The 72,089-nt window shown below is 38.1% G+C and overlaps 3 protein-coding genes across 3 annotated transcripts in view; 2 read left to right on the top strand and 1 right to left on the bottom strand.

Moving 5' to 3' along the window:
- LOC139739280 (probable ubiquitin carboxyl-terminal hydrolase MINDY-4) overlaps positions 1-5,557 on the top strand; it is a 21,416-nt gene extending 15,859 nt beyond the window's left edge. The window contains exons 10-15 of the mRNA XM_071649890.1: positions 1-91; positions 814-877; positions 1,970-2,128; positions 3,529-3,709; positions 4,768-4,840; positions 5,509-5,557. The exon at positions 1-91 is cut by the window's left edge and continues 46 nt beyond it. Coding sequence (XP_071505991.1) covers positions 1-91; positions 814-877; positions 1,970-2,128; positions 3,529-3,709; positions 4,768-4,840; positions 5,509-5,557 — 617 coding nt within the window. The remainder of the gene's footprint in view (positions 92-813; positions 878-1,969; positions 2,129-3,528; positions 3,710-4,767; positions 4,841-5,508) is intronic.
- An 8,404-nt stretch (positions 5,558-13,961) lies between these two features.
- Positions 13,962-51,765, bottom strand: LOC139739270 (vasoactive intestinal polypeptide receptor 1-like). Its single transcript, XM_071649880.1, has 11 exons — positions 51,717-51,765; positions 50,260-50,358; positions 45,657-45,769; positions 42,113-42,207; positions 36,322-36,493; positions 35,173-35,326; positions 28,934-28,994; positions 27,332-27,404; positions 22,843-22,928; positions 16,000-16,138; positions 13,962-14,621 (listed from the first exon to the last, which is right to left on the bottom strand). Exons 1-11 carry the CDS (start codon positions 51,763-51,765, stop codon positions 13,962-13,964), a joined length of 1,701 nt encoding a protein of 566 aa, XP_071505981.1.
- Positions 51,766-59,853: 8,088 nt separating this feature from the next.
- On the top strand, positions 59,854-61,433 carry LOC139739279 (uncharacterized). Its single transcript, XM_071649889.1, has 2 exons — positions 59,854-60,134; positions 60,785-61,433. Exons 1-2 carry the CDS (start codon positions 59,854-59,856, stop codon positions 61,431-61,433), a joined length of 930 nt encoding a protein of 309 aa, XP_071505990.1.
- The last annotated feature ends 10,656 nt before the right edge of the window (positions 61,434-72,089 follow it).

The raw sequence follows: 72,089 nt of genomic DNA, 5'->3' as shown, positions 1-72,089 counted from the left end.
TCCAAGCCAACATTGGGACTTTCCTGGACAGTAGAGGGCCTGGCTGTATCCTGCTCCTATACTCGGCCCTCTTTTCACGAACCCTGGACATGTAAGTCTCTTTGACCATGAGTTTTTACCATGATGTAGAGTCTCTTGCACTATCTTTCTTTCAATTCTGTAACCTCTCTTTTCACACCCCTTTCCATTTACCAATCCTCAGCATCATTTGAAACAATATTCCAAATATATTGCATATAAGCAAATTGCTTATTGATAACAGTCCCCTATAGATGCAATGAATATGTACTGATGTTAAACACACAAATATATCTGTGACTAATATTTCTTTTGATTACTTTGGTTATATTTTGATGTGAAAACTGATGATTTTGTCGCAATTATTTTATTTGTACAAGTGAAAAAATAAAAACAAATCAAGCTCAAACCTGCCACTGTCATCCTGTTGTTGAAACCTCCCCTATCCCAGGGAAGGGGGGGGGGGGGGATGGGCAGGTTTAAGAATGCTAGTGATATTGTTTCACAAATTACATTTGCATATAAAATGCTTAAGAGAAAGTCACATATCTTGATTAAGTTCATTGATATGCAGGCAAAGCACCATAGATGGCAAGATTTCGTAACATTGCTGTGACATTTCTGAAACTTATTTTCTCCTCCGCAGTTTTAATCCCCATCATGATCATTGCTTTCTCGGGAGAGGTTGACATTTACAAATGGTAGTTTGACAGTCATGAATATTGGATTTATTTTCCCTACCATACTCACGATTTATCTTTCTTTTGATCTTTATATCTTTCTCTCTCTGCTTAGGGTGATTGAAGACATGGATGACCCAGGGACCAAATTTCTCGGAGCCCACGGATACTGCACTCAAGTGAGAATCTTGACCTTTTATTGCCTCCGCCAAGGGAGGACGTTATGTTTTTGTTACCATTGGTTTGTTTGTTTGTTTGTCCGTGTGCAAAATAACTCAAAGAGTAGTCAACGGATTTGAATGAAACTTACAGGAAAGGTTGAGAATGACACAAGTAACAAATGAACAAATTTTGGTAGTGATCCGATAATTTTGGGGGAATTTATGAAGGATTTTTGATGTTTTGACAGGTAGGGTCAATGGACTTGGGAGTTTAAGCTGCGTATTTTTGAGGTTTTCAAAGCGCTCTAAAATGCGTGCTCTAGTTTCTGCTAGGGCGAGGCACGCCATGCACCTGAGGGTTTATGACGTAACAAAGGTTTCTATATTGGGAAATCGGGCAATTTCTCAGCATGTATACCTCTGGGTGGAAATCACTGCTCTCGCCCAAAGAGCTTTTTCCCAGTGGTGGAGAGGAGAAAAATCTCTTTGGGAAGAGCAAGATCATCGATGGAAAGTAGCTGCGTGGCGGAGGTCTGTGCTCTCAGAGTGCTTTTCTAGTTTCCTAAAGTTTTTTTTTCAAATTCCTGTCAGCTATGGAAAAGGATGGCATAATGTCTGTCGACTCCTGCACGATTGTAAATCAAATATTTCCAACAGGGATTCATACGGGTACATTGAAAAGGTCAAAAACACATCAATTGCTCACTGTCTTTGACAGAAAGGTCTCCTTTTTCAGAAATGCAACATCTTCTACATCTTCTCACTCAAGTAGATATTCTTCTAACATTTAAGCAACCCCTCCCACCCCCCCTCCAAAAAAAAAATCCAAAAGGCATCATGCAAATAGCAATTCTAACTCAGATATTCCAAAATAGTTTTGTTTTTGTTTTTGTTCTTATAATGTGTACCAGACCAGACGTGGTTTGTTTTCTGCGCACCAGATCAGTATTAGCATGTTCTCAGATACATAATGTAGAACATAATATTTAATGCTAGAATGGTTTCAGTGACAATCGAGAACATTGTTAGTGTACAATGTAGTTGCCATTTACCTCCATCACTCCACCTCTATTGACGTCCTGTACGTATATGTTTACATGTGTGCTGCAGGAGATGGTCAACCTGATACTGACCGGCAAGGCAGTGTCCAACGTCTTCAACGACGTGGTGGAGCTGGGCTCGGGCAAGGAGATGACCAGGCTGAAAGGACTGAGCGGGAGGAGTGACATCGGCCTCCTATCCCTCTTTGAGCACTACAAGTCATGCCAGGTATGAACGCACCTGCTCTTTGAACACTACAAGTCGTACTAGGTTTGAACACACCTACTTTTTGTGCACTACAAGTTATGCCAGGTATGAACACACCTGCTCTTTGAGCACTATATAAGTCTTGTCAGGTAAACATATGAACTATGAACAAACCTGCTCTTTGAGCGCTGCAAGTCATACTAGGTATGAACACATCTGCTTTTTGAGCACTAAAGATCTCTTTTCATGTCCTGACTAGAGGCACACCTCACTGATTTTGGAAGTAAGTCTTGCTTGTTGAGATGCATGTCGCACTTGAGTATCTGCCAGATTTCTCTGTGGAGCATCCTTCCTATCTGTGATATGTTGGGTGTTGGCAACACTGTTAATATAAACCGACTACTGCCCCCACCCCTTTCCCCAGGCCATTGTCTTTGAAATGCAATGTGTATTTCTGATAGAAAGGTAGAAGGTTTATTTCATTTGTGGAATTTAATAATGTATCATTCTCTAAAAACTCATCCGAAAATATCAAGCAGTTAGAAATCTTTACCCCATATATCCAAGTCTCTCTTAGTCCAACCTTTAACCATCCCAAAATTCTCTAGAGCACATCAAGCTTTTTGCAGTGGCAGCAGCAGAACTATGGAATGGTCTCCCAGATGATAATTACATCTTGTAAACGTGCAAGAAGAGTTAATTTTGATACAATTCTGAAGACACATTTATTTTTACAATGAAGTGATCCACCTTCCATTACCTCTCTAGATCTCACTGTTTCAATGATGTTTCCTCATCATGTATTCATTGTTTGTCTCCTTTACTTTCATCCTTGAAACACAGAGAGGTGCCTTTCAGAGTATGATATAGGTTTATAGAAATATGGGAATAGATTAAAGGGGACCTCCGAAAGATTTTCAGACTTTTACATTTGAACAATTATAAATAAGTTATACTGAGTACAGAATTTCAGAATTTATAGTGACTGGGATGAGGAATGATAATGTTTTCAAAATTTATAACAAATTTCACTGAACAAGGACGATGAAATGGCAGGCTCACCATATAAAAGAATTCATCACCTGGGGTTCAAGGAAGCAGAACAAAAGGAAAAGGCATGCATAGATTTCACACATGTGAACTTGTTATAAAGCAAGCAGTATTGTAATAGAATTACTGTACACTGCTGCAGTTCTGAAATATGTGAGGCTCCTATGTCATCAGCACTGTTCAGTGTAATTTGTTTAAGATACTTAGATTATTGGTTTCTCTGCTCAAGGGCCACAATAAATTCCACAAGTCTATACGTACATGGAGCTGTTGATTTATGTACTACATGATGTGAAAATATGAAAATCGTCTGGAATGCCCCAGTTGTTTTAATTTCAATGATACAATACACGCGTCTGTCTGCTGTCCAGGTGGGGACGTACTACAAGACGCCCCGCTTCCCAATCTGGGTGGTGTGCAGCGAGAGCCACTTCAGCGTCTTCTTCTCCATCAAGAAGGAGCTGGTCAGTGACTGGCGGGCCGAGAGACGCTTTGACCTCTACTACTACGACGGTCTGGCCAACCAGCAAGAGGAGATCAGACTGACCATAGGTATGGAGTGTCCAGTGCAAATATAGAGTGGACTGCACTTTGACTGATTAGCAAATCGATACTGGACACAAATCTTCAAACTTAATACTAAACACAAACCTTCAAATAACATATAACTTGATACTAAAAGTTCACTAAGGTCATCCTTTTTGGTTGTTGTTGCTGTCTGTGTATTTTATTTCATTATTTTGTTTATGTGGCACCTTTCTTTTACTTAGTGATCCTCAAAGCAATCAATGGATGTTATGAGTGTGGTTGCTCGAAGTGATATGGTTGGATTTAGCAGGCGTGTGCCCTAAAGTGGCAACCTACAGAGTACTCACTCCATTCCCTAGCAACCATTTCAGCTAGGTTGCCACTTTGGGGCACACACATGCTAAATCCAACCATATCAATGTTCAGCTCTGTACTGTACATGGATGCACACCCACAAACTAGATACCATACTTTCTACCTGAGCAGAGGGGAGCGGCGTAGACAAAGAATCTTTGCTCAACGACACGAATGTGACCCTGTCCCTGTCAATTATCATTCAAAGTGATCTTGTTGACCACAACACCTCTATAAAGCTTTGTGTGATATCATTGACAACGCCAGACCAAACCATGTGGTATGTGATGAGATGAATGCAAACATGCATACTGAATGTGGTATATAACTATGGGGATAAGGACTGCATTGCTGTTCCTAGAAAGCTCTGAGAAAGTCTTCCTACACTGTTTTCCTTCGTAATCACTGGACGTAATAAATTATCTGATATCTGGGTAGTCCTGCTTAAACTAGGAGGCAACCTAGGCTTTCCATATTACATTGTTTGTTGATGTAATAAAGAATGCTGAACTACTACCACTCTGGTTGCAAAGAATTGTTTCTTTGTTTTTTTTGTTTGTTTCCAAATATCAGCCAACATTGAAACGTCAGTATGAACATCAGTTTTGATATGACGTGGAGCCTATGATTCCAACCTGCCAACCTGTTAACCGTTATGAGATGTATGATGCTTGATTTTGTTTTGTTTTGTTTTGTCCCCCATTCTCTCCTTCGTTGGTTCTGTCCAGACACCTGCCAGCCATGTCTAACCTCAGACAGTGAGGACCTGGTGCCACCACTAGAGCACTGCATCCGAACAAAGTGAGTCACTTTAGAATGTAATCATTTAGAATTCAGTCATTCAGAATGCATTCATATAGATTGCAGTTATTTAGAATGCAGATATTCAGAATTCAGTCATTCTGAATGCAGTCCTATAGTCATTCTGAATTTCAGTCACAGTGAGTCACTCAGAATACATTTGTTCAGAATGCAGTCGCTCAGAATGCAATCATTTGGAATGCAGCCATTCAGAATGCAGTCATACAGAATGCTGTCATGTAGAGTGCAATCACTCAGAATACAGATTGAAATTGCAGTCATTGTCCATTATGCAGTAGGTGTAGTACCGGTATATACCTTTACTGGAGGTTGCTGCATCACAGATGTAGTCATCAATGGAATCATAGTGTAAAGCTAAAATGGAAGCCCATTCTGTTGTTTATGAAGCTTAGTAGAAAAATTAAGAGAATTTCTCTCTCCTACATATTTGTGTGTATATACATATTTGTCAATGTATATAGATCTTTTCAATATAAATGCATAGATAAACAGATAGTTATGTTTACATAGAGAAACTGTAATGTGTGTGTGTATGTGTGTTTTGCTTGTATGTGTGAGATGCACTGATGTGATGTGTATTTAGGACATTACCATAACTTATACCTCTGTATTTCTAGGACTTTTTATCATTATTTTTTCATGTTTAGGTGGCCTGAAGCATCGGTTGATTGGAATGGAAGCGAGCCCATCTTATGAGAGTCATGTCTCCTGCCTTCACAGCTGAACAGCCCGAGATGTGTTTGAGCACCACTCTTCCAAAGTGGGCATGCATCCTCCTACATGCTTGAAGAACAGATCAGGACAAATGTACTTGGCTCGAATTTCGTCTTTATCCTTTTGCTGCATAGAACCAATGCTGAAGAACTGTAGCTTGGAGGAGGATCAAATTGAACTTTGTCCATGCCTGAAAAATTTTAAAGCCTTCTACGTTTGAGTAATCCTCATCTGGAATAGAATGTTTCTGCAGCTAGGATAGGCCTTTGACAATATCAAGATGAGCAATTATACTTGCAGTTATTTTGTCACCAGTACATTTTCGTTCATAAGAATATACATCCATTAAACTTGCATTATAAACAAAATAAGATAGCAATAGTGTTGTTCTTCAGAATAAAGCAAGTGATATTGATAGAAAGTGATAGATATTTGCTGAAACTGATAGTACTTACAAAATCAATTAGGAGTTTATTTGTATATGGCTCCAATAAGTTGGTACAGTACTGAGCATAATATTTTAAAAGTAGCGTACAATTGCTGAATGTGACTGTGTTTAGCTTAAGTTAACTCGTTCCATACTGAATTCTGAAGTGCTCTTAGACTTATCACGCAGGTCACTGAGTTCCCGTGCGGAACAGGTTAACCAGTAGCGTGTGGATTCGTGCAAAGGGAAGGCTAGCCCAATTCTGATATAAGAATCCCTGTAACGAATTGTGTACAGCTTTGCCTGTGATCTCTGTGTATTACAAGTGCACACAAAGCCAAGGAATCTCAACTGGAGTCTAACGTTACTGATGAGTGTATTCTTGATGCACATATTCGCTATGTAAATCGGCAATTGTATTCTAGCAGGCTGCATCAGTCGTGTTTTTTTTTTGATATACCCCGCGGTGGGCAGCGAATCAAGATGGATTCAATAGGGCCACCATTCTCTCTCCACCATACTGTTTCTTTAAAACAACAACTAAATGTCATGATTTAATGAAAGTAATTTATTTTAAAGAAAAAAAAATTGTGGACTATTTTTTTTCTGGCGGTAGTGCAATAGCAGTCCAATGTATTTGTGTAATAATATGCCATCTACTTGAAAGACAAACAAGGAAAAAATCTCGTCACCTTGGCTCGCTTGGTGTCTGATGTCCAAGGGCATGGTGACAATTTCCCATAAACTTGATATGTAGCAATGCATTCAATAGGTGGTAAATGTGGCCCATGGACAAAACATGCAATGCCAAACTTTAACTTTCTCGTGGAGGAGATGTTGATTATTTTTTTTTATGTTTTGGGAGATACTTTGAAACCACTTTATGAAATGTTAAAAAGATGAATTTACATTTTATTTGATGAAAATCAGTAGTAAAACAGCTGAGATATCCAAAAACAAAGTAAAATGAAGCGATCCTAATAAATGGTGGGTCCCATCTTTTCTGAGGATCACTTTGTTTTTGATATCTCGGCCATTTCAAAACCAATTTTCTTCAAATGAACTTTGAATTCCTTTTAGAATTATATGCTATTTCATATTTCATAAAAGGTTTCTCGTCTCAAAAAATCTTTATAAAAAAAATGTTAGAAACCTCAAGCCCCATCTCAACCAAAACTGTATTATCCTTTTAAAGGGACTGTACAGTACTGGTTGAGGTGGGGATACAGGTTTATAACATTGCCAAGTGAGATAATGAGAAACCTCTTATGAAATATGAAAGAGCATGTAATTTTATGAAGGATTCAATGTTTATTTGATGAAAATTGGTTTTCAAATGGCTGAGATATCCAAAAAAGTGATAATGATAAAAGGCGACAGGCCACGCCTTTTATTAGGATCTCTTTGTTTCACCTTGTTTTTGGATATCTCAGCCAATTCAAAACCGATTTTCATCAAAATAAATTTTTTGATACCCCATAGAATTGCATGCTCTTTGACATCTCATAGAGTGGTTTCTGAATATCTCGCAAAACGTTAAAAGCTAAATCCTCACCTCAGCCAGAACTGTACAGTCCCTTTAAGTAAGACAGTTGGTTCCTTTTGCACTGATTCTTGTGTTGATCTGGACAAGCAGCCAGTGTGAGTAATCTATCATAGATGAGTCAAAATTAAGCCATCAAACAGAGTTCTTGTCTGTTTTTGAGGTGGAATATCACCTCTTCACTCAGCTTGTTTTCCTTTGGTCTGTGCTTTGTCAGCTGTATGTTGTCTCAGCATCTAGACCTTTTAGTTGTAACAGAAAGTTTTTGTGAGACCTTATGAGCCTTGCACCCTTTGTGTAATTGATAGTGCTCTTTTCTTAGTACTTGTACAGACTTTATATTTCATGCGACGAGCATGTATTCATCTTCTATGAATAAAAGATTTTAAAAGTTCATAAGGCTTGATTCACCAAAATGTCTGTATGCACAGTAGTGTGAAAGGTTGACCCTTATGGTATATCCACACTCTTTCACATGTTGTGATTTACACACATATCTATTTGCTGCTTTTTTCCCTCTCTCTCTCTCAAGAGAAGGGGGCACTATTGATGTCGAATGTCCTCAACAATAGAGCAGAGAGTGTGCGAGATGTAAAAAAAAAAATTAGAACCGAACAAGATATCTTTTTTTGATTACGAGGACCTCTTCCTATCATCTCTGTCATAATTCTCTTTCTCACGGACAGATTAACACTCCATCATAGCACCAGCAGGTTTTTACAGTGATTTAAAACACTCGTGTTTAAACCAGGAACAACCAACAAATTCTCCTTTTCGTTTCTTTAATCATTTACTTAAAATCGTCTGAAACATTACAAGAAAAATATAATGTAAGCGATCACAAATTACGTCGACGTGACGTATAGAGAACACAGTTTGTCGTTGATATGCTCTGACACGATCAATAATTAATCGAGATAAGGTATACAATTGCAATAAAGACTGGAACATTCGATTCGGTCTTCGGTCTACCAGACCATCAAATGCTTTAAATGAGAGGAGAAATAATGCTACACGTGCATGTAATGGTTGGAGAAAAAGTGGTATACAAGAGAAAAATCATCATTAGAGCACAGCGAAGGAGTTACAATATTCTTTTCATGTTCTCAAGTTGTCAGTAGCTCGGATGTACCTCGATCAACCAACCTTAAAGGGATAGTACAGTATTGGTGGAAATGAGAACTTTTTTGCGAGATACCAAGAAAACACTTGAGAAATAGTACAGAGCATACCATTTTATTAGAGGAATTCAATGTTTGTTGGATGAAAATCGGGTTTGGAATGGCTGAAACATCCAAAAACATAGTAAAACAAAGCGATCGTCATGAAAGATGGGTCCCACATTTTATTAGGATCGCTCCGTTTTGGATATCTCAGCCATTTCAAAACCAATTTTCATAAGATAGACGTTGAATTCCTCATGGAATTACATGCTCTTTCATATTTCATAAGAGGTTTCTCATTATCTCACCAAAAATGTTAGAAACTTGAAGTTAGGTCTCAACCAAAATTATACGATCCCTTTAACCCCCTCCCCTGGTAACTACAACATCCAGAATATACGAGACGCTCACCAAGTGAAATACACACCACAGTAAACTGTTACGGAAGGGATGGTACAGTTTGGTTGAGATTGGGCTTCACGTTGCCAACGTTTTTGATGATGATGATTTTTTTTTTTTTTTTTTAAGATAATGAGAAACCTATGAAATATGAAAGAACATAATATAATTCTAAGAGGAATTCAAAGTTTATTTGATGAAAATTGGTTTTGAAATGGCCGAGATACCCAAAACAAGGAGATTGTAATAAAAGGTGGGACCGACCTTTTTTGAGAATCGCTTTGTTTTACTTTTTTTTGGATTAACTCGGCCATTTTAAAACCGATTTTCATCAAATAAATTTTGAATGCCCCTTGGAATTGTATGCTCTTTCATATTTCATGAGGCTCATTTTAAGCATCTCGTAAAAAGTTAAAAGCTGAATAGTCACCTCAACCAATACTATATCATCCCTTTAAGTACTTGTTCAGACTTTACGCCCACTGTGGAACTCTGCACTCCAGGCCCCATTGGAGATGACTTTTGTTCATAGAATTTAAATCGTACAAACAAAACGGTATCCGCCTCATCAAAATCACCACACAATTTCTGCCCTTGAATTGTCCATAAAGTACTGTAGAATTCATGATTTCATAAATGATTCGAAAATCACCACTTCATACCTATAAAAATCATCATTGCTAGACAATTGGGCCAACATCTCTATAACATGCAGTAAATCGACGAGAAGAGTTTTCTTGCCTTCCTTTTCTTTCTTCCTGTCTTCAAGTATACATGTACGCGTATACGATATTAAGTGAAGATTTGTGTTAAGGTCAATGGGAGCCTTATGAGGCGATGACATACTCATTTTTTTATCTTGTTTGAGTATGTTCATGCCCGATTTTCATGGGACCTTAACTGCTCTGTTTATGTGATTTGAGGGAAATATCGTTTTGACAATACCCAAAATGACTCGATGGCTATTACAGACATTTATTTTGACAATAATGGTCAGTGAAGCGGGGGGGGGGGGGGAGGGGAGGGGAGGTGGGTCTTAAAAAAGAAAAGCAATTGTGTCACATCATTTTCATAGTCCTAGTACCTTCAGAGTTGACTGTGAAAATCGGCTGCTTTTAGAGAAAATCAGAATTCGCACTGCGTAGCTACGTTGACACACTGTGTTCACACTGTGAATATACACAGTATGATAACGCCAGAGCCCACAGTGTGTGTGTTGTGTGTGTGTGTGTAAGGCCGACTGTAATACTGTAGTTATGTGACCTTTTTATTTTCTCCCTGGTTATTTGGGACAGTATCACAGTGATTTCAGGTGTACGATTCATTTTTTTTTTTTCACAATGCGACCACGGCAAACAGTGTTAACGAATGCAAATTATTCACCAGGAGACACTGCACAGTTTGAACCACACTGAAAATGTCATCAAGATGTTTTCCACACTGTCGTAACACATGAATGTTTACACTTTGGTCACAAACCATGCTGTACACGTAGTCTATACAATGTCACTACCTTACGACATCAGGGCATCATTTATATTCTTTGTGACAATGTGAACACTCGTTTTCACATTGTTGATGTATAGTGTGACCCATGCAGTCTCAGGCGAAGTATGCACCACAAAAGGAAATACAACAAAATAAAAGGTTGTGTGACACATTATAGGACCCTACATATTTCTGTCAGAACTTTGTTCGAATGTTGTAGGGCGAGAGATGGAAGGAGGCAAGGAAATGTAAGGTTAACATCAGAGAAACAACGTCTACCAACACGACACACGAATACGGAGACATTTGGAACCAGTTAGGCGTGGCATCACACTGTCCCAAAATTTACACAAGATGGCCATATGAATACGAGTATAAAGTTTTCAATTTCGTAAGAATCTTGCCGCGAAGGTGGAGAAAAAAACTCAATCAACAGCCAAAGCAAGTACTATGCTGGCAGAATATTACACAATGGCGACCGAACCACACACAAAGGCTCACGAAAATATCAATCTTTATGATATTGAAGAACACGCTGACTACACGATGATTTTGTCACCGCTCATGACGTTTTTGCTGAAACCAACGAAATTCCACCAGCGATCATTTTTGCATCGTATGTGCATCTTTGCTTAATTTCGGGACAATGTGACGTCTGCATGGGAATTTGCCAATAACAAAAATAAAAAAAATCATCTTGCCATCTTATAATACGAGTTAGCACACCTGACAACGATGAGAGAGGACAGTTACTGTCAAAAATACCTTAAATGTCGGGGAAAAAACACGTGAATCAAATCTCACGGGCATTTCTCCGTAGTCACATCGCCAATCACCACCACGTGACCACCACTATCAATCAAACCAAAAGATGATGATCATTAAACGATAGACTGCCCACACTGGACACAGTATTTAGTGTGTAGAGAGAGAGAGGAATAAAGAGGATATGGTATTTACAAGAATCCGAAATGGCTCAAAAACTGAAGAAAAAAATGCCGATGAGCCGTTCTGCGATTATCTCGGATGAGTCTTCTTCTCTTGCAAAGCGGTTTAAAACATGGTGAACATATTAACTATACATAATATAGTCATGTTTTAATCGGCTTTTAATTTGCTTCACCGTCACTCCTCCAGAGAACAGAAGACGTCCTTGGAGACCCAGTCGAAAGCCAATTTCTAACCACATTGCACTTTATATAACATTCTCATATCTCCTGTCTCACCACATTGCATATCTCAGAAGAACACCTCTGCAAAATTAGACGCCATTTTTTCTTCTTTAAAGGGATTGCACAGTTATGGTTGAGACCTAATTTCAGGTTTCTAACATTCTTTGGTGAGATAATGAGAAACCTCTTATAAAATGTGAAAGAGCATGTAATTCTATGAGGAATTCAACGTTTATTTGATAAAAATTGGTTTTGAAATGGCTGAGATATCAAAAAAGAGCGATTCTAATAAAGTGTTGAACCCACACTTTATTACGATCGCTTTGTTTTACTTTGTGTCTTGATGTTTCAGTCATTCCAAACCCGATTTTCGTCAAATAAACTTTGAATTCCTCTTAAAACGGTATGTTCTGTACTATATCATAAGTGTTTTCTTGGTATCTCGCAAAAAGTTAAAAACCCAATTCTCATCTCCACCAAAACTGTACTCTCCCTTTAATTCAATCATTAACAGTGTTTGTGAATATAGAATGCAGCTGAGAATTCACAGTGATCGGATCGTCTGTGTGAATCGTCTCGAGGAGAATAAAAAGGATATCTGCACTTCCTCTCAAGCATCTCCGAGAAAATTACAGAAAACTGAAGACACATTAATGGTGAAAATCGGGACTCGTGAAAGTACGGTCCCCCTTTAAAAACTTCTTTGTTGTCTTTTGCCAGCGCACCAGTGCATATACGGTGTCTCCGCTACTAGTAGACCTAATTCCATGTAGGGCATTGTTCCCTTATACCCATACAACGCTTTACGACAGCATAAGATGACAAACAGTTGTAACCATGGTAACACAGCACAGTACGATTACATACACACACAATTATAATCGAACCTCTGCCGTTACGTCGACAATTACACTGATTATCATACAATGTGTACACTCAAAACGATGGAGAGATGCCTATGCGCAAATTGTTTTGCTACGCTCAGTTCTGCCAATTTGATGGCTGAACATACACCTTTAGATCTAGAAGGGCACTTATTCGTGGGTCCATAGAGAATGGTACTTTGCTGATTAGTAGCTGTTGGTGCTGCCCTACCGCGCCCCGCAGAAAAATAAAGAAAAGGACCTGACGTTCCATATTGAAAATGGCACATGCTATGAAGTCACTTATTTTTTTTCTTCAATGCTGAAAATCTTTCGCTACATTGATACCATTACATAAAGTTATTACAAAATGTATATAAGATTGCAGCTATTCAGCCATAATTCTTTTTAACAAAGAACGATTGAAAAGGTGTTAGTCGTTCATGCCCTTTTTAACCTCAACCAGAATTCAAGGTAATCAATTTTCAAGAAAGCAGAGTTATATCAATGACTTTATACACAAATTTAAATAAAACACAATATGTTTGAGATTAGTATTTAGAGGAAATAATCTCCTTAAGAGAGAAATCACGAGCAGACCAGGACAGAAAAACAGCGGAAAAACAAGAAAAGAAAACCCTTCCTTGTATTTTTCCTGCCCTGTCTGCTTTTCACGAAATTGTGCTCCATGAAAAGACTTTCAAATTTTGCTTGATCATTATTGTCGTCGAGAAATGAGTCTATGTTTGATAAACTGGCTGTAAAATTTGCCGGAATAGCAGAGGCAATATTGGGGAGAAAATGGTTTGGCCTCGCAACACTTCTTCGCGAAGCACAAGAAGGGTTTTCTCCCCATGATATTTGAGGGAAGCGAGTTTAGTCTGTTAGTACATCGTACTTTCATTCGCTGAATCATTCGCTGTACGATGAAGTTACATGGGATCCTCTATACAATGAATAAGTCATGAATTCATGAGGAAAAAGATTCATAGAAGGCGTCAAAAAAGGGTGATATATCATGTACTCGAACGTCGTCACGCACTCGCTGCCAAGGATTTACGATGTGTGTGATACAGAGACACCGAAACTTGAGCTTTGCTGGTGTGAATCAGATTTTCACGTGCTCGCAGATCGAGAACCTGACAGCAAGATTCAAGAACTGCAATCGTAAGTTTGTCGAGCTCAATTCCTCATGGCTTCACACGCTATCAGTCAGGCTTTCCGAACGGATGATATAACGTCAGATGCACGAATGAAAGATCGGATAATCTTATATAACATAATAAGGTCTCTTTGAGTGTTTGAGTGTGGGTGCATGTCGGCTGCACTTCTCACACCTCCGTTTCGATGTTGCTCAACGTTTGTCTTTTCTCATTCTCATTAGCTCCATCGTCATCGCTGGCCACGTTTCCACGTTCGCAATCATCCATTTCGTCTTCGACCTCGTCTTCGAAGACGTCGCTCTTGTCTTCCGTGCCATCGACAACGGGCAAACGATCTTCAGCGTCCAAGTCCGGTGTGACGTCGGATGGTTCCTCGATCTTGATGTCGATTTTTGTCGTCTCATTGGCCTCTTCGTCCTGCTCGTTCTCGTCAAAGTTCGGCGGATGGTCGTCATAGAGGCTGTTCTTATCGGCGGCCCCGTCGGGCGTCGGGCGTGGCTCATACGGGTCCGGGAGCACCATGCTGTTTCCCAGCGAGCCGTTGCCCACGTGACCATTTGAGGAGTCGCCCCGCGAAAACTGTTTGCGCAGCGCGTAGAAGCGGTCGCCCAGCGTAGTAGACCTCGTCGCCAGGCTGGTCTCCAGCACGGAGTCCTTCTTCATGGAATCCTTGCGCGGGGGCGTAGAACAAGACGAGCGCGACTGTCCGTTGCGCAACGTTCTGTGGGTACTGAGCGTTCTGTTCAGCAGGTGCAGGCGCCATTTTCTTTTGATCTCATTCTTTACCTCGCCGTTCATGAAGCAGTAGAGAATAGCTAGTAGAAATCCCTGCATAGTTGATAAGGGAAAGAAATGATATGTCATTATAGACAGATTTATAAACAGTGGTCAGTAGTTGCGGTATCGGTGTTTCTTCCTTTTCTTTGGTATTATGAACGGTTTACCGTTCATTAAAGCGCAGGTGGTCAAATTCTAACAATCTTTCAATATCATTTTATCCAACTCCGTCTATGGTGTACCTGACCATGCTGGGGTGATGATGATGATCGCAATGGCAGAACAACCGAGCAACAGATCAATATCATTATCATTATAAATGTTCGGGGGTTTTTTTCAGTCAAAATAATTATCATTGCCGAGTTAACTGTTAAATCATCATGTATGATAGGCCTATATGTGATTTATGTTAAACTGCAGTTGTCGTTGTCTCAAGACGAGGAATCATATCAAGGGAGAATACTTTAATAATAATGACGATAAAACACTAATATGATCTTTCATTCTTTTAGGGAATGTCTTTAATGTTGTCATGATGTACTATCAGGTGATCATTACATTGTCATTACCCTAGCATCGCTGAGCATCCAAACAGGACAACTGTCCCCTGTTTCATAAAGCTGTTCGTAAAGATACGCATGACTTTACCAACGACTAGAAGATGAAGTGCCAATATGTGTGCCCATTTTTTTCTCACGTTTTAACAAAATACGACTGTGTGTCAATATTTCATTTACATTGGGGCAAAATACACTTTCAACTTGTAAGAATAATCATTACGTGTATCATCTGCAAATTTCAACTTTAGTAGCTATTGAAATTAACAATGATTAGGAAACCCACTCATTGGCTTGCCATATTTAAGTCGTTCGTAGAATCGTGCGTAACTTTACGAACAACTTTCAGGAAACGGGGTCCAGGGTCAAGATGGACAGTGCGAGTAAAAACATCTTTTCTCTATAGGGACGCAAGCATCTGACTGGATTCGAACTCGGGACATCTGCGTGAAAGTCAAGAGACTTTAGAGCCATTAAAGCACAGTGTCCCCCTCTCTATCGCCCCCCCCCCCCAAAAAAAAAAGGGCACACACACACACACATGCATATATATATATATATATATATATATATATATATGTATATATATATATTATATATATATATATATACATATTATATGTATAAGTATATATATATATATATATATATATATATATATATATAAACATAGAAAGGGAAAACTGACCAGAAACAAAAGGATAAATACTGAAAACTTTGAGCAAAGAAAATGGGTTTTTATCGGGATGACAACCAATTTTTTTGCTGAAAGTTTTCACTATATACATATATATATATATATATATATATATATATATATATATATACATATATATATATATATACAATCGATAAATGACGTCATGGCGTACCTGAAACGAGGAGATTACGAGCTCGAAGTACACTCTGATGTGGATCATGGTTTTGTCGTTGGATGCGTGTAGACCGGCTGTGACGATGTAGTAGACGCCAAAGAGTGGGATGAGGATTAAGGTGGATTTGGCCAGTTTACTGCAATGAGAAGATGAGTTCCACATAGATTTATAAGATACCAAAAGTGGTTTTAGGATTAAGAATGAGAATGAGGGTGCTAGGGTTCTTTGTTACAATAGTGTACTGATTTTGAGTAAAGATGTATATGTAAATTGTTTGTGTTGTTGGAAATTGATAAATAACCAAAATGAAATAAGATGAATTGAATTTAAATGAAGTGAAATGGAATGAAGTGAAATGAAAGGAAAATGAAATGAAATGAAATGAAGCGAAGTGAAGTGAAGTGAAGTGAAGTGAAGTGAAGTGAAGTGAAATGAAGTGAAGTGAAGTGAAGTGAAGTAAAATGAAATGAAATGAAATGAAATGGAATGGAATGACATGAAATGAAATGAAATGAAATGAAATGAAATGAAATGAAATGAAATAAGATGAAATGAAATGAAATGAATTGAAATGAAATAAAAGGGGTACTCTTGGGGAAACAAGAATAAGACCGTCGTTCTATATATCAATACTGTGTTGACATTTACCTGAACAGAAAAAGATGAAACTTACTGCGATTGCCTCTTTAAAAAGTTAAAAAGTTCGTGTAATTTTGGTTGTAATGTAAATTTCCACGAGGATTAAAATAAATCACGTTTTTGTGATTGAAGGACACTTTTAGCTCTCGAGAAATCAAACAAGAGTCCTGAAGAAAGCCGGAAAAGTTAAGTACAGAAATACCAATTCTTAATTTTGCCACATCTGATAACTACGTTTCAGATACCGTCGACTGATTGCACCTATGGATACTTTGATGAAAATGGAAAAGGATCAGGTACGAAAAAAGAAAGAAGATATAGTGTAAATCGACAAAAAAAAATGTCAGTATTGTTGAAATACTGCATCGCCGACAGTATTATTGTCATGAAGATATTGTAGTCATCAGGTAAACTAAATACTTTGCACCGAGGGAGGAAGGAAAGCGAAACGGATACGCATGTATCAATGGATGTGTGACATCATCGTGTAATAAGAAAACTATCTATTCGTATTGTAGTCCCACGACCGTTCATAGTGAATCGTAATGGAGTGCTGTTGTTTGTCTTCAAGATGTACCAATATGCGTCAATAAGCACCACCTCACAAGGTTCATAATAAATCATACGTATGTAATCTCTAGCATTATGAATCCTTTCTTTTATTCAACATGTTCACTAGAATCGTTCTTCAATTTAATCCGATTTTATCGTCCGTTTCTGGAAAATGTGATTTGTTTACATGCATACACATATCATCAGTGCATAGCAATTTGGGGGACGTGATGGGCTGGGGTTGTGGTTGATGTAGGTCCTACATATAAATTCATGAACGCGTCATTTCTTCGCGTCATTTGGCCGCGTCATTGGTAGACAAATGTGACTTTGTTTTTAAGTGTATACTCCCGTCTTTGCTCTTTGATTTCATTCTTATCTATCTCATCTCTTCTCATCTCTCTCTTTTTCTCTCCTATCTCCCTCTGTCTCCTCTGTCATTCACACACACACGCACACACACACACACACACGCACACACACACACACATACTCTCTCTCTCTCTCTCTCTCTCTCCTTTTTGCATGGGAAAAGATGTACAACGTTTAATAGCTTATTCACTCTGTGATCGAGTTAGAGAAAATAACTGCCCGCACATAATATTATTTGTAGTAAGGAAATGGCAAATTACATTAAGATTCAATAATTTTTGTATTTCTTTAAATACCAAACTGATATACTATCGTCAGTCACGCCTTGTAAGGTACGTGTACAGCACTGTATCCACTTTAAGGAAACAATATTACACACACGTTGACACGCTCGTTTCATTTCCTCGGCGACGCAGACGAATGAACACCGTGGGATTAATGATGTTTCTATAGTTTCCTGGTGATAGAAGAATAATCAGGTCATTTGTGATTTATGTTTTTCCTTCGCAGCGTCAAAATAGGCCTAATCCTGTGAGACTCTCCCGCTGTGGATTGTAATTGTCATGATGCTCTATTTATCGATGGCAATCTAGATAAACATGTGCGAAAAATCTGGGTTGAAAAGTGAAGTAAATTCCAATCAAATCTTGCCTCCCCTTCGAAAAATTAACCCTCTTCGTGCAACATTGATCTCCTGTCTGTAGTACATTTTGTATTTGGAATTTGTGCACAGTATACTCATTAGCACGTAAAGAGTTAAAGAGAAAACAGGATATTAACAGTTAAGTCGGTTATATCATGTCCACTTTTTTTTTTCAAAAAGACAATCTGTAGACGAATTGGTAGTCCCACATATCAGACAAAGTAACCATTTTCGTCTTGGTCCACGAAAAGTGGGATTTGTCTTCGGTTTTTTTTTTTCCATTTCAAATATTCCATGCATGATGCACATTTTGAGTACATTCCTCTTATTTGACATTAATGTTCAAGTCCCGGAAACATCAAAAGTATCCGTCAACGATGTGTGACTATGAATTATTGATTACACATTGCAATCAATATCAGTAATGTCGCTTCCAATAATGGCAATTTTCCCGCTTCTAAGTCAATTCTTGACTTGCGGCGGGCACTCACACCATTTCATGTTAATAGAAAGTCATAAATCCTGTATTGGTATCATTGGCACCCGTACAATCAACAGCTTGATTACAGCTGCTTCTTATTCGTATGTTTTTCCCCCTGAGTCCCGTCTGTATTTCAATATATTTCCCATTTTTGTTTATTGTAATGATTTTGACAGGATTTTGATTTCAATACTTTCCTCAGTCACGTATCTTAATCTGACCATACTGTTGGTACTTTTTGATGTTATAGCCTTGTTGGTATCACTCGTAATTATGATATTTGCATGGATTAAACTCTTTGAGACGGACTGTTGATCTGTGAATATCTGCCAAGAGATGAGTAAACTATTAAACACAAAGAGTGAAAATGAACGAAATGAAATAAATCAATGAATCAGACCAAAAAAAACTCTTCTTACAGAGTTTAGAGCTTAATATCGGAACTAAAAGTTAGGGATCAATTGATGGCGCTATATTTACCTCCATTAATCGACGAACCCGAATTGGAAAGCATAACAAGACGCCAAAATTCTACAATAATCATCGTATTAACAAGCGTCAATCAGTTGCAGTGAAAACATCTCGATGGAAGAATTTAATGAATTTGAACAAGCGTAGCTAATTCTCCAAATCTTACACTGCTGCATCGTTCCCCTCTCCCTCTCTCTCCCCCTCTCTCTTTTATTCTTTCTCCAGCAGCTATGTCTATACGTGTATCTCTCTTTCCCTTTCCCTCCCTTTCGTTTTCTTTTTCTTTTTAAACGTCTGTCTTTTGTCTTCTCTCTTCTCTCCCCCTCTCTATCTATCTATCTATCTATCCATCTATCTATCTATCTATCTATCTATCTATCCATCTATCTATCTATCTATCTATCTATCTATCTATCTATCTATCTATCTATCTATCTATCTATCTATCTATCCAAGGTGCGTCTACATCTTTTAGAACAGTGGGTACTACGTCGCTGCTCACACTCGCGTGTAATGTATGCCATTTTACTTATTCGGATGCTGCAGTGCATGCTTGTGCTTTTTCCGAAATAACTGTGTTAACTCGAGCTACAACACTGACGGTAAACGCACACGATTACCGATCATCTCTATTGATACCCCCAACACTCGTGTTTTCTTCACCACCACAGCCAACATCGCGCGATCGCGCTGGAATATTGCACGATCAGAAAAGAACACACCACAGCAGTTGATTGTGCTTAGCTCATGTCCAAAAAACGTGTTACCAAGATTTATCCACAAATGCCTCGGTTTAGACAAATAACGAGGAAGAAAAAGTGTTCATCAGGCACCGATGATTTATAATACAGTCATGTCTAGACTGTTCCGGTCCCATGAGGAATATTACATTAGCATGTGTTAGACAATTACCTGACACGTGTGAGCTTTATACGACATGGTCGTACGGCAACTCTAAAACACCAACATCATGAAACTTGGAGTGACAATTATGTTAATCCCTATACGGACTAGAGCTGGCCAAAGGGGAATACGAAACAACAAACAACAACAAACACCAACAACATGCAAATCACCAGCACGAAAACATGCAGCTCGGTTCCGCAGGAGACATTCAACACCGGGACGGCACTCTGGCCACCGGAACAGTTCACGGGTTTGTGGCTAACCTCTTAACAACGACTGATTTCAAGTTTTCGAGCACAAACATAATCACCGGCGCCGAACATGAAATCATCCAAAGGAATCGTCGTTTCAAATCCTCTTCGACACATAATTTTGTTTTTCCATCCCTTTTTTAAGGCACGCGAGGAATGATATGCACCAAGGAGACTACTATAATTTTTTATCTTGATGGACAAATTTGTTTGTGGATTCTGTAACGAGGTTCATGGTTAAGGGGATGGTGTTGTGTTTTTAAAGATAATACCGCGTGATACGGTTATGTTGTTCACATATCTCGCGGAACACTCAATAAGTTTTGGGATTTATTTTTGAGAAGGAGCTAGAAAACCTTTTCACATAATCATGAAGGGGCTAGCATTGTGTTTGGCTAGTGTTGTCATTGTTGTTTTGGAGTAGCCTAAAAAGTTAACGTTCGTCGATTGGCGTACCGCCGAGTTTATTATGATAGAGACCGAATTTCATATCAAGGCAAAGACTTAGGATTAATTAAGTTTTAGATTAGGTAGTTAGCTCAGTAATGAGACTGAAGAAGGAAATACAAAATAAGATTTGGTATCAACTCTCAAAATAATTGAGAAAGCACGGAATTGACACCCGTCCCATCCGATTGGGAGCAGTGAGCTAGAAATGACGTACAAGCGTCACATTCCCCAGTCCGTTCATTTTTTTTTATGTGCCCTCTGAGAATTCGGCCCTCGACACCCAGCCCCATTTCGACCTCATTCCAAAGATGAATCCAATTTGAATTAATGAACGAATGGACGGCGCTTTGAAGCCTAAAAATTCTGTCCTCTTCTTGGCTAGACGGAGCTTTTTTAAATCGTCTATTTCCGTTTTCATTATGAGAGGAAGAAAAAAAAAAGAGAATAATCTCTTCCCTTTCTGTGGAGCATAGATTGATGAAGAGAGGCAGGAGAAGAGGTTGAAATGAGGCATTTACGGGTACGAAGAAACCGGGGAAAATAGAGAGAGAAGACAAGTTTAAAACAAGATAGAAGAAGGAGGAGAAGAAGAATGAAAAGAAGAAGACATGAAAGATGTCATTATCTAAATTAGTTACAGATACCCTCACCTCCTCAAGAAAAAAACAAACAAATAAAGAACACCTCCACTGACGCAATCACAACAAAAGGTACAGTTTTACGAAAAAGACGTAAGGGCATTTTGGATCATAATATTGCAGACCATTCCAAGGACATCTCACAACGTTTTTATGAACAAATATATTAGGGGACTGTGAGGTGATGACATTGTCCAAATTGCACTTCATGCCATTGTGACTTATTCGAGCTTCACCGAGCTTCGTATTTTCATGATTCTTATCTAGTTTGTTTAATGTTTAACTGTCAAACATCCAGGAATTTGCTTGGATTACTTTTTTATATAAAGGTCTACTTGAGCGTTGAGTTGAAAAGCCATCCAAGTATACCACCACACCTTATACCAAGGACAAAAGACTATATATCTTGTCGCACAATACACTCATGTTTATCTTCTTTAAACAGTATTGGATTGAAACGGAATGCAACAAAATGTGTTGAGAGGTGACAAATAGAGGGAATGGGTTTATAACAGAAGTACTAAGCGGGAGAAAAAAAAGGTCAACAAAAAGACAGAAATGTACAGAATTAAGGCAAAAGAGAAAACAAAATACAGAATACAAGGTCTAGAAGACGAACTGTACAAAAGAACCCCATGGAGACATGCACATTGAAAAAATATAAATACAAACGAAAAGAGAGAGACAGAAATAGATGGATGATAGATAGATATATAGATAGATGATAGATAGGTATATAGATAGATGATAGATATATACATGGATGATAGATTATAGATAGATGATAGATAGATATATAGATAGATGATAGATATATAGATGGATGATAGATAGATATATAGATAGATGATAGATAGATATATAGATAGATGATAGATAGATATATAGATAGATGATAGATATATAGATGGATGATAGATAGATAGATAGATAGATGATAGATAGATATATAGATAGATGATAGATAGATATATAGATGGATGATAGATAGATATATAGATAGATGATAGATAGATATATAGATGGATGATAGACAGATATATAGATAGATGATAGAAAGATGATAGAGGAAGAGAAAGAGAGTATGTGTGTGTGTGAGAGAGAGAGAGAGAGAGACAGGGAGAGAGAGGAGATAACGATGGAGAGATGGAGGGATGGGGAAAATTAATGGAGTCCTTTTGCCAGACAAAGATATTGGAAAAGACATGGAGGGAAGGAGAGACTTGGAAAAAAATAATAATGACCAAGACTGCGTAGACATGGTAGATGTACAGTGTATACATGCGTGTGTGTGCATGTGTGTATGTGCGTGTGTGCGTGGTACGTGTAGGTTAAAGACAGAAATATGGAAGAGAAAGAGAGAGAGAGATACAAAAGAGGACCACATACCCAGGGTTAATGGCAGGTGTGGGGGTCATGCGAGTAATGAAAAAATACCTGTACGTTCTCGCTTCTGCCGCATTGCTTGCTCGAAGCTTGGTCGCTAGGACGCACAAGATCCGAAGAAACAGCACAAAATTGACCTGCAGGAACAAGGAAAGATATTAAAAACAAAAAAATGAATCGACTTTGAATTGAAATTGAATTCCTCGTTGCTACAGCTGACAACCTTCAGAACTTCAAACGATCCCTCATGTCGAATGATGTCGCCATGGTAAGATATGAAAATGACATCTATTCATTTCAATTATCTCATAACAATTACCAGAACTTCTGTCGAAATGACCGAAACAGAATGCAGTATTTGACCATCAGATAAAGTCTTATTTTGTTCATACTTTTGTGTCAGTATAGGTAGATGGCAGGAAATACAGACAAACAAGATCGTACTCAGTCAAAACTAGGTTATTCCTAACTATGATAGTTTTCAAGAACCTTGGCCCTAATTCATTTATTGTCTATTTTACGTCCCTATATTTATCCTAGCCTCGGGAGCTTCATTATATTGAATTATTTGTTATTTCCATTTCTTTTGTTTTTACACACACTCACAAAACGCACACACACATACAAACATGCATATATATATATATATATATATATATATATATATATATATATATATATATATACTATATTCATTTATTCATTCATTTATCTATAATTACAATTGTCAACAGTTTGCAGTTTGTTTTCTTTTAGTACGCCGAAGGCAGGCACTTATATTTTATCTATACGAGGTCACTTGCCTTAAAAAAAAAAAAATTAAAAAAAACGCAGCTGTTTATGAGAGCGGTGCTTTCAAGATATATAGTCCTATTTCTATTTCTCTTAATACCCCTTTAAGGCACGCAAGGAAAGCTTGGGCATAATGACCAGAAATGACCTTCTTATCCTGATTATTTTCGAACCGCACTCTCCACCTTTAGATTTTCATTCCCTTTTTTTTCCAATGAAAATTATGCTTATTGACAAAATTAAATTCTTCTTTCGACCATCTAGCTGTATCAACTGTACTCCCAGATTATGTCCTCTTAATTGCCCACCCCCCCCTCCCAAACAGATCCATTTTAAATCTGCTTAGTTTAGCCTCAATAGACTACTGTCCTGGAGATGTGGAAAGGTCATTGGTATTGTGTACAGTTGCCTCGCCCTTGGCTATGATTGGGTGGGGGCCTTAGCTGATCCGCGGAAGGATTTGGCGAAGCACAAATGACGCAATGCACCAGACGTTCGAGAAGAAAAAAAAAGTGAAGGGATCCGATCTGAATACCCAAAAATATAATCCCTTTTCTTAAGCTTGCGAGGGCCACCGACTAGATTATTGCAATGAAGAAAAAAATGTCAGCATTAAAAGATTATTTTCTCTTTCTGTGTTTGCTTCTCCCTCTTTCGACATCTCCCCTTCCCCTCTCTTTCTTTCTATCTCTGCAAGAGGGCAAGACATATGTATCTTCTTATTCCTGTAGCTTCAATAACCTGCTTTCCTCGTACTTTAAGATTATTTGTTTTCTGTAAGCATCCCGAGGTTTTGTTTATTAATATTTTGATTGTCTCCTTCTCTATTTTCTGGTCTGTGCTCACAGCGAAACGTCTTTGGCGATTCTTCATTTAAAAAAAAAAATCCTTGGTAATAAGAGGACTTTTCTTCGACGGTTATTTGTATATCATTAAGTTTCCTTTAAAATCTTGTCTCGTCATCTTCTGTGGGGATTTTTTGAGGATTTTAGGGGGTAATTTTAAGATAAAAGGCCTCTTTGTATCAAGTTAGCCATGTTCTGAAGCCTTTTGGTCTCTCACAATTACTACAAGATTGACAAGGGAGGGATTGATATGTCTGGCAATTGACGTCATAATAACAGAAGACTTTCTGACCCAATTTAATAACTCGCGGAGCTGGAAGACTGCACAGTGCTTTATATCTGTTATCTTTTTTTCCCTCTCCATTTACCCGTTCAATACCTACTTCCTATCAAGTTCATCCTATGGGATTGGCTTAAGAAGAACATTCAAGAGATAGAAGGCAACAGAGGCAAAAATCCTGGTAATGATACCATTTGAATTTTAGCATGTCTTTATAGACGCAAATTTGATAATCCGATTAGGCGTGCCTTGAGATGGCTGACTTTCGTAGACATTGCATGTCCGCTATTCCAGTCGCCGTCTTGTTTTCTTCATAAGCCTTCATAACTGGGGTTAAATCAGCCCCGCACTGAAAATAACTACCAAGGAATTAGATTAGCTTTAATCTACACTCAAATTTCATGCACGCTAATTTTCGAAAGGTTATGGGACGGCAACACAAAAGTTCGATGCTTGCCTTTATAGCATATTCTCTGACCAAGTATTAACTAATGAAGGCAAGGCAAACTTGGAACTTTGTAAATGCAATTAAACGAAGTCGGGAAGATAGATAACTTATAGAAGGGCCTTTGGGACAGAAAGACATCTCATGAATGTGAATACGCCAGTAATCTTGCTTTATTACAACATAGTCGGAGACTGCGTGGAGCTTTGTGGTCATTATGTGCAACCGCTTTACGACAGCAGCGGGCGTGCTTGGCATTGAAATAGGCGCGGGGAAGAGATTGAAGTATACGTACTCCATTCTTTTAACCCGTTCCGTACTGAATTCTGAAATTGCTATAGACTTAACACGCAGGTCACCAGGTTCTCATACGAAACGGGTTAATGTTGCATCATTTTGTTTTCGCTGTCTCGGGAAAGAATGGAGAAGTATTGTACACATCGGATGGATGTGGTCGTCTCAATGTCCCCATTTGTTCGGATAAAATATCCCCCTCTTTTGTACAAGACGAAATTAACCATACAACTATGGCAAACCTTATCACAAATACAAAAACGACAACCATAACACAACCATCCGAGAAGTTGTCGAATGGGACAAATTCTGAAGATTAATGAATACCACAGACATTACGTATGACGCGTTTCGTTACCATACTGATTGCAAGGATGGTATTCACTGTCATGAATTTTGGTGATTTATCATGTTAAATCATCCCTGGAAATTTAAATGTGTCACCACGACAGACTCTAGTGGTGATTTGTAGGAGGTGAAGTCCCTGATCAAAGTTACTGTGGCCCGAAATTCACAAAGCTATTGTAATTGCAGTTGATTCGACAGTCAACGGATTATGCAAAATTCATCAGGCTGCGCGAAAGCTCATAACATATCGCGTGTGCCGAATGTAATCCTATATAGGCGTGCTGTCACGCAAAGTGGGCCTATGCCTATTTCGCGCTTGCTTTGAAATTCATAGAATTCAAATCATATAGATTTCATTTATACGTACTACCTATTGCAAATGGTGCAGTAAAGTTGATTTTCCCTTTATTTATTTTTTTAAAAGTTTGCTTAATTCTTGGCATGCAAATTCAAACTTCAAAACATAACTCTGTTTCCGCAATTATTGTATAATAATATATGTGATTCTGTCTGCGTGTGTGCGCGCGTGTTTGATTAAGTACCTTTAAGAAATCATATAATCATATATATAATATCATATACATATTCATACATACATATATATATATATATATATATATATATATATATATGTATATATATATGTATATATATATGTATATATATATATATATATATATATATATATATATATATATATATATATTATAGTATACTGTCTGATGTAATAGATAAATCATAATATAAAGGAAAGGCTTTGAAATTCTTCTTACACAGACCATTCAAAAGTTCTGAGAGTTCACAGTGTAACTATGCGTGGCCAACGTGAATATACTTTACCGTTGTCTCTTCGAAAGTGCAAATATCGACATAACTTTATTAAATTTTTGCCAAGACCCATGATGATGAATTATGATTTTAAGTGACACGAGAGACGTCAGTTCTACGAATCTGAGTACTACGACGAGAATTCACGACACAAATTAAAGGCAGGTCACGCTTTCTCTAGTTGATTTTCTTTTCATTTTTTTTTTCATTCGGTGATAAGACAGCATTGATTTCTCTGCGACCAGCGATGCATTTTGTGTATGGAAGGCAAGTTCATGGTTATTCAAATTCATGAAATTCTTCCGTCGAGATGTTTTCATTGCAACTGATTGACAGGAATTTGAATAATTACGTAGTACCCGCTGCATGCTATAAGGATTAGAACCAACACTTGCTGTCGGGCGAAAGCTCGGTGGTCTAGTGGAGATGACGCCTGTCCGGTGATCAGGAGGTCGTAGGTTCGAATCCTGCTCGAGTATGTACGCCCATGATTTTTCATCATGGCTACTACTAAAACACTCATCAATTCAGTGCGTATTTACGTCGATGTAGGGCAATTTGTCAATCAGTTGCAAGTTCAGGGTTGTTTGGGTAAATTCATAGTTCAAACAAGAATAAGGATAGTGTTATTATGGTAAAAACGACTTTCATTAGTTTAGATAGTTCTTTCAAAATCACAAGTTTTCCTCTCTTTTTTTGTTGACTCACAAAGATAGAGATCATCACAGGCGCTTTGATAATCCAGTAGCTGGAGTCCTCCGTGGCGTCATGAACAAAACACCTGTAGGAAGAGGTGGGTCTAAAGATGGATCATCAGGTATTGGAAATAGACTTTCGCCTTTGAACATGCCAGAATCTGCCCCCTCCCCCCCCCCCCCCCCAAAAAAAAAAAGAAAGAAAGAAGTAAGCAGGACAAATAACTAAAGCGTAGCATTGGTTACCATGGTGACAAAGTGATTTTAGAACAAAAAGCAACATATTAGAACAAAAAAAGGGAGACAATAAAGATTTGATATCGGTAATACGGTACGAAGCCTTGACGGTGGTTAATCAATCATCTAACCTTTCGTTGAGAAACATCAACAAGTTTTCCGTTGGTCAAAGGGCACGGACTCCGGTGGGGAGGGATTTCTAATTCGCATACTTATGTTTGATGTTAAATTAAACCAAACCAATTTTGAAAACAACAACAACAACAACAACTAATATAAGTGAGATGAATGCATGTAAGACACCAGTCTCACGAAAACATAGAAGTGAGTCAAAACATATTATCTCCGAGTGCATAATCTTCACCATTTCACATTGTTGCCAATATAGAGGGACTAAGGGTTTTCAAGAGTAGGGTTATAATCCATGTCATCAGTCATATCAAGGAATAGGCGTTAAACCAACCCCTGCCAGTTTTTCATACACTCCAAAAAGGTCGGTGTTAGATTTTACACCACTGGTGTTAAATCTATAAAAAAAAACAATGTCAATTATATAGGACCATACTGACAGGTGTAGAGAGTATGTTGTATTGGTGTTGAAAAGTGGTCACCTGGAACTTCGTGGTGTTAATTTGACGCTGCAACTGGTGATATTTTTGATTTTGTGATTAACGTTGATTTGACATTGCTGGTGTTAATTTCAATGGTATAACACCCGCCTAGTGTGAATAGGAGACCACACCCACTGGTGTTACTGTGGGGTAAATGTGTTCACTTTTTTTTTCCGAAAAAGCATGTACTTTACGGAAAGTTCTTGTTCGTCTTCTTGAAGTTCAAGATCAACCAGAAGAAAAGGAATTAATCACCTCTTAAAATGACAGTTTTATATTTTGAAGTGACACCCGTGTGCGTTAATGCAACACCACAAATGAGTACCGAAAATTTAATACAAGGTCAGTGTTCCACATTTAACTTTTTGCAGTGTAACTTCCTTACACTTGATTTCACCGGCTCCTGGCAGGATAAAAACCATTTATATGAACTATTAAAAAGCATACAATTCTAAGAGGATTTAAAAGTTATTTGACGCAAATCGGCTTTGAAATGGCTTAGATATCCAAGAAGAAAGTGGTCCTAATAAAAGGTGGGTTCCAGCTTTTATAAGGACCATTTTGTTTTCCATCGTTTCTGAATATCTCAGCCATTTTAAAACCAATTTTCATTAAGTAGACTTTTAATTCCTCTAGAATCGTAAGCTTTTTACTATTTCATATAAGTCATGTAAGTGGTTTCCAATTATCTTGCAAAAAGTTAAAACCTGAACTTTCATATCGACCAAAACTATATCATAACCTTAATTGAGAAATCCTTTTCTTACCCGGGCGACTTCTGTCTACCCCTGTAGATGGCCCAGGGTACCACCACCAATACCGGGCAGCCTGGAAATAGAAAAAACAAAACAAAACAAAACAAGAACTTACAAAAGCGAGTCCAAACGTAAAAATCTTTTATGCTGATGTCATTACATTCATTTCTATGTTCTCATTCGCCTTGTCTTTCAGCTTCGGAACGAATGAAACATATTTGCAAACATTGAACGGGAAACCCTAATCGACGAATGACTGTAAAGAGGGTTCATTTCATATCTACTTTAGATAACCTTAGGATGTTCGTTGCTGTATAAAAGATAACATGCAACAGTAAAAGAAAGCTTACAATAGGCCCGTGCACATACAGCGAAAATCGAAATTACAATCGCGATCCAAATTTCGATTTTTTTTTTCGACCGTTCATACACAAGGAAATATCGCACTTCGCAGCAAGGAAAGAACGATCAGTAGCCAAATTGCGCATGCGCGAAACTTGCATGACCGAAGACTGACCCCGCGGTCCCAATAATGTCGACGTTCACGCGCTACGAACGATGAGATTAAAAATACCGATTTCCGAATCTCGATCGCGCTCACACACACGACGCTTGGCAAAATAATTGCGATTATTCTGAAAAATCGCACTAATAGTGCGAGTTGGATCGCGATTAGGATCGCGAAAATTAGTGAAATTTTTCTGTCCACACAGGAAAAAAATTTCGAAATTTTGATCGCGATAAGAAAATCGATTTTTAAATCTCATTTGTTTCATTTGTTTCATTGGAAAGCAGTCCTACATTTAACAAGGACAAGTGCGAAGCAAGGGATGCGTACAGAATAGAAATTCGCAAAACTATTAGACACGTAGGCCTATTATAAAAAAAATGGAAAAAATGGTGGTTATATGGAGCATTTATCGTCGATTGAGATAAAAGTCACTGATTACCTTCCACACAAAACAGCATGAGTTACAAAAGTCTTACATAGTGCATGGACCGTGGAGAGTACATAATTATAAAGCGGTTATATCACCATTGGCAGTTATGTACCAGTAGCTACACTCTCTAGACCTACTTCTTATTTCCAAATTTGGCCATGCATGAAACGAGGGGGTAGGGGAGAGGTCGTTGCACGATGTGCGCTACACTTTCGGATTTTATCATGGAGTCGTGTGCGCTGATATAAAATAAATAAACAAAATAAATCAAAAGAGGAGATACTGTTTATTGAAATAAGCTTATTATGGCTAATAAGCAACATGTGAACGTGAAGCAATTTAACGTATCCTCGATGGTAGCTATCATGGATGGAAAGGTAAAAGAAGGGGTATATCCATTCCACTGACCACCGGAGCCTCATCTGATCGCCAAAATGCAAAAATACTGACATTCCGATTATTTCTGATGAAATCTATTCCGACAAGCTCCAGAGACTCGCACCACGGCTCACGGAGGGTGATATCAATGCTTGAAGAGCCCCGGAACCAACACTCAATCAAGTTTATACCCCTGTTCCCCCGTTCCACAGAGTTTCTGTTTTTTCTTCTCATCGGTCACTCGTCGGAAGCAGGGTTTGTTACTTCCGACCACCCATGGGAATATGTCGGATCGCAGTCTGATAAATCCGACTTGTGTTGGCCGCCGACTATGAAATCAGTGTCAGACATGTCGGGCGTGATCCTATGAGGTAAGATCGTCTGATGAAGGAACTAATCTTAGAGCTTAACCCCCATTCCACAGAGATTTTCTCTCATCGGTCGCTCATCGGAAGCAAAGTTTGTTGCTTCCGGCCACCCATCGAGGCGGATCGCAGCCCGATGAATCTGACTTGGTTGGTCGACTATCAGATGAGTGTCAGAAAGGTCGCGCGCGATCTTCATTGGACGATCTTGCCTCATCGGATCACCGCCCGACATGTCTGACACTGACCTTATAGTCGACCAAAACAAGTTGGATTCATCGGACTGCTATTCGATACACTACGATGGGTGAACGGAAGCGATAAACTTTGCTTCCGATGAGTGACCGATGAGAGAAAATCTCTGTGACGTTTACTGTTTAATCGTTGGAACCTCAACAGAATGTGATAGGGCGTACGTCGGCTGGACACGCTCGAAAGAAGCTCAATACCATTCTAACACACGCCGGACTGACTCGACACTTATCGGACTGACTCGGCTTTTAAGGCAATCATGGTCCCCAAAGTCAAAGCTACAGAGCTGGTTCGAGCAATGAGACAAATCTCCATCCGGATGTTTAATTAGCCGATATTCATTTCATATCTGGCATTTTTGTCCTCTGTAGAAGCTGAGCAGGATTGAATAAGACGAAAAGCATCAAAAACCGTCAAAAAACTGCTTCAAAGCAATAATCTTCGATATCACATCTATGATTAAGAAATGCCCACATAACAGGCCGAAATCGCCCTCATAACACCTTGTCATTCGTAACTACATCATGTCTTTCACACTTGATCATTTATTCAGACCGGGTATCCTCACTTTTGTGGGTTCACGGGACTTATTTTTGACATATTTCCTAGAGATTACTCATTGCATGAATATTCATACACCTTTCATCATGCTCTTAATGTAGCGTCCCTCTCATAAAGATTTTTATATGCTTGTATAACACCACACACCATGACGTCTTCACAAGTGGAGATGTAAACATAATTTCCTTGAAAGATGACGCGCCAAGCAGCCATTCAAGTTTAATCCATCAAGTTGTGTCAGCCACCTACTTATAGCAAAAGGAGAGAAATTTTGGAAGCATTGACTTCCGTGAATTTAGCGAGTCTCCATTAAACATGAGAAACCTTCTGAAGTCTTTTGTCATAAATTTTAAAACATTTAACTAAGCAGACGGGACACCTGTCAAAGTATGCGGGACTATAATAAAATATTGACAATTTCGTGGTTAATTCACGCGACGGCGAAACATTGCAATGGAGATGGTCTTGGGGTTTGCATCGTAAAAGCTCTTTACCTTTCGTCCTTCTTCTTCTTCTTCTTCTACATGTAGTCTGCAGAAACCTCCGGAATGTATACCCTGCACAATTGCTTTTGGCTGTTATTAGCAATGAATAGACATTACTCTCTTGGAACGAAAGGTCATGGGGTACGATACATGTTAAAAATTTACTTACGTTTTTGCAAGTTAAGACGTGGTGAATTACCCCCCTGGTGACTATACGTAAAATCACTGACGTCTTTAATCTTCGAGTTTTGCTTATTTTTTATTCATCAACTTTTTAGGTTTTCTCTCTTTTTGCAACTGTTGATATAGATTCAAGAAGTAATTAACTATTTCTGTCTATCTTTTCTTTTCATAAAACGTTTTTGAGGTGCTTCACAAAAAAAAAAAAAAAAAACTTGTCCTGGTAAAAAACATGTGTTCATTACAGACTTCTTTCACTGCCTTAAACGCCATCTTTATCTGATCTTACTCTAAATGAATCTGATATCAGGAGTTACTTCGAAAAATGAGTCCAGTATTTTGTTCGAATTGAGGAATTTCGTCTCGTTAAGATCGTTCAAAATGGTAGATTTCCTCGGATCGCCATGCTTTGAATACTACGATGCATATTATCGATCTATATGCTATGGAGTTGGCTGGCGTTTGCCAGTACCTACGCAGCTCGCAGAGAACTGCAAAAGTGCGATTTCGTCTAAGCAAGATACCAAGTCGATGGGGGGAAAAACACGTCTAAATGACAACGTTCCTGTTGCTTTCATATCTTTTATGATATTTATAGGCCTTGTTGTATCTTGTGTGTGTGTGTGTGTGTGTGTGTTTGCGTGTGTGTGTTCGTGTGTGTGTGTGTGTTTATCGGGTGGGGGGAGGCTTACCTTGCATGATGACGCAAAATCATAACTTATCACAAGTATAGCAAGAACAGAACAGTTTAAACCTGGCACGTGTGAAGGTGAACCTGTCTCCCATCTCCCTAGGTTAAACCTTTCGCTCTTCTCTGTTTGGGAAGCCTCTAAACAGCTAGTAACCCAAGACCGTTTCGCTGGAAACGATTTCATTTCTCTTTTTCATTTCTTTCTCTCTCTCTCTCTCTCTCTCCCTCTCGTTCTCCTTTCTTTCATTCTCTATTCCCCCCCCCCCACCCGCCATCGATGGACGATGCGTCGAGAAGATTATAGATCTTTGTTTTTTTTCTGTTGATATTCTTCTTGCTTCCCTAAAGCGTTTTTAACACATATACTCACAGACACACACACACACACACACACAAAACAAAAATAAAAAACGCAGACTAACACGCACACAAGCAACCGTGCACGCGCGCACACACGCACAATGCCGTACTCAATGGAATGATCCTCCTGCGGGCGCTGTTGCACTCGCACAAATCTCACCGCGCCCTATTATATCGAATGAACCGCAGACGACATCGATTCCGAGCGATATAGCCGTCAATCAGGCTTAAAGAAGACGAGGATTATATACAATGCTTGAGTCGACCCCTCTCTTCGCTCCATCGGGTAAACATCGTTTTCTTCCCCACATTTCGTCCCTATTTCGCTATTGAATATAATCTCTTTCTTTTTCTCTTTTCCCCCCGCTGGTCGTTATTTATTCATTCGCGAGATCGGAGTCATAACACCCCTCTCCGATTTCACGTACCTATTTGCCCGGTTACACTGACATCAATTTAAACGATGAGGGAAAAAAGAAGAAAAACGAAAAGTGAGCAGAGAAGATGAGGGTGAAAAAGTCAACTGACAAACAAATCTTATATCTTATTCTTATGGAATGCGATGCAACTTTACACTTGCGTAACACTCAAACGAAGCGCATATTTGAACATATCAGCGTCTTTTATTATTATTTTTTAAATGAAACAACACTCTATTTCGGAAATCTTTTAGAACACTTGATGAGGCAAAAAGATCGCCATGTCCTCTACTACATGTGTTATAAGTTTAACTCTCTTTGCACCTTAAAGGGAACTTATAGTTTTTGGTTGAGACTTATCTTCAGGTTTATAACATTATTTGGTGAGATAATGAGAAACCTCTTATGAAATATGAAAGAGCATGTAATTCCAAGAAGGATTCAACGTTTACTTGATGAAATTTGGTCTTGAAATGGCGGAGATAGCCAAAAAAAGCGATCCTAACAAAATTGACAGGCTAGCAAGCTTTTATTAGGATCTCTTTGTTTTATCTTCTTTTTGGATATCTCAGTCATTTCAAAACCGATTTTCATCGAACAAACTTTTGATTCCCCTCAGAATACTGTATGCTTTGTAACATTTCATAGAGTGGTTTCTAAATATCTCGCAAAACGTTACAAGCTGAATCCTCACCACAACCAGTACTGTACAATCCCTTTAAAACCCCTTCACATGGTTATCAAGTAAAAGGAATTCACAATGAAGCGAAATCGTTTACAGCTGACATCTCTGAAAAAAATAGAAAATGCATTTTTCTGCACACAGTGGTGAGTATGTGACACGACCATTTAAAAAACACCCGTATAGCCTTCTCGTTGAAACACGTGATTAGGTTTCCGATATTGATAAATTTAATGAGATAGATGTCGATGATGAAAATTACCAGTAAACAGACTTCTCCATTGTCATTGGTCATTCTTTTGCAAAGTATATCGAAAAAAATTGTCAGTTATTACATTCTAAAAGCGAATTGCTCCTTGGAATTTAGCTTGGGTAAGTAGTAGTTAGAAAGTATAGTGTTATAATTCCTTTAAAAATTCAAACATCATAATGTGACGGCGTATGATAGAGGGCGCTAAACTTACTTCACCGTCCAAGATGGATCCATGCCATTTACTTCTGCGACAATTTATTGCTCCCACGTACGCTAAGCCAAACATCAATTCTACCCACAAACATAACCATAACACTTATGCTAATCCTCACATCAACTAATCCTCACATCAGATTAGACATAAAGACCCTATTACAACCAGATACCCTAACCCTAATAAGTCCTTGGAGAAAATAAGACAGGAGCAATTGTCGCAGGAGTAAATATCCTGTCATCCCCAAGACAAACTCTTAAGGGGTTAATGAACTTTATTCTACATACGGGTTCTACATACGTACTTACAAGAAGTCTCCTTATCTCTTTAAAGGGAGGGAATAGAATGTATGCACTCACACTTGCTTGTCATTGTTAGTCTTTGCTTTTTGTTAGCCAAATTGTATGCTGTATGAATAGATTTATATTCGTTGTCATGGACGACACGAGGTAAAAGGTGAGCGAACTTACCCCATCCTAAGGCGATGTATCGGTAAATGGATTTTTCTGTAAAAACTGCCAAGGTGATGAGGGAATGGAGATACACGCCCTCTACGAGCAACCAGTAAAAGTTGGCCACGAGAAAATACTGGATCAACGTAAATGCAATTTGACATCCGGGATTCTGCAACAAGACAAAACAACAACATGATGATATAGAATACGGAATAATTATGTCGCATTATTGCATATATTTTCACGATGACATAATGTTGCTGTGTTTATTTTGAAACATAAGAAAATGGTAAATAAAGCCACTGAAAATGTATTAGAAGGAACAGAAGAGAAACATTGAGTACCCTATACAAGTAGTCTCGAGCCTTTCATGATACAAACTGTTGCCAAATAAATATTTCTGTTACATCAAGAAGTGGAGGTAGTCAGACTTGGGCAAAGATGAAGACCAACTGGAAAGAAATCCTAACGACTGGGAACAAAATGTGGCAGATAATTATGAATATAGTAAAAGTTGTTGTTGTTTTAGTAGTACATATTATTGTATAGTAGTAGTAGTAGTAGTAGTAGTAGTAGTAATAGTAGTGGTAGTAGTAGTAGTAATAGTAGTAATAGTAGTAATAGTAGTAGTAGTAGTAGAAGAAGTAGTGGTAGTATAGTAGTAATAGTAGTAGTAGTAGTAGTAGTTATTTTAGTAGTAATGAAATATAGTCGTGATAGAAGTAGTAATAAGGAAAGTAGTACTAGTAGTAGTAGTAGTTATAGTACTAGTACTACTAGTACTACTTTCCTTATTACTATTATTATTAGTGTGTAACTTTTTATACCCATAATCTGATTGTGATAGCATGTTTTTGTTGCTCTTTAGATTACATTTATTGCATGTTTTACATTGATTGTATGTATTGAATGATCGTATATTTGATTGATTGTATCTTTTTCACTGATTGTATGTTTTATATCAAGTTTGAAATGATATCTCCTAAAGTCTTTATATCCATAATCTGATTGTAACAAATTTTCATTGTTGTTTTTATAGACTGATTGTCAATCTCTATTCCAGATATTTCTCTTCCAGAATATTGTATTTAGGCAACGAAATAGAAATGAACATCAAAAAAAAAAAATTCAATGAATTCAACTAAATCATCCTATGCTGCCTACCCCTCTGTCCAGCTCAGCGGAGTTGGTGCTGTTGGCGGTATTTGCATTGTAGAGCGCCGGATCGTTCTGCTCCTCGATGTCGATGATGTCGCGGATGAAGACGAAGATGGCACGGAGGATGAAGGACATGAAGAGGTGCATGTGGATGACGTTGCGTGTGCAGCGGAGCTTCCTACGAGATAGAAGAAAAGCAGAGAGAGAAAGAGAGAGAGAGAGAGAGAGAGAGAGAGAGAAATAATATGATAAGCTAGTTCGCAGTTCCACTTTGCGCATGAGCAGAAAAAAAAAGGTCATTCGTACCAAAAGTTGTTGTTGTTGAGATTTTTTGGCCTTCGATTCGTGTGCCGAATATTGTTTCTGTATCTTTTTGGCTTGCTTTCGATTTACTTTTCATGAGGGGTCCCCGGTCCCGCGTCAGTGAAACATACCTCCCACCTGATTTGTCATTCTTTTTTTTTGATTTGGGGTTGCATCTCCAGTACAATCTGGCTCCAATAGGCACGTTGGTTTGTAATTTCACTGGGATAAGCATCTGTGATGTAATGACTATTCATGCAATCGTTTTACATGATTTACATGCTGCTTGCCAGCACATCCACCTTACAGCAAAAGTGGTTTTTGGCAATACCAATAGAAAAAGATTGTTAATACGTTCAATGCAATATATACGATGAAATGGATCCTATCCTAAGTGTTGATTGACGGATCATTCTGGTCAACTGGTACGCAGGTTCATCAATGTTCATTGTTTGTTTGAACAGGATTGATGAATCCCATAAGTTGTTATTTAAAATTTATGCATTATGTCGTTCTGAAAACGAAAGAAGTGCCCATAACCGACTGAGAAAAAAAAGAAAGGTCATTCGTATCAATGTGCCAATGAGCCACCTCCGAAGTGGCTTGGAGATGAAAATGTGACTGTGCATCACAAAAGCAACAAAATGTCGCACAACCCGTTTTCACATGTGAACTCATAATAGGCATTAAATGGGTCAACCTTGAAAATCTTTGCTTTTAACAATTTTTTTTAAATAAGAAATTATTCTTCTCTGTACTTATTAAGTTTGGATCATAAAACGACAGGGGGAATCGCGTGTTTTTACAGCTTTTCTGGAACATTATTTGTAGAAATGTGTGACTGGGTTTGTCTTGGAGACCCTTGTTTATTTCTCAAAAACCTTTTATACACTTTTCATTTCCAACTTTGAATACCTTTGAACGCGTAATGCTACTGCTCTGAAAGTTAGTACTAATCATGAATCAAAATGGTAATGTACTAAAATCCAACTGAATGTAATAGTTCCTTCATTCTGGTTACCATATGGGTTGGGTGTTTTATTACATAAAATGTTCAAGATATCACTTTTGATGCATATACGTGTAGGTCAGTTGTATCACAAAGCCTCCTACCATATATAAATCTTGCAATAAAGCCTGAAATATAAGGAGATATCACTCTTCTTCTCATTAAACCATAACTGTAGACAGTTTAATCCGGAAAGATTTTTATTATAACTATTTGTTCACATTTTAGATATTTAACAATACTTAACATCGATTACACTGGTTCAAAATTTTTGCATTGGTTGTTTTTTATCCCTAACTCACATTTTAGAACTATTCTGAAGCATTAATGCTGGGTATTTGTTTCTTCTTCAAATGGTAAATTATGCCTTTAATTGGTCCGAGAAAAGTAATCGTTAAATATCAACAACTCTTTTTTTTTTTTTGCCTATCTCTTCCTCTCCCCCCCCCCTTCTCTCTCTTTTTTCTTTCTTTCTTATCTATTTTTTCCCATCTTCTTCTCGTTAATGGCGGGTTCCTTTCTTGTTCGTTCCGTTTGACAAGAAGAACTTCGAAGGGGATTTTCATAATTCTTGTCAGGTCGATTTACTCCGTCATTTAGTGCAAACGACTAACGTCTCTCGATGGGCATCCACCCTCCTGCTAAAATCCCCCCGGTGCAGGCTCCTACGTAGGACGCTATTGATTTGACATTCTTCATCACTCTCGCACCTGTTCGCTAGCTCCTTCACTTCAATCCCGATTAACTGAAATCCATATTGTTGTATCTGCCAATTCCTGATGCGTGACATATTATATATGTATATATATATATATATATATATATATATATATATATATATATTATATATATGTAATATATATACATATATATATATATATATATATATATATATATATTACATATATGTATATATATATACATATATACATATATATATATATATATATATATATATATATATATATATATATATATATATATATGTAATGTAATACCAGGATAGGCCTATATGTGAATGTCTGTCTGTGTGTGTTTGAGCAATTTTAATTTAGTTTACAGCAATTGACAATCTTTAATCTTCGAGTCAAATCATGTCCTCATTCCCCCGCCCCCCTCCCCCCCCCCCCCCCTTGGTGTACAATGGACCTCACGCGTGTTCAAATCTCCGATAAAGGGGTACATTTTCAGCGAAGAGATCTAGCCAGAGATTTGTAAAAAATATATCATTATATATATATGGGGGAGGTTGATTCGACTTTCACCGAAGATTCCTCTTTAAGGAGATTTTTTTTCCTCCCCTCCTCTTTGGACTCCCGAGAAAGTTAAAAAGGGGGTTGTGAAATATTTTCAAAATAGTAGAAAATTTGGTCATATCCCAGGGGGAAAAATCCAGATATTACTGCTACTTTGGAGAGCTCATTTTTCATTCAAGATTATTTCACTTGAAAAAGTAGAATAGAATAAGAGCTCACCTGAGATACATGTAGGTGAGATGCATTGTTTCTAATTTACAGGGGTTTCCAAGAAAAAAGGGGGGTTCAGAAATGTTGGCAGTCTTTATATAAGGGGTGCATTCAAATAAAGTGGGAACGACCAAATGCGTTCCATAATGACACTGAATGAGGATCCAAATATTCCAAATCCTCCAACGAGTAACGGGGTCAAACCCCCAACGGTCCTCAGCTAATCTTTAGTCGCATTCGTGGTGATCTCAGAGAACGTTTTCGTATTCCTGACGCAATCATTTTATGTACCCTCAGTTTTTCACATTGTTTGGGAGCTTTAGATTTTTGCGATGCGGACGTTCAGTGGGGGAAAAAAATCATGTTCTGCGCATGTGCAAATTCGTTTATCAAACTCGATCTGTTGATAGCTCGCGTCGTCTGAGTTTTCACTACGCGTTCTGGGGCTATTTTTACGTCCGCTTAATTTACGACGCAGAAAGCTAACTTGATGCACTGATCATAATTATGGGTGTGCCAGTTTATCTTTGAGAGGGCTGCGTCATCGTGTAATCTGAAGCTAGGGAGCTTTAGATTTTAGACGCGCGGACGTTTAGAGGGGAAAAAATGTTCTGAGCGTGCGCAGAAGCGTGCGTCAACTTGACCCGCGCTTCTGCGCACGCTCAGAACATTTTTTTTTCCCTTTGAACGTCCGCGCGTCTAAAATCTAAAGCTCCCTATTGGCAAAGCGACGCAGTGAGAGAGGGGAACGGCCAACCCAATCGTTGTCTAAAGCGTCCGCGTCGCAAATCAAAAGCTCCCAATAAACATCTGTGTCTGTCTCTTCTTCAGCTTCTGCTTTTTCTCACGAGAAAGGGAACATCGAAAAGCTTCTCTTTTTTGAAATAAGAAGCTGAGTCATCAGCAAGATGGCGAGGAAAACGCCACTTCAGAACGATTTTAAGCGTTGCCTGCTTTGGAGTTGTAAATGAAGACGAGCAGGTCGTTATGAGGCCCTTCGCCCCTGGGAGGGCCGGTGCCGGAGTCGGTCATCGGTCTATCGATTTTTGCAAATTTTTTGCTCTTAAATTGGAACTCGCGTCTTGTTCAAGTTGTCCTCAAATTGCAGAAAGCAAATTTGACGATTCGAACAAAAAGTTGCCAAACTTTAAACTTCACCATTTTTTTCATTAATTCACGTGGTCAAAGGCTCAATTATAATAGTCAACTCTGCCTTTGATTTGAATACATTTCCTTTGGTGAGTCTGACTTAAATGAGATCGAAATTCAAACCGAAATCAAAAGGAATTAATCCAGAAATAGTATCATTCTTGCATCTTATCATTACAGAGTTGCATACAACGTAAGAATTATTGGCTTTATTATATCATGGCCCTTTTTTTCAAAGTTGTCGCAAAATAAGCAGTTCACCGTCTTATCAAGCTTTGATGATAATGCTCGTAGCCATGCTGACACTAAAATCTTTGAATTTAAAGTTTTGGTGGCTGGAATTAAAAGTATAGTTGCCCGAAAAGAAAAATGGGATATAAAAATTCATGTCGAATTTATCTGCCCAATCGGGCACAAAAAGACTAAAGTTATGATATATATTCTGTATGTGTTTGTGTGTGTGTGTATGTGTGTGTGTGTATTATATACATATAAACACTTCACTTCATGAAAATATTTAGTTCGATTCATTTAGCATGATATGAAATTTAAACAATAACACGATATACAAGAATGGAACAATTGTATCACATGTATCACAACACTCATGTAATACTAATATTCTGGAAAATGTGTTCAGCTTTAATTGGTTCCAGCTGTTGATATGAATTGGAATTAGGATCGTTGATTTTGAACGAGTTTGATTCTATTCCTGTTCTGAAGAATCATCGTTTTATTCTTCCTCCCCCATCCCCCTCCCCCCCCCCCCCCCCCCCCCCGTCTCCTAATGGCATACAATGAATGGATGAAAGGTGATATGCTATGCAGCCATGCCATGAACCGGCAAAATGCACCCCATGACAACCGATCACTGATGCAGTTCAACAATTGCCATGCGCGCGCGCACAGGAGTGGGAGCCGAGATTGGTCGTGACGATGAGTAATCTGGTTGGCTGCCGCTGGGGGACCCTTCAACGGGAAATCGGATGCAGCCGATCTGTGAGCTATCGGCATCATCATCACTCCTGATCGCTCCATATTTTTTTTTCTTCTTCTGGAGTTCGGCGGGCAAATAGCAGTATCTACGCACTGGCGCAACTTCCTAAAGCTCACTTTTTCGTGTGTGTGTGTGTGTAAGGCAGGTTTGACATAATAAACATAATCATACTCCATTGTGACAGTTCATTGATTCATATCATCTATAGATTTCATCTCTTCGACTGGAGGAGCTAAGGGGGTTGGGAGAGGTTAGAAACCGCCACTTGTGCGCATCTGATCGGACCTGCGTGAAGTCATTGGAGTTTTCTTGACTCTTACAAAGAACTGCTTAATATGAAGTTAAAGTGAAACATCGCCAATGCCTCGCTGATACAGCACACTACCCTGTATAATGAATGCAGTGAAAGAGTTCTGCTGAATGAGAAACCCAATTCACCATGTTTCAGTAGCAAAAAAAAAAATATCTCTTGAACGTTGTTGAACACTCTAGAATAATCTCTCATCTGATTGTGGTTGACATGTCTTCTCACCTTAGAAATGACACTAATCACCATTCGCGCTTTACAAGGACATTACGACGATCAATTCCATTATAACCATAAAGCGATATGATGTATAGTAGTAATAATGATGACTACTCGTTCTACAATGTTACTAAAAATGATAGTAATGATCATATAAAATGATAATAATAACGATGATTGGATAGTAGCGTTATTATTCTCAATACTAACAGTTATCATCATCATCATCTTGATTATGATCATCATCAATAATTATCACTCATCATCAATATCACTTTCATCAACGTTACTGCTGCAAGAGGTATGCAGGACACGTGGCTAATGGTGGACGACATGGCATACGTTACCTGAAGTAGAGAAAGATTCCAGTGGCTATGACGAGAGATATGAGTGACAGCGAGTAGCCGATGCTGTACACAATCTGCAGCGATTTGTAGATTTTCTGTAGGCACAGAAGAAGCATGGAGAATAATTGATGATACTTCAAATGGCACCTGACCGGCCCCCGCGTCTGATATTCTGGCGACAACTTTCATAGACCACCAGTCCCTGACCAGTTTGCTTTTCCATCAATTCTTATATTTTTGTCATTTAATAATAATAATGATAATAATAATAATAATAATAATAATAATAATAATAATAATAATGATTTATATATATATACATATATATATATATATATGTACTTGGACCTACCCTTAACTAGATCTAGAATAAAAATAATGATGATAATAATATTAATAATAATAATAATATAGGTTTTCCCATTCATTTTCAAACATTTTTACTTCAATTTCGTCGCAGGATGTCGGGAATAGGTCAATCTTACTTTCAAATTCGTCTTTCGTCGTTCATTTTCAAATAAAGTCCATTCAATTTAGTCATTTGGCATACATTTTCGTCATTTACAGTTCAAATTCGTCAGTCTCACTCGCAGCGCTCAAAACAGCAGGATCGATTTCGTCTTTTATCAATCATTTTCGTTAAATTTTCATTCATATTCGTCTCATATCTCTATCCGGTGTGATTTTCCAGTCATTCATGTATTTTTTTTTCAATCCCCCCCCCCCCACACACACAGAGAAGCACAGATACAGACACATACACAAACTAGAGAGGGGCCGTCAAAGGCGGTAGACCCACGCCTAAGTACAAAGTCGGGGTAAACATAATGTGCATTCGGTCATCTACCAGAATTCGGCCACTTAATTGCCAGTGTGCTTTATCACCAGCCAGTGAGTTCTACCAAAGATCGTACACTGAAGTGTACGATCTTTGGTTCTACAGTCACATCACACGCAAATCACATCATTACACATACGGTATTAACACTCATTCACGTACAGGAAAGTCCTGAAGTCTCCTCCAAAAATCCATCGAAAATCCCAAATTACACCGTCAAAAGTGCAGAATCGGAACTTTTCCAAGCGCGCGCGAATTAAGTCCAGTTTTAAGAGTATTGTCTACGCGGATCTTTGATGGTATCCACAAAAGCAAAAAAGAAAAACAAAATGTACGTACCCGCTAGGCAATTACCCCTATGATTAGTGTCTACGGGAATTATTCAATGCAAGGGTTGAATGCAAATGTCTACTGCACCAGTATTCGGCCACCAACGAGCGCCGCAACGTCCCCGGTGCAATTTTGCACCAACAGTGTAGAGCGCGATGCATTTTCAGCGGCCTTGCACACGCATTGACATTGAGCACGCATATCGTGCAGTGTGACTGCGACCGAGCAAAATGCTCCTCCAACGAAAAAAACAATCAATGTTAATTTGAAAAATCATCAAAATACGGGCCAGTTTGTGATGACGGAGAACGAACTTTCATAAATCTAGAAGGACATAGTCCCTCAAATAGGCCTAAACGTAAATTTCGGAATTCTTACGAACATTTGAGCAGCGAAGTCAGATCGTTGGGGAGTTTATGTGTTCGTATGGTAGCGGAAAATCGCAAAGTGAGAAACGGACCCCCTGCCGATTTTCATCGGCGTGGGTAACAATCCGAGTACAAACTGATACAAACAGACGTACCGTCTCGCAAACGAAAACACTGACAAACGATTTCTAGGCAAACGTGATGAAAGACAAAATTTAAGTGTAGAATTGTCGCCTGTTTAATGTCAAAGAATGGATAACATAATTACGTTTGCTGCTTTCCAGGGTACAAAATTTAAAGTTTGCTTCATGCATTATGATGCGAAAATCTGAACATTACGACTTAAGTTCAAAATGTGACACTGACATACTGTCCTGGGTTATGACTTTTGGCTGTCGTTTATCCTTCAATCAATTTTGGTTGGCAGTCATGTTTTTGTGTGTATTGTCTAAGCAAATGGTTAGAGAATAATGTGTAACGATACAATTTGCGAGAGAAAGTAAAAATATGTCGGCATAAAGTTGGTTCACCATCAAAATGAAGAATCGACAACATCTGACTAATTTGAATTAAAAATTCATGAAATTGTGTGAACAAAGACGAATTTGATCTTCACATTCTGCGATCCGTCAGCGGGAGGGACGAATTTGAATGACAATTGACGATTCTGAATGATATGTCTTCGAAAATGTTTTCGGATTACAATGACAATTGACGAAACTGAAGTTAGGATTTGCGTTCCACGTGCTTCTCGGGACGAAATTGAATAATAAATCTTTGAAATTGAATGACAATAGTGCGAAAATGGATGGGAAAACCTATAATAATCATCATCATAATCACAGTAAGGTCTTATTTACCTAGGGTTGCCTCTTCAGTATTGCCACTGCTCTACCAGAGGGCCCTGCCATTATTATTACCCTACCGTTGCCAGTTATCCATTCATGCACCTGGGTCGAGAGGGACATGGTGGGCAAAACATCTTGTCGAACGACGTCAGCACTGTGCGGGATTCGAACTCGGGTCCTCCGATCGGGAGTCGAGAGTCTTATCCACTATGCCACAGCGCCCCCACATAGAATAGAGAAATAAAGCTGACCTGTCTATGCAAGCTACACTATTAAGAAGTTATTCCGCGGATGACGTAACAAAGTGTGCACATGCAACCATATTTTCGGGTCCTTTTGTTGTTGTTGCTCTTGTTCTTGTTTTTCTCTTGGTTTTTTTTTTTTTTTTTTTTTTTTGTTTTTGTTTTTGGGGGGGGGGTTCCCCTGTTTTGAGTACAGGTAATCACTCTAATATATTGGCCTATATGTGGCTACAGATTCACGAGGGAAAACCCCAACCAAGTTAGTAACGATTGAGATGACAAGCATTAGCCTTTCCTTACTTCTTCGGTCAATCGTAAGTGCCCGTATAATAGGTGCGTTCTGTGGTGAAAACAAAGAAGGATCAATTAAGAGAACTCGACTGCCGCACGCAGAGACCCTCTTTATATAGGAAGTCATCGAGACAGACATCATTGACACAGTTGTGTCATGAGTCTCATTTCAGGACTTAGATTGCCGGAATCGATTTGTTTTTTCAATCTAGCATGTCATTCACTCTGTCTTTGGGTTATTTCTTTTCAATCATGCATTAATGTGCACCCTTATCACAAATATCGCAAACCAGGAAGAAGAAAGAAGGAATGCGCTAAGGAAAAAATAAAAACAGTCTTAATCATGAATTCAAAGTTTATTAGACGAAAATCGGTTTGAGAATGGCTGAGACACCCAAGTGAAAGGTGGGTCCCACCTTATATTAGGATTGCTCTGTTTTGGATATCTCAGGTATTTGAAAACCAATTTTTCTCAAATAAACATTGAATCCCTCTTGGAATTACATGCTGTTCCATATTTCACACGAGGTTTCTCGTTATTTCACACACACACACACACACACAAAATGTCAGAAACCTTAAGTTAGGTCTCAACCAAAACTATACGATCTCTTTAATGTGACTTACACCGTATACGCTTTCGTTATCGGCATCTGCGCACATGGAGTAGTTGGCCCACGATACGTTGTCGCTCAGGGCGAACCATTTCCCGTCCTCTTCGCATCGTTTGTAGGCAAACCCTGCGAAAACAATGGGGGGAAAGTTAGTCATGAAGTGACTTTGAATAGTTTTGGAAACACTTTGTCAACATTAATACAGTGTTATTAACACAATTACTGTTGTAGTTGTAGTTGTAGTAGTAGTAGAAGTAGTAGTAGTAGTAGTATAGTAGTAGTGGTGGTGGTGGTGGTGGTAGAGTAGTAGAGTAGTAGTAGTAGCAGCAGCAATAGCAATAGTACTTATAGTATTTATAGTACTACTACTACTACTATACTACTACTACTACGACGACTTTCTGCTACTACTACCACTCGTACTAGTACTACTACTACTACTACTGCTACTACTACTACCACTATTTACTACTACTTATACTACTGCTACTACTAGAAGTAATAGTATGATAGCAACAGCAGCAGCAGCAGCAGTAGTAGTAGTAGGAGTAGCAGAAGTGTAGTGGTTGTTGTAAAAGTGGTAGTGACAGTAGTAGTAGTAATAATAATAATAGTAGTAGTAGCAGTAGTAGTAGTAGTAGTAGTCGTAGTGGTAGTAGTAGTTGTAGTAGTTGTAGTAGTAGTAGTTGCAAGAGTAGTAGTAGTTGCAGGAGTAGTAGTAGTAGTAGTAGTATCATAGTATAATGGGAGTACCGGGTAGTAGTAGTAGTAGTAGAAGTAGTAGCAATAGTAGCAGTAGTAGCAGTAGTAGTAGCAGTAGTAGTAGTATTAGTACCAGTCATACAGTAAGTTTTTTTTTTAATCCAATTGATTTGTTTCACGTAACCGCTATTCATAGGACGGGAATGAATTCTTGCGAGCATGGAACCTTGGAACAGGCAGCTTTGATCCCCTCCGAAGAACCTGGCAAGGAGGATAGGGCCACAACCTCGTCAGTCATGAGACTTGAACTAAGGGACTCGTGATTGATAGTAAGCAAATAATCAACGTTGGTGAATGTGATGGGACAAACTATCATTTCCGAAGCGATCTGGATGTAGCTATCTTTCCGAAGCGCAACTGAGGTCGCCGAGGAAGTGATAGTTTGTCTCATTGCCTGAAACTAAAAGTTGATTATTTGCTTTGTACAAAATGTATTCCACATCTAGGGTCCTAGATATTCCGGTTCCCATTTTATTCCACATCTGAAACCGTTTTAGCTGTCTTTAGGCATCCTCCGGGCTTAGGCTACGTAGTTTACTTTAGACGTATGCGCGTAGATGACAAAACAACGAATTTGCTCCGCGCCCCACGCGTGGCACCGAAATAAAAGTGCGTTGCACTGTGGTCTATCACTTGACCCAGGTCAAATGATAGACCACAGTGCAACGCACTTTTATTTCGCGCGTACTCAAAATTGTAAGTTATGTCACGAGTTACGACTGTGTGGACTAAGAGATCAACGAAATAAATTAATGACTGTCATCATAGAGTGTAACGAACTTTTTTCCTCAGGTGATGTGATGGGCAAAACTACGCTTTATCACGTGATCAGCTCTTGACCAATCCTATAGCAAGATTCTTAGTATGTGGAATATAATCATTGTTATTAGCAATCATTAGATTTGCGAAGGTGAGCGCTAAGACGACGCTATTTGGGCCAAAAATAGTGTTCTGTACATGCGCGAGATAGTTGTTTCCCTTTGCCCAATCCGAGAGGAGGCGTCGTCTTAGCTTCCGCGTCCCAGATCCAAAGCTCGCTATTGTCCATTGACCTACAACATCATAATCATCTACACTGTTATTATTGTCCTTTCAATAAGTCATTTCGGAGTTAGCTCATGGGCACATCGGTATCACTGACCTTTCTTTTTTTTTCTCAGTCGGTTAGGGGCACTTTACTCGTTTCAGAACGACACAAAGTTCATAAGTTATACTAACAATTTCAGTTTCAATTCAATTTTAATCTTATTCAACCATTCAGTAAAAACATACGTATACATATGCAAGCAAAAATATGCATGTAATTTTATCGGAAAGTGCACAATATTGGATTCATCAAACCTCTTCAAACAAAGAATGAACTTGCGTAGACCAGATGACCAGAATGATCCCTCAATTACACTTAAAGGTACTGTTTATACCTTTGGGAGCAGTGATTTAAAAAATGTTCAAGATATCACTTTTGACGCATATGTGTAGGTAAGCTGTATCGCAAAACATCCTACCACATATTTTTTTTGCAATAAAGCATAAATATAAGGAGATATTACTATTTTTCTCATTAATCCATTACTGTAGACGGTTTAGTCTGGAAGCATTTTCATTGTAACTATTGTTCACATTTTGTATATTTAACAATACTTAAAATTGATTATACTGGCTTAAATTTTTACATTGGTTGTATCTACCCCTAACTCACATGTTAGAACTATTTTGAAGCACTAATGCTGTTTTTTCATCTGCAAGAGGTAAATTATGCTTTTAAGCTGGGAAAGCACCCATTTCATTATTTTGCATTGAATATATAAAATGATTAACGATTTCTTTCTATTGATTTTGCCAAATACCACTTTTGCTGTCAGGTAGATGTGCTGGCAAGCAGCATTTATAAGGATTGCACGGACAATCATTACATCACAGATGCTTACAAAGTATCCCATTGAATTACTTCAAACAAATCAACATGCCCGTTGGTGTGACTGACCGTTCATCTGATCACGCGCTCAGTGAAACTCCGAACTGGCTTATTGCTATTATAATTATCACCAGCGTTTCTGATACGGTCATTTTTTATTCACTAGGGGTGGACTTTGTCGATGTAGAATCATTCTCCAACCCTGTGTTGCCATGGTAACCATTCACGCCGCTTTAAGGGGAGGGACGATGTACGTGAGACATCTTGTCTAAAAATTTATACGAACCTTCCAGTTAAGTGTTAAAAAAATGCTGAATGTGAAAATGCGGACAGGTAAAATTCTAAGGGGTGGACTTGTCTTTTACATAGAAATAATTTGTATTGACAAATAAACAATATGCTTTTTTTTTCACCAGAGGCCATCATCAAATTCAAGTTTCGCTTAAAATTGCCGTCTCCGGCATTTTGTTCCTAATATAATTTGATTGAATAATAATAAAAAAAAATTGTTCCATGTATACTCATGATTACTTTAGGATAATTGTTACGTTGTTAGATTCATCTCCTGAAAAAAAAGCAGAAATAAAAAAAAATCAAATTAAATTAAAACTGAATGCTTCCTCCTCACCATATAACGAAACGCAGTGTCTTTGAATTTGAGTGAATAATTCGCATAATTATATTTATTAGGCCTACCCATAATCAATTAATTTTTTCAGGCTTTCAAGAACTTCATATCCATGTGATCGTAGTTCTTTTTGGTTTGGGTCTTTCAGTCAATTTAGCAGCGAACTGTGTGTTTTTTCCCTATTGATTCATTTTCTTGTCTATCTATCTCTTTATCTGTCTATCGATTTTTTTTTTGTTCACAGCTAATGAATGCGTCTTCATGTAAACATATTATTTGAACCAACAAAAACAACAACAATAACGGAAAATATATCAACGGCGCTTTTACGATCGCACCATTGACTTGAGAGTTGGTTGCCTTACGATGCCGCCAGAGAAAGTGCGGCGCGAGGAGCGACTTCAGATAGCTCGTGGGCGATAATCGGCGACCGTGTATCGACCCTTCAACGTGGGCACAGCCATGACAGGTTGTTGATATTGGCGCTCTAAACTGGTGCATGTGCCCTCTTAGGAGCTGTTTGAGATCATCAGGGACTACTGTTCTTATAAAGAGTACAGGGGAAAAATCTTGCCTCATCTAATCAATCAGTCGGCAGAGCTTTATAAGAAGAACATTAAATGTCACGTAGTAGGAAGCCTTTATGACGGAAGCGAGGGTTATCAAACAGTCAAAGTCCTCAGAGTTACTTTAGAAAACACGCGCATTATGTCATTGAGCTCACAATGTCGTTTCGGTATACATTGTGATACGTTCCAAACATTTTGGTTTGACGATTGCAACTGGCAAAGTAGTCCAGGTCAGGTGCACATGATGAATAATATTATTGATCTACTCGATTACGGGAACGATCATCAGAGTTTCTCCGGGATGTCTTTTTTTCCACGCGCACCAAGATTCAATTAAGCCTGCCTAGTTGGGCAGGCCGTCGTTGATTACGTGGTCGGAAAGTATTGTCATTACACCTAAATAGAATTCCTTGTCACGTTCTATCGCCTATTAGTGATAACAACACTCCCAGGCGAGGAATTCGAGCTTCCCCTAAAAAAAAAAAAAAACAAAAAAACAGAATAAAGTAAACATCCTCGTGAATTTTGACAAAATAGAAACAAAGAGAGGGGTACGAGGATGTACTGAGCTTTGTTAAGTGGCTCTTAAAACTGGTACTAGTTAAAACCGGTTAGATAAAGCATGACTTTTGAATTCAGCCACATTCCTAGAAATGATTGCAACGTCCAGATGACAAACAATGGCAAAAAAAAGGAAAAGAGAAAGAAAGAAATATGATGTGACTGAATAGGGAAGACTTACTGCCTGGGTGCTTGGTGGGGCACGGGAGCCGCGTCGTCTGGTTTGCTGCTGTCTGCGGCCAGCACATGACTCCATCCCATTCCCGGCTGCAATAAGGTCCTGCCGATGAGAGTAAGAAAGAGGGAAAGAGAGAGAGAGAGAGAGAGAGAGAGAGAGAAGAGAGGGGAGCAAAAGTGTGTGAGAGAGAAGGGAAGCGATTAGGATAGAAGAAAAAAAGAAGTTTTTCTGGTTACCGATATGTTTGTTTTTTTTAATTTTTCTTATTTCAAAATTACGCTCTGCACCAGTTCACCATTATGAATGTTTCTTACATATGCTTGATGTGGTGTGATCTACCACAGATATTGGAGGAATTGAAAAAAAAAAAAAAAAAAAAACCTGCTTTGACTTATTCCAAGAACATGAGCTCGTGGAAGAGCTTAATGACACATTAATAAGATCACTCGTCCATTACTGATGAGTTCATGAAGTCACGCAAAGTTCTACAGAGCATAGCTGTCAAGAAGACGCAGTATGATGCACTGAGCCTTTGAGTGGCTTGCTATGGTAACGAATTAAAAAAAGAAAAATTAATAACCATAACTAATCTGTGAGAAAAATTGTATTTTGTTGTTGCTGCTGCTGTTGTTGCTGTTGTTGTAGTTGTTTTTGTTTTATTGTACAATTGTATTCAAATTCATGTTGTCGAGATGTTAATGTTGTTGCAATGGGGCTCTAAGCCTCTAAGCCAGATCAAAGGTCTTAGGTCAACCTCAACTCAGCGATCCAGTCCAGAGTTGTTGTTAATGTTGTTGCAATGAAGCCTCTAAGCCAGATCAAAGGTCTTAGGTCAACCTCAACTCAGCGATCCAGTCCAGATTTTGATAAGAGAAACAAACAAACAAACAAAAATTCACACATACGAAGAAAGAAAAAAATCAAGCAAACCACATAACAGTATAAACAATCACGGACTTTTGCTCAATAAGACTTTGGTTTGGTTTCGTTTGACGTAAGAGCCTTTGTTGCTTCTACCACACACACAGATACAGACAAAGGGAAGAAAATATCGCAAAATTTTAACGCTAATTTCATTATCTTATCATAGTAACCATTTTTTTTTTGAATAAGCAAATATATTTTTAGTCAATATTGCTTTATTTGGATATATACACATATATTCATACATATGCATACACAATTACATTATGCATGCCTTTGTAAGAGCCTGCATCATTATGTATCTGTATGTATATGTTTTATATATACCCTGTAAGAAAGGTTTCTAAAGAAAAAAAACTGTAATGATGATTTACCCTCAAAACAATCTATCTCTCTCTCTCTTGTGTTAGATAGGTGCGTGTCTATATTGATTGTGCGTATGTGCGTGTGTGTGTGTGTGTGTGTGTGTGTGTGTGTGTGTGTGTGTGTGTGTGTGTGTTTCGTATCCAACTCATACTATTGAAAAGATCCCTCACGGAGAGCGTAGAGCTCGGCGTAAACCCTTACAGCGAGGTTTTCATCCATCAGCTCACAACGCGGAAAACGGAATTAAAGGGGCATTCCAGACGATTTTCATAATTGCACATCATGTAGTACATAAATCTACAGCTCCGTGTATATATTTGTGGAATATATTGTGGTCCTCGAGCAGAGAAACAATTCGCTGAAAAAATCTTAAACAAATTACAATGAACAGTGTTGATGACATAGGAGCCTCACATATTTCAGAAATGTAGCAGTGTAATTCCATTACAATTCACCTGTGTAGAATGTATGCGTACCATCTTCTTTTGTTCTGCTTCCTTGAGTCCCAACCCATGCATTCTTATGGTGAGGCTGCCATGTCATCATCCTTGTTCACTGTAATTTGTTGTACATTCTGAAAACATTCTTATTCGTCAACCCAATCACTATGAATACCGAAACTCTGTACTCGGTATAACCAATTTATAGTTGTTCAAATGTAAAAATCTGAATTTCATCCGGAGGTCTCCTTTAAAGACGTCGACCTCGAGAGATTTTACCCAGATGATCAGAAGGAGTCATGAACACCGCATCTACCTGACGGCTCCGAATGATATGTAAATCCGTACAAAAATGATGGGAAATTGAAATTCATGAATGTGGAGTGATTTACGACACATCGTAAATGAAGTAATCAACATCAATATTACAGCTTCACATACCAGGTAAATCAACGTCGAGATAAATAGGACATGTAGGATAAGGTCCTTATTTCAATACTGCAGAGAAATTCGGGGAGCCGGAAACCTTTGCATCACGCAAAGCTCGCCACCAGACAGTCAGCCAGGTACAACTTATGCAGCAAATAAAGCCAAATGGAAAGCGGCAGTAGTCGCTGACTGGGGAACAGAAAATAATATGCCATTTTGTTTTTCAATACCTTTTCTTGTCCATATTTAGTCCGCTTTTGCTATTGCATTTTTTCTTCCATTTCATTGATTTCTCCATGTTCCGCAGTCCTGAGGCGATTGATTTCTCAAAACATCCGAGGCGACGAGAAATTACCGAGACTTCCGCGGCTGTTTTTTAACATACCGATGCATTTTTTAAAAGGGAAGGCTTCCGTGACAAAAATTTGTGAGGGATTTATCATAACGCTCTGCCCCAAGGGAGTCATGGCTAAGCCATTACCGCGCCCACTTCGTAGAGCTTTCGGCCCATCATAGTCGCCAAAGACCCGCGCGCTTGACACGTTTAAACATCTCACTCTTGTTAAGTTTAGCACATAATGCATTCGTTTCAAACCAGATTCTCTAACGGAGCACGGGGCAGAAATGCCAGTCGTGTCATCATCATATCAACTTGAATGCGCAAAGTTGTCATGACAACAGGATGTTGAGGGATGGAAAAAAGAAAGAAAATAAAAATCAGTAGTTTAGGGCTCATTTTGGGATGAAGTTCAGAATTGCATATAAAGACATACGAATCCCCGTAGTGTTCTTAGTTGTAAGTATACAGACTTCTTTTTTTTAGGTCTAAAATGTCAATTATTCTATGAAACAACGCCATGAACAGTATTATGCATAATGGCATAAATTAATGAACGGCAAGAAAAAAAAAAGGAATAGCCATTACTTGCCCCTCCCACCCCCATTGTAAAAATGTGCCTTTAAATTACTGTGTCTCTCGAACACTGTACTCCTGTGTTATTGTTCGTGACTGTCGATAGCACGTGAAAAATTTATGACTTTCTAATTCGAAAAGGAGAAGAAAATTCATACGTGTGAATATAACATTATTGCACATGCTGTAAGGTATATGGTCTGGTTGACTTCGCAGTCATCGCAGTGAAATCTGTAAAGAAGTATATAAGATGTAGGCCTAAACTGGTCAGGTTGCTAACGAATTAATCTGAAACAGCATTCAGTTTCTAATTTTGCCATCCTCTTTATAAATACGTTAAAATTGAAAATACATTTCGTTGCTAGGCCTGCCCCTCTTCTTATATCTTATTCTCTCTTTCTCCAAACTTGCCATATCTATATTATGTGCATACACAACCAAATATAAATAAGTTATATATATATATATATATATATATATATATATATATATATATGAATATATATGTATATGAATATATATATATAATATATATATATACATACATATATGAATATATATAAATAATATATATACAAATATATATATATGAATATATAATATATATATATACATATATATATATACATACATATATATATATATATATATATGTGTGTGTACATTTATGTATGCAAACAAATCGCTTGTGTGTATATATACTTATTGATGCACATTCATGTGTGTTGTAGAAAACAACATTAGAGTAAAACATAAAGCTTGACAGTATAAAAGGGTTTTTTAACACTACTACGTCTCTCTTAAAGGTCACATCCGTACGAGACAAATTGAGTAGGGATTGAGGCAGCAAATATCAGAGTGCATCATATTATTTGTTAACTCATTCTGTCATACGGTAAATGCCCTCTTATCTCAACCTCCCTCTCTCTTTCAAATTGCTTCTTTACATCTCCTTTTTCCTACCATATCTCATTATACATGTATGTCTCTCAATTCGCCTCGATGACTACACTTTGCACACGTCTGTTCGCTTTGCACACCCAATCTAGACGTGATGATGGTCTTTAGTGTGGCTGCCAGACGCTCGGAAATTGAAGAGGCCCGCATCAATTTTGTCAATTTCGCGCGCTTTTGTTAATCTGTAACGCCTCTTCTCGGAAAACCACGCGCGCCCTCTCAGCTTCATGTATACTCTCTCGTTCTCTCTTTCTCTCTTTTTTTATCTGCTCATCTCTGATGCGTCTTACATTCGTGTCTTCTCTTCGTGAAGTGCCTAGAGTGATTGCTTGAATGCATCGATCTGGAGGAAGTGTAGAGAAAATGAGAAAATATGGAAGAAAGGGAGAATGTGTGTGCGCGTGCGTGTGTGCGTGTGTGTGTGTGTGTGTGTGTGTGTGTGTGTGTGTGGTGTGTGTGTGTGCTTCCGTGCATACTGGTTGTCTAAGTAGTCACTGCTCATTATTTATTTTGATTGACCAGTAAATGAGCAAAATAGAAGTAAGTAGAGAAAAAAAACAAAACAAAACGCAACCCCCAAAAATAAGACGTGAAAGATAGGACTATGGTTAGAAAAAAAAAAGGGAAGAAGACTACATGCGTATATTTTAATGGATAATATACTCTCTCATACTGCACCATCAAAATTAGGCCTCATCATAAGCTCCTTAGATATAGAGAAACTTATTATTTTGTTTAACAAAGTCACAACATCATTGTTGTCAGAAGGGCTCAAAATTCGTCTTCCAACATCTGGAATTTACTTGCAATACATCGAAAGTACTTTCCAGCACGAACCTTCTTTTTTTTTTCTGCTGACACGAGTTGCCAGGATAGTATTTTGAGATCAAATGTGTGGAATCATTTCAATCGTAGTACACGGACTTTTATTCCTGGAGCGCCCTCCCCATTCAGCATGTAAGTAGGTAGAACATTACGCGATGATCGGTCGTGTCCTCACAATCGTATTTCCCAATAACTAACTGCAAACTATTCACACTAGCGCAGAAGATCGGTGGTACTCTTGTTGCCTGATTGATTGATTATCGATAATCGACTATAAAACTGTACGTAGCAACCACGATATAGGGCATGCTTTGGGATTGATTTATTGATTATCGATAATCGACTATAAAACTGTACGTAGCAGCCACGATATAGGGCATGCTTTGGGATTGATTTATTGATTATCGATAATCGGCTATAAAACTGTACGTAGCAACCACGATATAGGGTATGCTTTGGGAGTGATTTATTGATCATCGATAATCGACTATAAAACTGTACGTAGCAACCACGATATAGGGTATGCTTTGGGATTGATTTATTGATTATCGATAATCGACTATAAAACTGTACGTAGCAACCACGATATAGGGTATGCTTTGGGATTGGACTATAAAACTGTACGTAGCAACCACGATTTAGGGCATGCTTTGGGATTGATTGATTGATTATCGATAATCGACTATAAAACTGTACGTAGCAACCACGATATAGGGTATGCTTTGAGATTGATTTATTGATTATCGATAATCGACTATAAAACTGTACGTAGCAACCACGATATAGGGTATGCTTTGGGATTGATTTATTGATTATCGATAATCGACTATAAAACTGTACGTAGCAACCACGATATAGGACATGCTTTGGGATTGATTTATTGATTATCGATAATCGACTATAAAACTGTACGTAGCAGCCACGATATAGGGCATGCTTTGGGATTGATTTATTGATTATCGATAATCGACTATAAAACTGTACGTAGCAACCACGATATAAGGTATGCTTTGGGAGTGATTTATTGATCATCGATAATCGACTATAAAACTGTACGTAGCAACCACGATATAGGGTATGCTTTGGGATTGTTCAAGGTACTTCCGGCGAACCGTTATAGGCATCGTTTCGTGTTTTCGTCATTTCCCAACAGATATTAGGGAGCTTTAGATTTTAGATGCGCGGACGTTCAAAGGGGAAAAAAAAACATAATCTGAGCGTGCGCAGTAGCGCGGGTCATTATACTGCGCACGCTCAGATCATGGTTTTTTTTTTCCCTTTGAACGTCCGCGCGTCTAAAATCTAAAGCTCCCTATTGTGATATCACAACGTTATTTTACATTTTGCTCATACACGAATGTAAATTTTAGAGCGAAAATTCTTAGATCTGCAGACGTAGTTATGAAAACTATTGTCACGCATTTTTGGTTAAGATATTTGATGTAACGTTATGTATATAGCATTACATGTTTTCATTGCTTTCATGATTTTTATACTAGTCTATGTAAAGGATGTCTCGCTAACGCTATTGCAAATTACTAGTTTAGCTAGCCCAATCTCAATCTCGGCATCTATTGGCAATAAACTTCAACATAATTTATAGTGGGACTTTATTGTGGGACTTTCACAAAATAGGAAATATATTCTGCCCATCTTCGACAAATACAAGTCGCCGTTACACTATGTTTGTTTGTTTGTTTGTTTGTTTGTTTGTTTGTTTGTTTGTTTGTTTGTTTTTTTTACTTTAATGGTATGGGAGAAGGTGGTCAAATATTTGGATGAATCCATCATTTTTTTTTCGAGTATCCCTTGTTCATACTGGGCATCAAAATACGTGAGGCAGTGCCAAATGTGTCGCTCTGCACACACTTTGAATATTTAGACAAAAATTGCAGAATGTATATTGTGTAGTTGTATATTCGTTGATCCACTCAACGATCAATGTTTCCGTTTAAGCACAGTATCTGTTCTATCTTTTAATGAAGAATTAAACATTGCTACAATGTTGTATCATTGTGATGTGTCTGCAAGTCGCCATAGGTAAAGAAGGTATGCCTCCTACTTAAAGTGAATTTGTATTACTACTTCATATCCATCACATTGAGTGCCAGTTTAAGGCATTGCAAGCTTCCTTATCTATAGCCGACCTTGCCATCCATGGTAACAATTAAGGAGTAATGCATCTTAACATTTCCAAAGCACACTTGCGATACTCTCCTAAAAACACTTTCTTGATGAATCACACGCTGGCAATTAAGGGCCTTGTTTTAGCATCTCCTCCTTAAATAGACCAAAAAAAAAAAAAAAATCCTTGAAGCACAAAGTTGAAATATATCTGGCGCTGGAGAAGTGACATGTTTAATACAACCAGGTAATATATACAAGTATTTCAGCACACGCTGTTAAATACTGCGTGTAGGCGTGTATAGTTGTGATTGACTTCTGTCAGATACAGGTGCGCGAATCAATTACGTGCCGTCACTATCGCTGACGCCAGCGGAAATTTTCGAAGCTTATAGCCGTAGACGTATGCAAAGCTGCTTTTGTGTCTCGTCACTCCAGCTCACCTTTTCTGTTTTAGCCGTCTAATTTCATCGTCGTTTCTTTTGTCTATAAAAGTCTTACCATGCGTCTTAAATTCTCCTCACTGTGTAATGACTCTGTCGTTTTGCGTTTGACCGGATTTAATATGCATGCATGCTATCTGATCAACTGCAGCTTTGAAAACCACCCCTCCTGCTCAACGCTCCTTCTTACCCCAGTGCTCTCCCCACGATCTTCCCCTCCTTCAACCACCCCTCACACCCCAACTGCAATTCACCCTTGTTACTTGCGACCAGTCCCATCCAACAAAAGGCAGGATTTACTCGCTCGGGAGCTTGGAGATAACATGAACTAGATCTCATCGTAGTTGCTTGTTTGTTTATTTGTTGGTTTGGTGGTTGGTTGGTTGTTGTTTTTTTCTATTCTGCAAATTCATCTAACACTCTCAAACAGAGGTCAGAAGATTGACGTGCCGAATGATGTGAAAAGTAATCTTTTCTTAATGACGTAGAAGCGAAAATAGGCGACTATTGAAACACTTTATTGAAACTGTTCATCGCTCACTAATTGCCTGGAGGGACAACACACACACACACACACACACACACACACAGATACACACACACAGATACACACACATAATGATAATAATAAATTCAGCTCTAGAACTATAGAGAGAGAACTTAGAAGTTTTAACTACTTAAAGGTTTCGAATTCTATCCATCCCATCCCCATTTATAAAAGTGGATCTCTCTTGTAAATTTTCTGCCTTATAATTTATTGCTATAATCTTAAAAAAAAAACAATGTAGATTGTCCTATTTGTAACATACCGCTACAATACGTTATAAGATTTCGATTTCGCACTGTCTGAATACTTCATATCCAACAAAGATTAAAGGCATTATTTACCATTTGCAGCTTTAGTGCTTCAAAATAATTCAGAAGTATGAGTTAGGGATAGAAACAACCAACGTTAATATTTGAATCAGTATAATTAATATTTGGCATTGTTATTAAATATACAAGGTGTGAACAATATTCATAATAAGAACAATTCTAGATTAAACCGTCTACAGTCATGGTTTAGTGAGAAAAATAGTGATATCTCCATATCTAATTAGGCTTTATTGAGAAAATTTTACATGCAGGATGTTTTGTGATACAACTGACCGACACATATGCAGAAAACATGTGATATCTTGAACGTTATTTCAAATCACTGCAAACAAAAGTAAACTGTACCTTTAACTGATTTTGATATCTTCCAAACAGTGAAATTCGACTTTCAGAAAGAGACACAGAGAAAAATTGACTCTTGTTCCTCTTTAAGTATTAATTCCTTCTCTCCCTCTCTGTATATATATATATATATATATACATATATATATCATAATATAATTATATATAATATTATGTATATATATATATATATATATATATATATATATATATATATATGTATATATACACGTATACATACACGTTATATGATATTATATATAATACTTTATATATGTGTGTGTATATATATAACGCGAGAGATCAATCCTGGCCGAAACGTACGTGATGTCTCATTGTAAAGCAATCAAAATTGATTCGACTGTAATCATTGTATACTTTATGTTTTAATAATTGTATGATCATTGCATTTCTGAAGGACGATACAGGAATTGAATCTGTTTTCTTTACATAATACCAACACATTTTAGTTGACGAGGTAATGTTAAATTGCATTTCTGTGATGAAATAATTGACTTATTTGTGCAAAGGCAATGTTTTAGAAGAGTTATATTATTGTTATCATTATTTTCATTAGATTGTATAATATTGCAACGTATAATAATGCTATTATCATAGCACATCATGCCATGCAAACAACTACGTGGAGCTGCCATTGAACGTTTTAACTATGTGCCGTGCTTAAATAGATGAATGAATGAATAAATGAATGAACAAATGAATGAAAAAGTGCAGTCATAGGCATATTAAGACGAGGAAACCGCAGGTGACGTCACCTTCTCCAGGTGAGTAGCTCGGTTTCCACTTGAGCGCGCCAGCCAATAAGTATAGGGCCTTTGTTCTATCGAGGAGATACTAGTAGGCGCACCTCCTTGGTTCATCACAATCAGCGCGGTGAGCCTGCTTTCAAAATATCTCTTCTTTGCTACTTTACGAAGGCGGAGCAGAAACAGAAATCATGTCTTCTGCTGGTGAATCTACTGACAGTGGCACGAGAGTGATAATGTGGTGTGTGCCCAGATCCGTATCGTCTGCCTTGACCAAGTGTCTCAGTGCCATCCAGGGAACGGAGATCTATTTCGAACCCTATACCGTCAGCTACCAGGCCAATAGGTCGTACAAACGTTTCAGCGGAGGCGACATCCCAAAAGTGTACGAGGGGAACGAGGAGGCGTTTGACACAGCAGCTCGTATCGTTTCTGCCGATACAGGTTCCTATATGGATCCCAAGCGTCTAGCGTGAGTTGTGGACAAATGGAATATGATGATACATAATATGAAATATATAATATACATGTTTATTTATTTCTATTCATTTCATTAGCATGTTATATTATATACATTACATTATCTTGTTACAAAGTTGATAGTAAAAGGTGGAACAGTGCCCGTTTTTTTTATACTTACAGCATCTGAGAGGTTGCAAGAAGCACAGGCGCAATGATTTTGATTAGTTTTGATTTGATTTGGAGCTACATCACAGTCAGGTGCACGCTATACGTAGGTAGTCAGAATCGGTGATTATTCAAATCAAGAGCAGAACGTGGAGTGACACACAATCTGATCATTCTTGATTTTATTGTCATTTTGCAGTTTGGGGTACTTAAACCAATTAATCTTGGAGAAATTCAACCAGATGAAAAAGGGATATTAGCCGTCCACGTAGAATTTCATCAATAGGTGTTTCGATTAAAATGAATCGAATCAGTGATATTTCAGCATAGAAGATAACAAAAGATGAGGCGTTAAAAGGAAATTAACCATAATTATGACGACCATGATTTAGGAACTGTTTACGAATACATAGAGAAAGTGTTGGTGAGAACAATGCATTGTAGCTATAATAAAGACGTATTGTACGACATTAGCTCTCTAATTTCCTGTTTCAGATATGCATCAGTCAAAAAAATGCTGGAAACGTCGAGCAGTAAGCACGTGTTTGTAAAGGACATGGGTTCAGGAGTGGCGGACGATAACTTCCGGTTTCTCCCTGAAGGATACCAGCACACCTTTCTCATTCGCAATCCCATACGCTTTATCAACTCGTATCGAAGGGGTATTTATATCCAGTATAAACAGCTAGGTCTTCTCAAAGGCGAAGCTGCCAATGAACGGACGTTCGATGTTGAATGCGATGACAAGAACTTTCCACATGGATTTTACATGAAGGAGCCCTACGATATCTGGAAGTACGTCAGCGAAAACATCGATGGCAATCCGATCGTAATCGATGCTGACGATCTCCTGGCAAAACCAGCAGCAATCCTGAGCGCTTATTGCTCAGCGGTGGGACTCCCTTACAGCGAGTCACTTCTCAAATGGGATGCTTCCACAGAATCAGTGAAGTCAAGGAAAGCGGCTGGGGATAACTTCGTTTTTGATCTTGATCACTTCTTTTCGACTGCAGCCAGGAGCAGCGAATTCCTTCCGGCAAGCAAATTTCCTCCCCGTGAGAGTCTGACCCCTGACGTCATACGTGGTTCGGAGAGGGTCATGAAGTATTTTGACGAAATGTACGAGTCTAGACTGACTGTGTAAGGCTTTTTGAATTTATCTACAGTCACTCCCATCTCTTCTGTTCCTTTACCTGGAGGCTTAGGATGCGTAGACGCGTAAGACTAGCATACTTTGTAAATGTGTCATGATGTCTTGATAGTGCGGCTTTGTTTTATATCAAGGTTACTTTCTTTACTGTAGTTCTTGTACTTCATATTGTGTGTTAGTACCTTTTGCCTGTAATATTCTTTTTTTTTTAATTTCTGGTAGATAAGGCATACTTTCTCCTTACTTTCTCCTTACAATTTTTACCATTAGTGCGTACTTCGAGTGATCAGTCTTCTTACAAAGATAAATCTATATACATATATTTCCGTTATTGGATTTATTCTTCATTTCTTTCTGCTGTCATCACGAAGCATACTTGTTTATAGGCTTTGTATATCGTCATTATCTTCATTGCTTTTAATACGCACTAAACACGTTTCATAACTGCATGTATATCAATGTACCCTTGGTTTGCTGGAATAAGATAACGTAAACTTTATGCTTTTCTACAATCATTCCATGTCGTCTATCACACAACATTCTTAAAATCATATCGATAAATATTGATACACAACATATGCATAAATAAACTGTAAATTTATTCTTCTACGTAGAACAGTTATTGTAAATTGCACTGTGTAGGCCATACGTTCTGTTTGATGGGGATGAAGTCAAATGAAATTTATGTGGAGCTACGATAATCAATATCGAAATGATTGAAAGAGGTTTTAAATGTTCAAAACCAGCCGAATACCCTCCAAAATACTAGTATAATATGGACTGGCGTTAAGGGGGATACGACATTTATTGCCCTCGCTGGAATAGTATTGCCCTCGTCCTATTCTAGTGAGGGCAATAAATGTCATATCCCCCGAAAGGACAGTTCATATTATTATTATTATTACCCATTTTCAGGCATTTTGTTAGGCATCTTCGAGCAGTTACATTACTATGTAAACTTCCCGATTAACTGTAACAAAATCCACTCCGCGTCAGGTTGAACCCTACACCACTGCGCTCATCTACACCCACATGCTTGCACACAACTCCATGCACAATCAGGTACGCCGCCCGCTCACACAGTCGCAGCGACCGTTCTCGTTTTTACGCGCTAACGTATTGTTTTGTGCACGGTGTGTGTAACTGACACACAGCGACGTCCTTGAATGTCTTCTCTTTGTGGTTGATTGGATCTTATTTGTCTATGTTATCTGTAACTGTCATTAAGTACTCTGAATGTAACTGGGGGGTATTTCATGAAGGAACTTGTCGGATAAAATATCTGACAAGTCAATTATATCCGACAAGTTTTGAGAAATTCTTTAATCTGATCGGCTGATTTCTCTGAACTTGTCGGATATAATTGACTTGTCGGACATTTTATCCGACAAGTTCCTTCATGAAATGCCCCCCTGAATCTGCATTTGCATGAATATTCTTATGTATCCAATATCGGATCTTATTTGTCTATCATTAAGTACTCTGAATGTATACTCTGAAATCTGCATTTTCATGAATATTCTTATGTATCCAATATCGGATCTTATTTGTCTATGTTATCTGTATCTGTCATTAAGTACTCTGAATGTTACTCTGAATCTGCATTTGCATATTCTTATGTATCCAATTCTACAAAGGGGATAACTTGTCTCAAGCCTTTGGCTTTCTTTGTGAACTCACCGACACATTTTACTCTGTATATATTTCTATTTTTATGATTATCAATAAAGTGAATTGATTGAAAAAAATGAATGTTTGCATCTTAAGTGAATGGCGAAACCCGGAAGAAGGAAAATACCAACCAATATCGCCCGCTAACCTCCACGACTCTGCAAAATACCAACTGCAATTGCCTCGTAAAACTACCTCGTACGGGTAATAATCCCGAATGTGGCCCCGACAAATTTCATTAGGGCCACATTCGGGATGTATACGGATGGAATTCGGTTGGATTCGGGGAGGCATTCGGGGCATTCTGGGCAGATTCGGGCCTATTCGTTTCATTAGGAGGGTAACGGCCCGAATCATCTAGCCAAATAGACCCGAATATCACGAAAAATCTGCCCAGAATGCCCCGAACACCTCCCCGACACCATCCGAATCATTACCAGAATAGAGAGCAGAATAAAGGCGAATGAGCCGAATAGGCCAGAATACGGACGAATAGCAGCCGAATAGGTCGAATGAGCGGCCAGAATAACCCGAATAGTCTTGCGAATATAGCCAGATTGGCTATACGCGTGCAGGGCGGCTTCTGCTTCATTCCGCCTGTAGCACACGACATGATAACATCTCTCTCTTTCTCTCTCTCTCTCTCTGGCATATTCGGCACATTTGGCTATATTCGTACCGTTTCGGGTTGACATTCGGGTCGTCCTTCGGCTATATTCGGCTGTAATCGGGTCACATTCGGCTCGATTCTGGCCACTATTCGGTTTGACATTCAATGTTTTACCATCTGCGCGACTTTTCGAATACTCCATTCGTTGCAAGTTCAATTGTTCTATTCAACTCCGCTCCACGTCGTTGAATAGAACAAATAAACTTGCACGCTCATGTAATATTCGGAACATTCGCACTCATAAACTTTGGATATTTGTATAATATATCCTAGGCGTACGCTCCTTCACAGTTTGAAGTATGTAATTATTACACTTAAAGTTAAGAATGATAACGAACGAAATTATGTCGTTGTGAACATCATTTCAATAATGTAACCTTTACAAGCCGTTGCATGTAATTCTGACAACTGCAAAATGAGATTAACAAGTAAAGAAAATATATATTATGTTCCGTTTACAAGCCCATCACTATAGTGTCATAGCTGATCTATTGTTGTATTTTATTCAAATGCATGTACAGTGTGATTTCTATGGGAACTTGTTCGAAAAAACCTCACCTGACCCGAAATATGAAGACTATGTTTTTGTTTATTATAGCTAGCCATGATGCTCGTACATGGTTGAAACCCAAGCTATTACAAAATACTGTGTCATCATTATTTCGGTACTAATTAGTACCAGTACTGATTCCTATTTAGGTGACATAAAAATATATAATATATCTTTAACTATTGTCACATAGTGATTAATGCCGAATCCTAGTAAGCCAATATGAAAACGTATAACATTATATATCTTCTTAATATTCTCACCTGAATGATTTGTACTGATTTATATTTAGGGAATATCAAAATGCATAATATCATATCACTGTATATCGCAGTGTTTGCATGGAATAAGGGATTTTGTTGTCATCATGTCTGTGTAGCACTTTTCATGAATCGTTGCTACTTCAAGGAAATGGGGCATTGAAAGAGGATGTGACAAGTGTGATTTTGGAAGGGACAGTGAAATAGAGTGAAGTGAAAAAACAGGAATATTATTTTGCAGCGCATTTTACTGATTTCACTGGGATAAAAAATATGAATAAATCGGTTACCAGTCAACACAAAACGCATAAAAGCAGTGCGTGTACATTTTAGTCTAAAATCCCTTTTAAGCATTACTTTCAGAATAACGTTTCCACTTTATTTATTTTTCTAAATCGAAATGAAGTGAGGTATTTAGAGACCTTACCAACCTGATAAACATGATGAACATTTCTGAAGCATTTCTTGGGTTTTGTTATGGTGATAAGTATGCGTTCTCAAGGTATGACAAATAAGGTCAAAGGACAAGTTCACCGTCATAAATGCATGTGAATTGTGTGAATGCAGCAATATAAATAGACTACATCGATGAAAGTTTGAGAAAATTTTTACAATTTGTTCAAAAGTTTTTGCTGGATAAAAAGACTACTTTATCTTGTGATGTCACAATCACGAATTTCATGTTTATCCAAACAATACTTTCTTCTCTTCTTTCCCACTAACAAAACTGTGGGGTTTTATCTAGAAAACAATAAATTACAATTTTCCTGAAGACAAAGTGTCTGGAATGACCTTCCTGAAGACTCATTACCATTAGCCCTATCTCCCTCCTCATATTGTTTGTTTGTTTGTTTGATTTATTTTTCTTCCAACACAACTTCATACATAAATTAAGATTCTTGTCAGTAATATCACACAGAATATCAATAAGCAGGTTACAATGTACATGATTCAAAGAAGGAAAAATTGATGTGTAAATTAATTCCATTAACAAAATATAACTCGTATTACCAAATTTCCAAATAATTACCTGAGAAACAAGGAAAAGTAGAAACTACGCGTTGCGTAATATATGTCCCCGCCGGAAGTAGCATTTTGTAGCAAAATGTACAATATAGGTCAAAAATCAAGGTCAAAGGTCAAAGAAGTCAAAGGTCAAAATTCTGTGAAGAAGTTTTGAAGCCCTCACCTAGTGCCATCACATAAAGCAAACGGAATCGAAATCGGGTTAGAAATGGCGAAGGAGTAGCATTTTGTAGCAAAATGTACAATACAGGTCAAAAATCAAGGTCAAAGGTCAAAGAAGTCAAAGGTCAAAATTCTGTGAAGAAGTGTTGAAGCCCTCACCTAGTGCCATCACATGAAGCAAACGGAATCGAAATCGGGTTAGAAATGGCGAAGGAATAGCATTTTGTAGCCAATGTACAATATAGGTCAGAAATCACGGTCAAAGGTCAAAGAAGTCAAAGGTCAAAATTCTGTGTAGAAGTTTTGAAGCCCTCACCTAGTGCCATCACATAAAGCAAACGGAATCGAAATCGGGTTAGAAATGGCGAAGGAGTAGCATTTTGTAGCCAATGTACAATAAAGGTCAGAAATCAAGGTCAAAGGTCAAAGAAGTCAAAGGTCAAAATTCTGTGAAGAAGTGTTGAAGCCCTCACCTAGTGCCATCACATAAAGCAAACGGAATCGAAATCGGGTTAGAAATGGCGAAGGAGTAGCATTTTGTAGCCAATGTACAATATAGGTCAGAAATCACGGTCAAAGGTCAAAGAAGTCAAAGGTCAAAATTCTGTGTAGAAGTTTTGAACCCCTCACCTAGTGCCATCACATAAAGCAAACGGAATCGAAATCGGGTTAGAAATGGCTAAGGAGTAGCATTTTGTAGCCAATGTACAATAAAGGTCAGAAATCAAGGTCAAAGGTCAAAGAAGTCAAAGGTCAAAATTCTGTGTAGAAGTTTTGAAGCCCTCACCTAGTGCCATCACATAAAGCAAACGGAATCGAAATCGGGTTAGAAATGGCGAAGGAGTAGCATTTTGTAGCAAAATGTACAATACAGGTCAAAAATCAAGGTCAAAGGTCAAAGAAGTCAAAGGTCAAAATTCTGTGTAGAAGTTTTGAAGCCCTCACCTAGTGCCATCACATAAAGTGAACGGAATCGAAATCGGGTTAGAAATGGCGAAGGAGTAGCATTTTGTAGCCAATGTACAATATAGGTCAAAAATCAAGGTCAAAGGTCAAAGACGTCAAAGGTCAAAATTCTGTGTAGAAGTTTTGAAGCCCTCACCTAGTGCCATCACATAAAGCAAACGGAATCGAAATCGGGTTAGAAATGGCGAAGGAGTAGCATTTTGTAGCAGAATGTACAATATAGGTCAAAGGTCAAGGTCAAAGGTCTCAACTGAAATTCTGTGTAGAAGTTTCAAAGCTCCCATGTAGTGCTATCATATAAAGCAAACAGAATCAAAATTGGCTCATAAATGACAGAAAAGTAGCAAATTGAACATTTTGATCACACACGGACGCACACACGGACACACGGACAGACGGACACACGGACACACACACGTACGGAGCCCGTTTCATAGTCCCCTGCTCGAACTCGTTCCGCGGGGACAATTATGCGGAAGCATGACTGCCACTATATGCCAAGCATCGTGATGGGAAATGTAAACAGTGTGCTTGAATGCTTCTATTTTTTTTCCTGCTAAGCGTATCTCTTAGTGGGGAAAACAAAAGAAAACAAAGTTCTGCTTCTCTACAGATGATAAGAGTGACAATAGAGAGGGAAGATCGCGCTCTGTACCACGGAGGACAAGGTCGAAGTGGGCGGGAGGTACAAAGACTCCCCCTCGAAGGAGCAGACCAACACATTCTTATTTCTATTCTCTTTTCATGCCATTAGCCAACATGCACTGCGTTGAAAAATCGTTGTTAATTCATTCGAAGCTAAATTGTATACATAAAAAATTCCGACATTAAAAGCATCAGGATGAGAAATGTAAACAGCATGTTTCTATTTTTTTTCCTGACAGTGAGGATGAGAAAGGAAAGGTTCCGCTTCATTAGAAATGTTAAGGGTAACAATGGGGAGAGAAGAATGTGCTTTATGGCACAAGGAATGGCAAGGTCGAAATTGGCGGGAAGTACAAAGACTCCCCCTTCAAGGAGCAGACAAATACACTTAATTACGTTCTATTCTCTTTTTCATGCCATGCACGAATCTGTGAACATGTTTTGTGGTGGAAAGTCGTTGTTGTTGATTCATTTCCAGGTATTATTGCGTACATCATATTTCCGACAGACTATAATAGAAGCATCATGGTAAGAAATGAATGGTGAATGCTTCTGAACTTCCCGATGAACTTTTGTTTAGAGAGGAAAAAGAAAAGAAAAGTCTTGCCTCATGGTACACTGGTGTACAGCGACAGGGCTGTGTATAGTTAGCCTCATGGGCAATTTTAAGAGTGATAATGGGGAGGGAAGATCCTACTCTTTACCACAACGGATGTTAATGTTGAAGTGCGTGGAAGGTACAAAGACGCCCCCCTAAAAGCAGCAGACAATAATTTTTTTTTTTTGTTCTCTTATTCGTGCCATCTTTGTATCTGAAAAAGCACTTAATTCTTTTCATCGGTTATACGTGCATTCGGTACTTGGCGGTCTGGTACACTGTAAATTGTTCAAGGTGTGTCCATACATGGGGGGGGGGGGATGGGGCAAAGGAACAGCCCCTCCCCAATGCAATTAATGTTAGGGGCACACATATTCCCCTCAGTTACCCTCCATAGATTTACTTTTTTTTCGATTGACAATTTTCCAGACATTCCATAAAAACTGTGGATCCCTCCATTTTTCGATTTTTTGCGTATTGTTATATCGTCTTTATCACTTCAGTCAGTCAATTTTCATAACAGCATATTTGTTACCCCAAGGTTCCACAATTATATTTTTCTCAATTTACTTTCTTTTGATTATGCAACCTTATTCTCTGTTACCAAAGAAAGTGAAATGTTTATGTTCTCTTCGAAAAATGAAATAAAGTTTGAATTGAATTGAATTGAATTGTATAAACGATATATTCAAATTTCAATTATAAAAAAGCAAAGCTCCCTCGTATGGGAGAGATTACTTACCACCCCCCTACTCGGGCTAATCCTCTTCATTCATAGACTATATGGCTATACTTTGGAGATTGACAATTTTCGAATTTCTACCAAAAGGGTGTACCAGTTTGTTTAATTACAATCATAAAAATGCAAAAGCTACCTTGTGTGTATGTGTTTTGTGTGTTTATGTATGTGTGTGGGAGGGGGTTGGGGAATATAATACCCTATCATGCTTCTGGTCTCCCTTAGAAAAAAAAAAAGACATGCCACCAAAAGCGTGTGGCAGGTCGTTGAATTTCAATTTTGAAAAAGCAAAAGCTCCCTCAAATGGGAGAGGATATCCGACCCCCCCCCCCCTTTTCTCTGTCCCCTCCATACACTAAGTAAACTTCAATATTCCGGATATTCCATTTAAAAAATGAGCATCTTTTCGATTCTTAAAATGCAAACATTCCGTTCTGTCGAATGGATATAACTAAAACTCTCTCGTACCCCCCTCCCCGCAGTGAACGGCTATCAATTCAAGGAGTGAATAATTGTATTATGATATAATGATATAATAATGTGACATGATATACATATACCTATACAAACATTTTTATTGTATTTTTAAATACATCCTAATCGTATTGTTTTTCACTAAATTAATGAAGTTGACAAAGTTGTGCACGTCCTTCGATGCCGGCTGGAGATGGAACGAACATGGGGGGTGAGGGAGGGGGAGGGGGCATGTGCATGTGTGTGAGTGAGTGTGTATGTGTGTGTGTGTGTGTGTGTGTGTGTGTCCGTTCGTTTTCAAACTGTTTTCATTCAATTTGATAGATTTGTAGTTCAATTTAACACCAAGATATGCAAATCCTAGTTTCCTAGTGTGTGTAAGTGTGTGTGTTTTGTGTGTGGGGGGTGGGGGGGGGGGACACGTATGTGTATTTTACTTCTCGTTTTGGAAAAGTGAGCGGTTGCAGAAATAATGAAATAATTAAGAAATCACAACAGAAAAGATATGAGATGAATTAAAAGGAAAATTTGACGAAAGATAATCTCTAAAAGACGATTTTTTTTTTGCTGTTATGTGTGCAGCGACTGTGACCGACGAGTTTGAATTGTAAATGACGAGGATGTGTAACGATGACTTAATTGAACAGACTTTGTTCGTGAATGATCGCAAATACACGGATTTGAAACCATAATTGGTATTTCCCCACTTTGCTCGGAACGAAATTGAACTACAAATCTATTACATTGAATGAAAATGAAAATGAACGGAAAAACCAATATAATCATCCTAAACACAGTCATCTAAACAGATGGGGCGCCCCCTTTCTTTGTTAAACGTACAATCGATTCCAATAAATTATTGTCAGCAATCCATAAGCTACATCGGATTCACCGAATTCCATTACAGCGTACAATATTATTTACATAATGTATTTCATAATTATGTCTATATAAATATATATAATATATGTATGTATGTATGTATGTACGTATACATATATACATATACATATATATATACTTATATGTATATATATATATATACATATATATATATAAATATATATATATGTACATATATATATACATATATATATATATATATATATATATATATATATATATATATACAAGTTTATCTATCTCATTTTCAAATAGTAGGTGGAGGGAGGTTTAGTTCCCACAAAGATTATCTCCCTGATTTGTTTTTGGTCCCTCCCACCCCCCTCCCCCTCCCCCACAAAGGAAGCAAACACCTCGTTAGTTCTGTGTAACAAATCCTCCTGTTGAAGGAGTGTTTATGATAGCTATTGCACTTCACTTGAGAACAACACTGTCTCCTTATTTTAACTCCCACGAGTGTACGGAAAAGAAATCGACTGTGAACGCCTCAACTCTGAAGAGGTTAACGTGTATATTGCACGGATGAAAGAAATATAACCAGACGTGGATCTAGGGAGAGCGAAACACTGCCAGAATGGATTTGTCGTTCCGATAATGTCAGGATAGCTGTAACTAGGTCGTACGAGGCATGAAGTAATGGGCGTCCTGTTTATTGACAGAATCAAAACCTGTCTCTGACAAGCGGGAGTTGCCACGTTTTCATCGGAGTATCCGAAATGAATTTGCAGTGTTCTTAAATTAAACAGATGCCCAGCCATCTCGTAGAAAGCGCCATCGAAGTTTCAAAAGAGCGTACACGTACGGCGATGAAGTATCTTTTATTGCAAATCCCACTTCGCGGTTGATCCTTGGTATTTCAATATCGTTCATTCAATGGAGCAGGGCAGCCATAGGTTGTTTACTCCATATTTTGGGGAGACTATAATTGACAAGACAGAGTTCTGAGAATCAAATATGATTCATTGCATAAAATATATTTGCAGTCATGCACACTTACGACAACTACACAAACCCTCCAAACCCTCTCCGCGTACACACACGTTAGGACCCAGTGCTATATACGTTCCTCTGGACCATATCGTCAGCTGGGAATCAGAAGGGCATTATAGCGATTTGAGTGTAAAACGAAAACGAAGCAATCTACTCTCATGAAATAAAAAGCTGATTTAATCAGAAGTGGGCATATCTATCAGCATTGTTCCAAAATGCAGGGTAGAAATAGCATCCGCGTGGTTTTGAAATTCAGCATTTTATTGAAAAAGAAAATGAATTGAAATTGACACCATAGTGTAGACAAGATCAACCTCTACAACGTGATACCAACGATGGCTTTGAAATTTAACATCTTTCTCAAAAATAAAATGAATTGAAATTGACACCATAGTGTAGACAAAATCAACCTCTACAACGTGATACTAATAATGATTTTGAAATTTAACATTTTACTGAAAAAGAAAATGAATTGAAATTGAAACCATAGTGTAGACAAAATCAACCTCTACAACGTGATACTAATAATGATTTTGAAATTTAACATTTTACTGAAAAAGAAAATGAATTGAAATTGACACCATAGTGTAGACAAGATCAACCTCTACAACGTGATACCAACGATGGTTTTGAAATTTAACATCTTTCTCAAAAAGAAAATGAATTGAAATTGACACCATGTGTAGACAAAATCAACCTCTACAACGTGATACTAATAATGATTTTGAAATTTAACATTTTACTGGAAAAGAAAATGAATTGAAATTGAAACCATAGCGTAGACAAGATCAACCTCTACATCGTGATACCAATGATGGTTTTGAAATGTAACGTTTTTCTGAACAAGAAAATGAATTGAAATTGACACCATAGTGTAGACAAGATCAACCTCTACACGTGATACCAGTGATAGTTTTGAAATTTAACATTTTTCTGAAAAAAAAGGAATTGAAATTGACACCATAGTGTAGAAAGGATCAACCTCTACAACGTGAT

Source organism: Diadema antillarum, unplaced genomic scaffold (genome assembly GCF_040938485.1).
Source record: "Diadema antillarum isolate AM-2024a unplaced genomic scaffold, OU_Dant_1.0 seq00000792_RagTag, whole genome shotgun sequence".
Taxonomy (NCBI): domain Eukaryota; kingdom Metazoa; phylum Echinodermata; class Echinoidea; order Diadematoida; family Diadematidae; genus Diadema; species Diadema antillarum.
The sequence above is the reverse complement of the archived record's forward strand: the minus strand, read 5'-3'. Positions and strand labels throughout refer to the sequence as shown.

Bases quoted from the DNA above. Each gene is read 5' to 3' on its own strand.
- LOC139739270 (XM_071649880.1), bottom strand. From the start codon at position 51,765: ATGGATGAAAACCTCGCTGTAAGGGTTTACGCCGAGCTCTACGCTCTC. The intron at 45,770-50,259 runs GTAAGTCTTCCC...TTGTTTTCGCAG, and splicing joins CCCCACCAAGCACCCAGGCA to GGTTTGCCTACAAACGATGC. The intron at 27,405-28,933 runs GTAAGAAAAGGA...CTCTTCCTACAG, and splicing joins GGTAGACAGAAGTCGCCCGG to GTGTTTTGTTCATGACGCCA.
- LOC139739279 (XM_071649889.1), top strand. From the start codon at position 59,854: ATGTCTTCTGCTGGTGAATCTACTGACAGTGGCACGAGAGTGATAATG. The intron at 60,135-60,784 runs GTGAGTTGTGGA...TTCCTGTTTCAG, and splicing joins ATGGATCCCAAGCGTCTAGC to ATATGCATCAGTCAAAAAAA.